The 72,089-nt window shown below is 46.0% G+C and overlaps 1 protein-coding gene and 1 pseudogene across 1 annotated transcript; both read left to right on the top strand.

Annotated features, from left to right (window-relative positions):
- Nucleotides 1-22,624: 22,624 nt before the first annotated feature.
- Nucleotides 22,625-38,949, top strand: LOC144508214 (phospholipase A2 inhibitor gamma subunit B-like). The gene is made up of 6 exons (XM_078236030.1): nucleotides 22,625-22,792; nucleotides 23,930-24,040; nucleotides 28,844-28,981; nucleotides 30,639-30,782; nucleotides 33,652-33,789; nucleotides 37,836-38,949. The coding sequence occupies exons 1-6, from the start codon at nucleotides 22,744-22,746 to the stop codon at nucleotides 38,030-38,032; spliced, it is 777 nt and encodes a 258-aa protein (XP_078092156.1). The 5' UTR covers nucleotides 22,625-22,743; the 3' UTR covers nucleotides 38,033-38,949.
- LOC144508813 (U2 spliceosomal RNA) lies at nucleotides 34,677-34,852 on the top strand (annotated as a pseudogene).
- Nucleotides 38,950-72,089: the final 33,140 nt, after the last annotated feature.

Genomic DNA, 72,089 nt, shown 5'->3' with positions numbered 1-72,089 from the left:
CAGCTAAAGGTTGGGGAGGCAAATGGTACATTGGTCATCATTGCAAGCGGGAAGGCTGTCTTACAGCAGGTGCATACAGCCTTGGTGAGATGAAATCTGGAGCATTTGTTGCTGTTTTGGTCTTTTTGTCTGAGAAATTATATATTGTCATAGAGCGAATGCAGCAAATGTTCAATATGCTGATTCATGGGAGGGCAGAAATGTCAAGTCAAGAGAGATTTTGTCGACTGTGCTCAACTTCACTGGAGTTCAGTAGAATAAGAAATGGTCCAGATGACAGGATTGGATAGATTGGATCAAGGAATGTTGTTACCTCTGACTGTGGATGGTTTAAAGAAAGTTCCATTAAAAAATGGACTGCAAAGGTTTTCTATCAGTATATAAGAAGAAAATGATTTGTAATGGCAAATGTAGTTCTACTTCAGTCCAGATCACTGGAATTTATAAAACAAGGACAGGCCAGAGCAATTATGCAATCATTGTAATTCAGTCTTCGTGATGAAGAATCAAATAACATTCCAGACATAGGAGGGAAGCAAGGGGCTAATGAGGAGAAATAGTAGAAAAAGAGTATGACTAGAAAACCAGTGCAGGAGAAATTAATAGGCTTGAAAGCCAAAACAAATTCCAGGGACTAGTAATTTCCATCCCAAGGTTTTAAGGGAGGTGGCCATGGAAATAGTGAATTCATTGGTTGACATCTTACACAATTCTGTAAATTCTGGAGCAATCCTATCAGCCTAGAGTGTGGCAAATGCAACCTCACTATTTAAAAAAGGAGGAAGTGAGAAAACTGGAAATTACAAACTGTTAGCCTAACATCAGCAGCAGGGAAACCTACAGGAATATTTTGTGAACTTACTATCAGAATAGATAATAGTGAACAAATGATGTAGTGCATTTGGATTTTCAGAAAACTTTCGATAAAGTCACACATAAGAGGTTAATTTACAAGATTAAAGCGAATGCGATTGGCGGCAATATATTGACTCGGATTGAGAATTGCTTAGCAGGCAGGAAGCAGAGAGCTGGCAGTGGTGACTTGTGGCATCCCGGAAAGATCAGTGTTAAAGCCACAGTTATTCAAAATATGGCTAAATATTTTGGATGAGGGAACAGAATAAAATTTCAAAGTTCACTGTCGATTTGAAATTTGGTGGGAATGTGCATGGCAAAGATGATGTTCAGAGGCTTCTAGGCTGATTTTGACACAATGAGTGATTGGACAAATATCTGGTAGATGCAATGTAACTTGGATGATCATGCATTTACCCACTTCGAGTGGAGAAACAGAATGTCAGACTTTTATATAAATAGTGATACATTGGGAAATGTTGACGTACAAAGGGACCTGGGTGTCCTTGTGCAGCAGTCATGTTTTCTGTGAGAAACTCTTTTTCTACTATTTCTCCTCATTAGACCCTTGCTTCCCTACTATGTCTGCAAGCAGTTGGGAAGATAAATGTCATGTTGGCCTTCATTGCAAGAACACATGAGTAAAGAAGCAAGGAAATCGTACCGCAGCTGTACACGGCTTTGTTGAGACAAATCCTGGCAGCGTCTGTGCAGTTGTGGTCTCCTTGTCTAAGAAATTATATACCTGCCATCGAAGGAATGTAGCGAGTGTCAACTGGGCTAATTCTTGAGTAGGTAAGATTGTCATGTGAATAGAAGTTGGATCAACTGGACTTGTTACTTTTCGAGTTTGGGAGAACGATAGATCATCTAATTGCAATTTATGCAATTCTGACAGAGCTGCACGGTAGCACAGTGGTTAGCACTGCTGCTTCACAGCTCCAGGGTCCCGGGTTCGATTCCTGGCTCGGGTCACTGTCTGTGTGGAGTTTGCACATTCTCCTCGTGTCTGCGTGGGTTTCCTCCGGGTGCTCCGGTTTCCTCCCACAGTCCAAAGATCTGAGGGTTAGGTTGATTGGCCAGGTTAAAAATTGCCCCTTAGAGTCCTGAGATGCGTAGGTTAGAGGGATTAGTGGGTAAATATGTGGGGGTAGGGCCTGGGTTGGATTGTGGTCGGTGCAGACTCGATGGGCTGAATGGCCTCCTTCTGCACTGTAGGGTTTCTATGATTTCTATGACTGAATGAATGATTGTGTCCTCTGACTGGGGAGGGCCGAAAAAAAAGGATCACAGTTTTGTTATACGATGTACACCTTGTAAGACTGAAAATGAGGAGAAACATCTTCGCTCTGAGGATGGTCGATATCTGGAGTTTTCAACCATGTTAGCTTATGGAGTCAAAGTCACTGAATATAATTAATAAGGAAATAGATAGTCTGCTGGACTCGAAAGGCTGATTTAGACAAAATGAAAAGGAAAAGGTGTGGAGCAAGTTCAAAAACATAGCTTTGGGACATGGAATCAGGTAGAATCATACTGAATGATGGAAAAGGCTCGAAGAACTGAATGGCCTGCTCCTATTGTCTACGCTTCCACGCATCTACTTTAATCATCCATAATAGTACTTCTGGTGGCTGAACGGGTGCATTTGAAGAAAAGCAGTACCAGAGGAGAAAGCTGGAGAGGGCGGCGGGCGGTGGGGGAGAGAGCGAGGTATCCTTGTCAATTTGCAGCTACACTTTAGCATGGTATTCAGCTGCAGTCAACTATGTTAATCGCTTGTGCAAAATATGTCAGCATTCTCGCACAACGACCCAGCCAAGTAATTCGTTCAAATTCAATAATGTCAATTAACACGGAAAACCGAACCTTTCTGGTTAACTGATGTGCCCAACAATGAAATTTAAAGTTTGATAATCAGGTAAAGATAGAAAGCTTTTTGTCCTGAAGGAGAGTGGGAGTAAGAGAGAGAGAAAGGTGAGGCAGAGCATGGAGCAGGCTCAAAGGGCAGACAGGCCTCCGCCTTCTCCTATTTCTTATGTTTCTATGCTTGTACTTTACTCAAATATACGTCTGGTGGCTGCATTTGGTGTGTTTGAAAGAGAGTGAGAGTAAGGGAGAGACAAGAAGAGTGAAAGTGAGGAAAATACAGAAAGGGCATTCAGCCTCTGATCTTCGGGTAAGCGTTCTCCAAGGCGGCCTTCACGACACACGACAGCGCAGAGTCGCTGAGCAGAAACTGATAGCCTAGTTCCGCACACATGAGGACGGCCTAAACCGGGATGTTGGATTTATGTCACACTATCAGTAACCCCCACAGTTTGCCTCCTGGTCTTGCTGGCTGTCCTGTCTGGAGACAATGCACATCTCTTTAACCTGTGCTTAATGCTCCCTCCACTCACATTGTCTGTATCTTTAAGACCTGGTTGGCTGCAGAGATTTGCATTCTAATCAGTATTCTGTAACTTGATTTTGTGTCTCTGCGCCCTGTTTGAGAGCAGATTTCCACTCCATCTGACGAAGGAGCAGCGCTCCGAAAGCTAATGGTATTTGCTACCAAATAAACCTGTTGTACTTTAACCAGGTGTTGTTAAAACTCTTACTGTGTTTACCCCATTCCAACGCCGGCATCTCCACATCATGCCCTTTTTTGGCACATAGGTCATTGTTGACAATGAACGCAGCATAAGATGCTGAGTGTTTATTAATCTCTTGACATGGACAGAAAAAATCAATTCTATTTTGTGATTATTATAATTTAAAAATGTGATTTGCATCTTCCATGAAGGAAAACACAATCCTTCAAAGGTTCCGGATTTGGTGGCAGGTTATAATGCCAATGAATAGGAATTGCAGGATTCCTGACGCAATGTATTTCATCTTCAAATAGTAGATAAATGTTTGGCATTTCAAATGGCATGTCATTAGCTTTTCAATATAGATTTCATTGCACAAGAATTAACCGTTGTCAGCTGATTCATGAGAGAATCAATGGAGATTCGAATATATCATAATTATAATTTAATGCATATTTAACTTGCTTCTCCTGGCCATCTAATTGATTTTTAATGGAAAAAGTATTCGTTATTTATCACTACCAGAGTCTATGGTCGTGCCATAAACTTCAAGCAAATAGGGTTTGCAATCAACAGTTGAATGCGATTATCATTTAATTAACATTCCATTTAATTGTGCAAACTGTACCTCTGTTATTATGAATATGTCATTATGTTATTATGGTATTATTATTATCATTATTATAACAGTCATGCTGGGCAATAACCGATTATCATTAAGAAATAGCATTTGTTAACTGTGATGTAATATACTAAGACTGCTACTTACATTTTGTTGTCCAATTATTGTACACAAGTTTCTTGAGTGCCAATCCTCTGTTTCCATGGGAGGGGGCAGGTGTTGAGGGATGAAATGGCATGATGGCACAATAGTGAACACTGCTACCTCACAGCACCAGGGACTTTGATTTGATTCTAACCTTTTGTGCTGCGTAGCATTTGTGTGTTTTCCCAATGTGTTGTGTGGATTCCCTCTGAGTGATCTGGTATCTGTCCATAGTTAAAACATGTGCAGATTAGTTGCATCGGCCATGGTAATTTTCCCATTAGTGTCCCAAGATATTTAGGTTAGGGGGGTTGCTGGGAAAATACTTGAGGTTATTCGGATAGGGCCCTGGTAAGTGTGCTGTGTCAGAGCGTCAATGCAGATCTGATGGGCCAAATGGACTCCTTCTGGACTGTAGGGATTCTATTGGATTTTGAGACAGATAGATTGACTTGTGCCATTCGGCATGTGTTTGCATTACTGCTGGATTTCCTATTTCCCACTAGACATATTTTGCACTCTATCCCGGTATCTATTTACTTCTATCAGCACGACTCTTGTGGTATATTTCACTCAGTTTCTTCCCTTGGTTTCTGATTCCCTGACTGCCTTGTTTTTTCTGCTCCCCTCTCTGTTTCTTGATCCCTTGCTTAAATATCTGAATTTGTCGAATCTCTCCTCATACCTAAGACCCTGCATGCCACGTGACATCCTTGTGAACCTTCTTTGCACCCTCTCCAAAGCATCCATGTTCTTCTGGTTGTGCTGCGACCAGAAATGTACGCAATATTCAAAATGCAGCCTAAATAATGTGTTATACAGTTGTTACATAACTTGTCAACTTTTATACTCGATGGCCCGGCTGATAAAGGCAAGGATGCTGTATGCCTTCTGGGCAACCTTCTCAACCTGTTTTGTCACTTTCAGAGATCTGTGGCCCTGTGGCTCCTCTGCATGTCAATGCAACTACTGGGTCTGTTTCTTTTATTGTATAAATCGCACCTGAATTTGATCTTTCAAAATGCATCTCCTATCATTTGCCTGGATTAAACTCCATTGGCCATTTCATTGCCCAAGTCTGCAATCTATTTATATTCTCTGTCCTTTGACAATCCTCGGCACAATCAGCATTGTGTTTTATGTTATCCACAAATTTACTAATCAGACCACTTACATTTTCCTCACATACAGACAATGAAACATCAAAGGTCCCAGCACTGCTCCCTGTGGAACACCACTAGTTACCGTCTCCATTCTGAAAAGCACCATTCAGCCTCTATTCTCTGTCTACTATGACCAAGATGTGGAAATGCCGGCGTTGGACTGGGGTAAACACAGTAAGAAGTCTCACAACACCAGGTTAAAGTCCAACAGGTTTATTTGGTCGCAAAAGCCACCAGCTTTCGGAGCGCTGCCCCTTCGTCAGGTGAGTGGGAGCTCTGTTCACAAACAGGGCGTATAAAGACACAAACTCAATTTACAAAATAATGGTTGGAATGCGAGTCTTTACAGGTAATCAAGTCTTGTAATCTTGTAATCAAGACTTGATTACCCGTAATCAAGACTTGATTACCTGTAAAGACCCGCATTCCAATCATTATTTTGTAAATTGAGTTTGCGTCTTTATTTGCCCTGTTTGTGAACAGAACTCCCACTCACCTGACGAAGGGGCAGCACTCCAAAAGCTGGTGGCTTTTGCGACCAAATAAACCTGTTGGACTTTAACCTGGTGTTGTGAGACTTCTTACTATGACCAAGCCAGTTCAGTATCCATCTAGCAAGCCACTCCGGATCCCATGAAAATTTACATTTTGTACCAATCTGCCATGAGGGACCTTGTCAAATACCTTACTAAAGTACATGTAGACAATGTCCACCGCTTTTCTCCCATCAATCATTCTTGTCACCTGCTCAAAATACTCAGTAATGTTTGTGAGACACCCTCACAGAACCATGCTGCCTATCACTGATAAGTCCATTCATGTCCACATGAGAATGTATCCTGTCCCTGAGAAACATCTCCAACAGATTGCCTACCGTGGTAATATGTTATTTAGAGTGACTCAGCTCGGATGTTAGGGAAATAAAGGATTTTGTGAAAGCTAGGTAAGGCTCGGGATAATGTGTATCGCCACTGATATGATAAATAACCTTCTGGTGAACTTCATTGGTGTTTAATTTATTGATGAGTGAACACTTATTTTGCTCAATATCATCACCATACCATCTGAGACAAAATTCCCTGATTTTTGAATCTTTGTCATAGTGTATCAAATAGAATAATGCATTTAATGACGGGTCTCAATCTTGGATTTTACCATCAGCCACGCTCAAAATCAATGGATATTTCTTCTTGGCTGTTCTTTGTTCAGGGGATAATCCAGTTGTTATAGTGTCAGAATGCCCATTACCCTCTGCGTTTCCATGCTGAATGACCATCCCACGTCTGGCCCATTACGAATTAAAGTTTCACTGACTATGGAAAAGTTTGGCATTGAGTTTAAGAGGAGCCTATTCACAGAGTCCCAGCGGTTGATCAGGAGTAGAATTGAAGTTAACGAAAGACTATTTGAGAGATATGAAGTCTTCGGGAAGTAGTGGTGATAAAGAATTTCACTTTAGGTGGAAGGCAATATATGAGGGTTTCATATGTGAAAGTTGAAACAGTAGTATGTTGGGGAAAGTGTCAGGGGGTTATGCACAAGGACGAACACAGGTAACTAGGTAGATGTGCTATGAGTGCATTACATGGAGGCGGGGGGGGGGGGGGGGTTGGTGGTGGGGTGTGATCACATGTAACGTATTAAATGAGACAGGTCTTAATGGAGTCCACACATTTTCACATGCAACTCTAATTTTACGAAACTAAAGTGGATGAGATTGAGGGTAGTATATTGGCATGAATTGAGAATTGATTACCAGACAGGAAACAGAGTGTAGGAGTGAATGGGTAGTTTTCAAAGTGGCAGGCGGTGACATGTGGAGTCCCGCAGGGATCAGTGATCGGGCCCTAGCTATTCACAATATATATCAATGATTTGGATCAGGGAACAATATGTAATATTTCCAAGCTCGCGAATGACCTGAAACTTGGTGGGAATATGAGCGGTGAGGAGGATGTTCAGAGGCTTCAAAGGTGATTTAGACAAGACGAGTGAGCGGGCAAATGCGTGGCAGATACAATGGAACGTGGACAAATTTGACATTATCCACAAAAAGAAGATGACAGAGTATTATACAAATACTAATAGATTGGGAAATGATGATGTACAATAGGACCTAGGTTTCCTTGAACACCAGTTACCAAAAACAAGTATTCAGGTGCAACAAGCAATTAGGAAGGCAAATATTATGTCAGCCTTCCTTGCAAGAAGACATGAATAAAGGAGCAGTTATGTCTTACTGCAGCTTTACACCGTCTTGGAGAGAGCAATTCTGGAGGATTCTGTGCAATTTTCACCTCCATGTCTCAGAAATTATATACTTAGCATTGAGGGAATGCAACGAATGATCACGAGGCTAATCCCTGGGAGCGTAGAAATGTCATGTCAATTGAAGTTAGGTCAACTGGGTTTGTATCCATTGGAGCTTCAAAGAATGAGAGAAAATCTAATCGGAATGAATACAATTCTGACAGGGATCGACAGACGGGTTGAATGAATTTTCTTCCCTTTGACTGGCGTGTTCTGATGTTAGTGTACCTTTAAGAAATGTTTTTCTTTAATCATGTCCTCTGCCACTCACACAGCCTCGGCTTTTTTCATTGTTTCCGGGCTGTCTGGAAAAGTCCTTGTATTACTACTTCAATGGCTTACATGGGGTTTGGTTTATTTTTACTCTGTGAAATTTTTATGACCTTGCATTGTAAGAGGGAAGATTGATTGACAAGACAAAGTCTGGTGGTTCCTCCCCAAGAAACAAATCTAAAGATTCATTTTCAGTTTTAGTTTAGAAGGTGTGGACATCAGACAAGAAAGCAATGTTTCTCTGTCTCTCCTGGTACTTGACATTCTGCTGGTTAGCTGAAAGCAAGGCTTCTTGCCTTCCTCGAGTGGAAAATCTGCTGTTGATGGTTGGCTTGCCTAGATTTTCTCTCTCTCTCTTTCTCTCTCTCCCTGGTATTCTGGGTAGTTGTTCTGACTTCAAACTGTTCTGGGTGTATTCAGAGGACTGCTAGAAGTTACAAGGCTGAGAAGTCATGGTTTCAATTCTCCAACCAAAGGACTGAACTGTTCTGACTCCAAGCTTGTCTGTGTGTGCCTCAAGAGAATTGCAGAATTCAAACAAAAGGCTGAATTCCACTCTCACATGAGCATTAGTCTTTGCACTGTCAAACCTGTGACAAAGGTTTTGTTTATGGGATTTGTTTCATTGGAACGGTGTTTTGCTGTTAAGGTTTATACAACAGCATGATTGTTTTGATTCTTGTTTGCAATTGGTCAAAGGTATTGCTAGTTTCCTGACTATACATGTGAACTGTATTCTTAAACTCACTTTAGTTAGATAAAAGCCCCCTAGTGGGTCATTTGCATCATACCTGAAGTGAAAATCTCTTGTTCACCCGAGCCAAATTCGAAGAGCAAAACCTATGGTCCAGGCGGATTTCATAAAACAGTTTGGAGTTTCTGACCTGAATTATAACAGTGCATCTAGAAAAAGGGTTCACAGTCCCAGCACAACGGAGTAAGCCTTTTAACACTGAGTTGAGGCAAAACATCTTCACTTTCTGATTTGTTCAAAGACTCACAAAATCACAGAATAATACAGTGCATAAGGGGCACTTCAGCCCTTCGAGCCTGCACTGATGCATCAAAGGCCCTGACTTGCCCACCTAATCCCACTTGCCAGCAATTGGCCCATAGCCTTGAATGTTATTGCGTGCCAAGTGCTCATCCTGTTTCATTTTAAAGGATGTGATCTTCCAGCTGCTTCCTATCCACTCTGCCCATGCCCCTCATAATCTTGAACATCTCAATGAGGTCGCCCCTCAGTTTTTTCTGCTCCAGAGAAAAAAACACAAGCCTACCCAAGCTCTCTTTATAACTTAAATGTTCCATCCCAGGCAACATCCTCGTGAATCAACTCTGCACCCCTTCCAGTGTGATCACAGCCTTCCTATAATGTGGCGAGCAGAACTGCACACCATACTCTAGCTGTGCCCTCACCAAAGTTCTATACAACTCCATCATAATCTCTCTGCTTTTGGAATCTATACCTCGATTGATAAAGGTGAGTGTGCCATATGCCTTTTTCACTTAATTAATAATGCCTTATTAATCTGCCTTTCCGCTTTCAGAGTTCTATGAACAAACACGCCAAGGTGATTTTGCTCTTCGTCACTTCCCAGTGTCAGGCCTTCCATTGTAAAGTTCCTTATCAACTTGCTCCTTCCAAAATGTATCACCTCAAATTTTTCACCACCCTATTAACTTGCCTTTCTGCCTTGAGAGATCTATGGACAAACATGCCAAGGTGATTTTATTCTTCGTTACATCCCAGTGTCAGGTCTTCCAATGTAAAGTTCCTTATCAACTTGCTCCTTCCAAAGTGTATCATCTCAGGTTTTTCAGGGTTAACTTCCATTTGCCATTTATTCACCCATTTGACCAATTTGTCTACGTCTTCCTGTAACCCAAGACAAACAACCTCACTGTTAACCACCCGGCCAATCTTTGTGTCTTCGGCAAACTTACTGATTGTACTCCCCACATAGTCATCTATATCATTTGTATAAATGATGAACAATGGGGGAGCCAGCACGGATTCCTCGAGTACGTCACTGGCCTCCAGTCACTAAAGCAGCCATCGGTCATCACTCTCTGCCTCCTACATCTAAGCCAATCACGAACCCACCTCATCAGGTCGCCCTGTATCCCATGTGCATTTGCCTTCATAATAAGTCTCCATGTGGGTCTTTGTTAAGGGCTGTGCTGAAATCCATGTCAACTACATCAACCCTCACTTGGTTACATGCTAAAAAGTTCAATCAACTTTGTTAGGCATGACCTCCCTCTGACAAAGCAATGCTGACTATCCCTGATCAAACCTTACCTCTCCAAATGGAGATAGATTCTCTCCTTCAAAATCATCTCCAGTAGTTTCCCAACACCGACGTGAGACTCACTGGTCTGTAGTTCCCTGGTTTGTCCCTGCAACCTTTCTTAAATAGTGGGACCACTGTTCTCCATTCCTCTGGCATCTCCCCGGTAGCCACAGAGAATTAAAAATTTGGATCAGTGCCCCTGCAATTTCCTCCCTCACCGCCTACAAGAGCCTGGGACACATTTCATCTGGACTGAGAGATGTGTCCACTTTTAAGACCGCCATTACCTCCAATACTTTGTCACTGCCTATGACAATTTGCTCCAGAACCTCACAGTCTCTCTCCCCGAGTTCCATAACTACCTGCTTATTTGAATTGAACCATATTGCGGTTGCTATCAACAAAATGCTCCCTCACCAACACATCAACCACCTGTCCAGTTTCATTCCCCTCTGAAATTATCTACTGCAGATGCCTGTGGCAGTAAAGTCGCTGAATATATTTATGAAGGAAATAGATAGATTGCACGTCTCGAAATTCACCAAAGGATATGGAGGGATTGCGGAAGTATGATGTTGGGACAAGGGTTCTACCATGACCAAATTGAATGATGGAGCAGGCTCAAAGGGTCGACTGATCTCCTCCTTCTCCTATTTCTTACGTTTCCTTGTTTCTGCTTTACTCAACCATAATGCATCTGGTGGCTGCACTTGGTGAGTTTGAAGGAGAGTAAGAGAGAGACAGGGAAAGGGAGACGAAGAAAATACAGAAAGCTGTTTGACATTTTTGGCACACACGTCATTATTGAACTCAGGGACAAGTTCCAAGGAAAACACAGTCCTTAAATGATGTCAGTTTTTCTGGAAGATGGTAATGCTAATGAAAAGGAATTGCAGGAAAGTTTAACGCGACACATTTTCTCTTCAAATAGTATATAATTATTAGGTGTTTCAAATTACTTTTAATGAGATTTGCAGTACGTGTTTATCTGCATAAGAATTGTCCTCTGCCAGTTGATTCATGGTAGAATTAATGGAGATTCAGATATGTCCTAACTCATATTTAATCCATCTTTAAAGTTGCTTCTCGGCCATTTAGTTGATTTTTAATGGAAAGTAATTCGGTATTTAGTTGAGTCTACCGGAGTTCATTGTTGGTCCAAAACATATCTGTCAAGTAATGGTTGTAGAGTGTTGTTGATCAAATGGAGGCCTGTGGACCTTTGTGATCGATGCTGGATCCACTGTTATTTGCCATTCATATTAATAATTTGGATGAGAATTTAGGACGAATGGTTAGTAACTTTGCAGATGACACCAAGATTGGTGGCAGAGTGGAAAATGAAGATGATTATCTTGGATTCCAACAGGATCTTGATCAATTGGGCCAGTGGGAAGATGAATGGCAGATGGAGTTTAATTTAGATAAATGCGAGGTGATGCATTTGGTGGATCGAACCAGAGCAGGACTTAGAACATAGAACATAGAAAAGCTACGGCACAAACAGGCCCTTCGGCCCACAAGTTGCGCCGAACATGTCCCTACCTACTAGGCTTACCTATAACCCTCTATCTTACTAACTTCCATGAACTTATCCAAAAGTCTCTTAAAAGACCCTATCGAATCCACCTCCACCACCACGACTGGCAGCCGATTCCACGCACCCACCGCCCTCTGAGTGAAAAACTTACCCCTAACATCTCCTCTGTACCTACTCCCCAGCATCCTAAACCTGTGACCTCTTGTGGCAACCATTTCAGCCCTGGGTAAAAGCCCCTGAGAATCCACTCTATCAATACCTCTCAACATCTTATACACCTCTGTCAGGTCACCTCTCATCTTTCGCTTCTCCAAGGAGAAAAGACCTAGCTCTCTCAACCTATCCTCATAAGGCATGCCACCTAATCCAGGCAACATCCTTGTGAATCTCCTCTGCACCCTTTCTATGGCTTCCACATCCTTTCTGTAATGAGGCGACCAGAACAGACCCCAGGTGGGATCTGACTAAGGTCCTATGCAGCTGCAGCATTAGCTCCCGATTTCTAAACTCAATTCCTCTATTGATGAAGGCCAGTGTTCCATACGCCTTCTTAACCACAGCCTCTTCCTACAACACTGCTTTGAGCGTCCTATGAACCCGGACCCCAAGATCCTTCTGATCTTCCACACTGCCAAGCGTCTTACCCTTAATATTATATTATTTCATCCTATTCGAACTGCCAAAATGAACCACCACACACTTATCTGGGTTGAAGTCCATTTGCCACTTCTCCGCTCAGTCTTGCATCCTATCAATGTCTCGTTGCAACTGCTGACATCCCTCTACACTATCCACAACACCACCAACCTTTGTGTCATCAGCAAACTTGCCAACCCATCCTTCCACTTCCTCATCCAGGTCATTTATAAAAATCACAAAGAGCAAGGGTCCCAGAACAGATACCATTATTCAGTTCATGGTAGGCCACTGATGGGAGTAATAGAAAAAAGAGATCTCGAGGTACAGGCTCATAGTTCCTTGAAAGTGGCGTCACAGCTGGACAGAGTGGCGAAGAAGACATTCGGCATGTTTGGTTTCATTGGTCAGAACATTGAATACAGGAATTGGGACATCTTGTTGAAGTTCCAGAAGACATTAGTAAGGTCACACTTGGAATACTGTGTACAGTTCTGGTCACCCTATTATAGAAAGGATATTATTAAACCAGAAAGAGTGGAGTAAAGATTTACTAGGAAGCTACCGGGACTTGAGGGTTTGAGTTACAAGGACAGGCTGCATAGAATAGGACTTTTTTCCCCTGGAGCATAGAAGGTTTAGATGTGATCTCATAGAAGTCTATAAAATATTGAGGGGTATAGATGGGGGAAATAGTCAACGTCTTTTTTTAAAGGTAGAGGAGTCTAAAACTGAGGAGCATAGGTTTCAAGTGAGACGGGAGAGATATAAAAGGTTCCAGAGGGCATTTTTATTCACACAGAGGGTGGAGAGTGTCTGGAAAGAACTGCCAGAGATAGTAGTGGAGGCATGTAAAATTTTGTCATTTAAAAAGGAGTTAGAAAAAAGAGATCTCGGGGTACAGATTCATTGCTCCTTGAAAGTGGAGTCACGGGTGAACAGAGTGTGAAGAAAACATTCAGCATGCTTGGTTTCATTGGTCAGAACATTGAATATAGGGGTTGGGACGTCTCGTTGAAGTACATGGGTACGATTGAGATTGAAGGATATGGGCCAAACAGGAGAAACTGGGACTAGTTTAATGTTGAAAACTGGCAGCTTGGATAATTTGGGCCGAAGTGTCTGTTTCCATGCTATAAACATCTATGACTCAATAACTCTATGACTCAATGGCACGAAATAAGTTTTGCAATCAACATTTGAATGGACTGGCACTTGATTAACGTTCCACTTTATTGTGCAAACTGCACCTCTGGTATTTAAATTGTCGTGACGGAAAACCATCGATAGCAATTAAGAAATAACGTTTGTAAGTCGAGATGCAATATATTTGGCCTGACAGTTTCTTTTTATTGTTCCTGACTTTAACATCTTCTGTGTCCATGTCAAATTCTACGTCCGCACTGGGTAATTCCTGATGAGGAGACCAGAACTCAAACAAAATGCTGTTAAAATGAATACTCTTCCAGGCAACCCACATGCCCCTTTTACATATCAGTCAAAATATCTATGCAAACTTAAAAAAAATGTCAATGAAATGAGTGAGCGAAGGGAGTGAAATTCTGCCAATAGGTAGAAGGTGGGGATGATCGCTGACCTTGTTTTTGACCTCAGTCGGGATCGTCTGTTCTGTCCCTTTGTAAATTAGTTTTAGCACTTCCTCGCTGTATGTTCAAGCAGATTTGGAGAAGATGTCATCATGTTATTTGCACTTCCACATGGCCCATACCAGTCGAGGGACATACACTTTGATTAGGGAAATCATTCTTCATTCAATTTCGAACTCAACGTGACTCTGGAATGTCTATCACGTGGCGATTACCAGTAATAAACCTCTTGCCATTAAACTCAAGATCCCTGCAGTCGCCCATGCATATTTCCGCCAGGACTCCTAACTTCTTAGTGTCTTATACTGTCAGCCCCAGAGTCTTCTGCAGGTCCACATCACCCAGAGTGCCAACAGTTAAATTAAAATCAATTGCATCATGTTTTCTGGTGAAGCTGCATCGGCTTGGCTTTATATGGTAAAACTTCTAAATCATAAAGAATTAGAGGGGTAACAGCAGACTTCACTGAGAAGGCTGGTGTCTTCAGGCACACTGGTGAAATTGACGCATACACACATGACGCATCAACACATGCTGAGGAGGGACGCATCTCAGAAGGAAATTTGTGGAGAAGTAACGTATTAAGGAAATATTCAAATATTAAACTGGACACCACATAATGGACTACAACTCAGTCTCGCTCTCTCTCTTTCTCTTTCCCTTTTTCTATCCTGATGTCTCACTGCTGTTATCGAGTGCTACATTGAAATATTTCACCCTGAGTATGAAAAAACAGTCATAATTAGGTGACAGCAAAATACGGGATGGCACCATGGCACGGTGGTTAGCACTTGTTGCCTCACAGCGCCAGGGACCCGGGTTCAACTCCTGGCCTGGGTCACTGCCTGTGTGGCGTTTGCATGTTCTCTCCGTGTCTGTGTGGGTTTCCACCGCATGCTCCGGTGTCCTCCCACAGTTCAAAAATATGCAGGTTAGGTTGATTGGCCATACTAAATTCTCCCTCAGTGTACACGAACAGGCACTGGAGTGTGGCGACTAGAGGATTTTCACAGTAACATTAAAACCTGCTGGTGACTGATTAATAAATAAATGACAGTTCACTATTGACTGAGGAATCTTCCAGCTGATTTGATTCTGAACCTCACACCTCCGCCAGCAGTTAGAGTACATATTTCTAACTTTGCAAGCATCAGTGGACTTTCTCCCAGCCTCAGATTATCTACAAAGGAAACCCTCATCTGAGTGTTTCATCGCTCTATTTCTACACACAGGTGGCAACTCTCCCATAGTTTAACCTTCCTCATATCAGAGCCATTTGAAACACTGCTCCCCAGATTCTGAAGCTGTCTTCATCCATCTGCTTTGTCCACTGATTGACAGTGGCTCCCTTTGAAGATTCAACTCGATATTCGCATTGTCATTCTGGTTTTGAATTTCATCCCTAATCTACATAGAACATAGAACATAGAAAACTACAGCACAAAACAGGCCCTTCGGCCCCACAAGTTGTGCCGAACATATCCCTACCTTTTTGGCCTACCTATAACCGTCCATCCTATTAAGTCCCATGTACTCATCCAGGAGTCTCTTAAAAGACCCTATTGAGTTTGCCTCCACCACCACTGACGGCAGCCAATTCCACTCGCCCACTACCCTCTGTGTGAAAAACTTCCCCCTAACATTTCCCCTGTATCTAACCCCCATCACCTTCAACCTGTGTCCTCTCGTAGCAGCCATTTCCACCCTGGGAAAAAGCCTCTGAGAGTCCACCCGATCTATGCCTTTGATAAGGTTCACCATGGTAGGCTTCTGCAGAAAATGCAGATGTATGGGATTGGGGGTGATCTAGGAAATTGGATCAGGAATTGGCTAGCGGATAGGAAACAGAGGGTGGTGGTTGATAGTAAATATTCATCATGGAGTGCGGTTACAAGTGGTGTACCTCAGGGATCTGTTTTGGGGCCACTGCTGTTTGTAATATTTATTAATGATCTGGATGAGGGTATAGTTGGGTGGATTAGCAAATTTGCTGATGACACCAAAGTCGGTGGTGTGGTAGACAGTGAGGAAGGGTGTCGTAGTCTGCAGGAAGACTTGGACAGGTTGCAAAGTTGGGCCGAGAGGTGGCGGATGGAGTTTAATGCGGAGAAGTGTGAGGTAATTCACTTTGGTAGGAATAACAGATGTGTTGAGTATAGGGCTAACGGGAGGACTTTGAATAGTGTGGAGGAGCAGAGGGATCTAGGTGTATGTGTGCATAGATCCCTGAAAGTTGGGAATCAAGTAGATAAGGTTGTTAAGAAGGCATATGGTGTCTTGGCGTTTATTGGTAGGGGGATTGAATTTAGGAGTCGTAGCGTTATGTTGCAACTGTACACAACTCTGGTGCGGCCGCACTTGGAGTACTGTGTGCAGTTCTGGTCCCCACATTACAGGAAGGATGTGGAGGCTTTGGAGAGGGTGCAGAGGAGGTTTACCAGGATGTTGCCTGGTATGGAGGGGAGATCCTATGAGGAGAGGCTGAGGGATTTGGGATTGTTTTCGCTGGAAAGGCGGCGGCTAAGAGGGGATCTTATTGAAACATATAAGATGATTAGAGGTTTAGATAGGGTGGATAGTGATAGCCTTTTTCCTCTGATGGAGAAATCCAGCACGAGGGGGCATGGCTTTAAATTGAGGGGGGGTAGTTATAGAACCGATGTCAGGGGTAGGTTCTTTACCCAGAGGGTGGTGAGGGATTGGAATGCCCTGCCAGCATCAGTAGTAAATGCGCCTAGTTTGGGGGCGTTTAAGAGATCCGTAGATAGGTTCATGGACGAAAAGAAATTGGTTTAGGTTGGAGGGTCACAGTTTTTTTTTAACTGGTCGGTGCAACATCGTGGGCCGAAGGGCCTGTTCTGCGCTGTAATGTTCTATGTTCTATGTTCTATGTTCTATGCCTCTCAACATCTTATATACCTCTATTAGGTCTCCTCTCATCCTACGTCTCTCCAAGGAGAAAAGACCGAGCTCCCTCAGCCTATCCTCATAAGGCATGCCACTCAATCCAGGCAACATCCTTGTAAATCTCCTCTGCACCCTTTCAATCTTTCCCACATCCTTCCTGTAATGAGGCGACCAGAACTGAGCACAGTACTCCAAGTGGGGTCTGACGAGGGTCTTATATAGCTGCATCATTATCCCCGGACTCCTAAACTCAATCCCTCGATTGATAAAGGCCAGCACACCATACGCCTTCTTAACCACCTCCTCCACCTGCGGGGCCAATTTTAGAGTCCTATGGACCCGGACCCCAAGGTCCTTCTGATCCTCTACTGTACTAAGAGTCTTTCCCTTTATATTGTACTCCTTCATCCCATTTGACCTGTCAAAATGGACCACTACGCATTTATCTGGGTTGAAGTCCATCTGCCATTTCTCCGCCCAGTCTTGCATCCTATCTATGTCCCTCTGTAACTTCTGACATCCCTCCAGACTATCCACAACCCCACCAACCTTCGTGTCGTCGGCAAACTTGCCAACCCAACCCTCCACTTCCTCATCCAGGTCATTTATGAAAATGACAAACAGCAAGGGTCCCAGAACAGATCCCTGGGGCACACCACTGGTGACCGACCTCCATTTAGAAAAAAGACCCATCTATACCCGCTCTCTGCCTCCTTTGGGCAAGCCAGTTCTGGATCCACAGGGCAGCAGCCACTTGGATCCCATGCCCCTCACTTTTTCTAGAAGCCTTGCATGGGGGACCTTATCGAACGCCTTGCTAAAATCCATATAAACCACATCTACCGCTTTCCCTTCATCAATGTGTTTAGTCACATTTTCGAAGAACCCCGTGCTGTACCTGAGCTGGGAGTGTTTGATGGGGACAGTGTCGAGGGAGCTTTGCTCTCTATCTAACCCCGTGCTGTACCTGACCTGGGCGCGTTTGATGGGGACAGTGTAAAGGGAGCTTTGCTCTGTATCTAACCCCATGTTGTACCTGCCCTGGGAGTGTTTGATGGGGACAGTGTGGAGGGAGCTTTACTCTGTATCTAACAAATTCGACAACACGAAATTGACAAAGTCCCACATGGCAGGTTGGTTAAGAAGGTTAAGGCTCATGGGATACAAGGAGAAGTGGCTAGATGGGTGGAGAACTGGCTTGGCCATAGGAGACAGAGGGTAGTGGTCGAAGGGTCTTTTTCCGGCTGGAGGCTGTGACCAGTGGTGTTCCGCAGGGCTCTGTACTGGGACCTCTGCTATTTGTGATATATATAAATGATTTGGAAGAAGGTGTAACTGGTGTAATCAGCAAGTTTGCAGATGACACGAAGATGGCTGGACTTGCGGATAGCGAAGAGCATTGTCGGGCAATACAGCAGGATATAGATAGGCTGGAAAATTGGGCGGAGAGGTGGCAGATGGAGTTTAATCCGGATAAATGCGAAGTGATGCATTTTGGAAGAAATAATGTAGGGAGGAGTTATACAATAAATGGCAGAGTCATCAGGAGTATAGAAACACAGAGGGACCTAGGTGTGCAAGTCCACAAATCCTTGAAGGTGGCAACACAGGTGGAGAAGGTGGTGAAGAAGGCATATGGTATGCTTGCCTTTATAGGACGGGGTATAGAGTATAAAAGCTGGAGTCTGATGATGCAGCTGTATAGAACGCTGGTTAGGCCACATTTGGAGAACTGCATCCAGTTCTGGTCACCGCACTACCAGAAGGACGTGGAGGCTTTAGAGAGAGTGCAGAGAAGGTTTACCAGGATGTTGCCTGGTATGGAGGGTCTTAGATATGAGGAGAGATTGGATAAACTGGGGTGGTGCTCCCTGGAAAGATGGAGAATGAGGGGAGATCTAATAGAGGTGTACAAGATTATGAAGAGTATAGATAGGGTGATCAGTGGGAAGCTTTTTCCCAGGTCGGAGGTGACGATCACGAGGGGTCACGGGCTCGAGGTGAGAGGGGCGAAGTATAACTCAGATATCAGAGGGACGTTTTTTACACAGAGGGTGGTGGGGGCCTGGAATGCGCTGCCAAGTAGGGTGGTGGAGGCAGGCACGCTGACATCATTTAAGACTTACCTGGATAGTCACATGAGCAGCCTGGGAATGGAGGGATACAAACGATTGGTCTAGTTGGACCAAGGAGCGGCACAGGCTTGGAGGGCCGAAGGGCCTGTTTCCTGTGCTGTACTGTTCTTTGTTCTTTGTTCTAACCCCATGCTGTATCTGTCCAGGGAGAGTTAGATGGATCGTACCTTATCTCTGAAATGCATGACATGTACACTCCCCCAGCTCCAATGCCTCCCTTTATCCCACCCCACATCCGGAATGCGCCCTCCCCACTCCGAGATGTTTGTGCTCCCCTGTTTTTTGTCTTCTGGAGAATTTCCAGTCTTAATCACTGTAACTTTAGTGCATCTTTCCAACAACTTTTTTTCATCCTGTAAGAAACTTAAAGTTTTCAACTTACCTGTATGTACCTTATCCATATCCTTTGCAGCAGAACATAGAAACAAGTTGAGGCTCAGCAACATTTGGATATCAATTCCTGATTACATTAAAGACTTTAGCGAAAAGCATCTCGATCGTAACAACAGTTTTTTTCCAGGAAATTAGAAAGCATTTCTACACGTTCAAGATGGTAGAATGTGTGACTGCAGTCCAAAGATTTCTACTGCCACTCGGTCAAAACATTGCAAAATGGAATTTAACCCTGAACAGTGTGATGTGGTGCATCTTCAATGGACTACAAGGCAAGGGAACGCAGAGTGAACATTACAATTCTCGCAAGTACCGTTGGACCAGAGGAACATTGGGTGCATGTCCGAAGGTCCTTGAGTGTAGCAGGACAGCTGGATCAGGTGGTTCAGAAGGAATATTCAATACCTGCCTTTATTAGCTGATGCATAGAATACAAGGCCAGGAAGATTATGGTGGAGCTGTATAAAATTTTGGGAAGGTCACAACTAGAGTATTGTGTGCAGTTCTGGTCGCCACACTGCAAGAAAGATGTAATTGCACTAGACAGTCTTCAGAGGAGATTCACAAGAATGTTGCCTGGGTTGCAACATTTCATCTATGAAGAGAGGTTAGTTAGACTAGCGTTGTTTTCCTTAGAGCAGAGAACTTGATGGGGGGAACCTGATTGATGTGCACAAAATTATGAGGGGCATAGCTAGGGTAGAGAGGAAGAAACGTTTGCCTTCGTAGTGAGTTCAATGATTAGGTAGCATAGATCAAAGGTAAAGGGCAGGAGAGTTAGAGGGGATATGAGGAAAACATTTTTCACTGAAAGGGTTTTGGGATTCTCAAACTCACTGCCTGAATGGGTGGTAGAGGCGGGAACCCTCGCATCTTTTAAGATGCGTTTAGATGAGAAGTTCAAAGGGATAGCTTGCGAGACTTCGTTCAAGTGCTACAAAAGTGGATTAGACTAGACTGGTGCTTAATGGCCAGTGCGGACACGATGGGTCAAAGGACCTCTTTTTTGCTGTGGCTGTGTGGCTGTGACTCTGTAACTCTTGACAAATAAATGCTCAAACCTGTTATTGAGCATCTCAATTGTTCTGTCAAAATCTAAATGTTTTTGCCTCATTGATGTGGTGCCGATCTGCCTCTTTCTCTACTTGTTTTCCTCTTCTTGATCAGGGAATCGGTAACAATCCACGAATACACAAGTTAGCCAGTTGTATTTCCTCACTATAATCATTTTCTAACCAAGGCCTTGTATAATTACAGCAAGATTCACTTGCAATAACCCGACATGTGCAGTATGCACGAACCCAGACTGTTTTCCCTCAGAGATATCAAGATTAGGCTGCATGATGTAATGGACGATAAGGATGTACCTTCATCCTAAAACAGAATATTTTTACCTACGATGAGTGTGTTATATATCTTCTCCAACACGCACATCAAACACTGACTACACGAAACACGGGGACACCAAAGGAGCAAGCAAACGCAAATACTGGGAAACAAAAACAGCTCGACTGGCATGTTCATGTCAGCACACGTAAACACAGACACACACACTCGCAGACGCGCGCACGCGCGAATATTTGCTTTGTACAGGTTGCTGTGCCGGAATCAACGAGTTTCATATTTCATTTTGAACAGGGATGGCGGTTGTTTTTGATCTTTTAAATGGAATGTCTAAACAGCCTCCTAACTTCTGCAGCTATTTATTTTCCCTGTACATGTTCCCTTAGTGAAAAGCCACACTACTCCTGTTGATTTTTTTACTGGAAACTACAGCTTCCCATACCGAGGATCAAATTGAGAAAGTTCTGTTTAATCAGAAGCTGGGGAGTTAAAATCTATGTGAAGGCAAATAGCTACCCATTTATAACCTTGGATAAGTAACTGCAAAACATTCCCTGTATAAATTCCGACTTCCCAATCAGTAAAATGTACACCAATTGCAAACTGAATAAAGGCAAAATACTGCGGATGCTGGAATCTGAAACAAAAAATGCAAAATCTCTGCAGGTCTGCCAGCATCTGTTGGGAGAGAATAGAGCCATTGAGTCATCCAGACTCAAAACGTTGGTTCTGTTATCTTTCAATAGATGCTGTCTGACCTGTTGCGATTTTCCAGCAATTTCTGTTTTTGTTGCGAACTGAATACATTTACTACAGAAGTCTGCCATCAACTGGACAAGTTGAGAGAATTATGAATCACGAACTGCGGAATCATAAGGATTGAATAATTGACAAGTAAATCTTAGGCAATGAAGAGTTAAACAGCGAAGATCTTTAGAATTAAGCATCAGTTGTGAATGAATCAGAAGGTGGGGCATCAAAACATCTGCAGTTCTGTCAAATATTTCTTCACGATTAATCTTGCGACAGAGATCAGGACAATTAAAAGTCATGAAACTGTGAATCAAATTGTGTGCATTCTAAAATCTGGTCACCGAATGTGAATGAGCAAGGCAGGATTGATAAACTGAAATGGAATTAATTATGTTAATGAAAACTGGCAGCTTTCCGTACTGAGGGTTCAAATTCTGATAATACAGTTTAATCGTAAACTGGGGAATCAAAATCTTCACAATTAGTTCAAATAATAATCAATGGTGAATTTGATGTTGGAGAACGCAATAATCAATAAGACTGCAGATGCTAAATGTGATTTACAGCTTTCTGAATGTTGACTTGAATAAGAACATAAGAATACTTTTAACATTTCATGTTACCCAATCCTACACCTCGGCTCAGTTTGACGAACGGTTAAGATTAAAACCATTTGCAGCTCACTCTCCTGATCATCTGTCAGACCATTAAACATCCCAGCCAATCTTAAACCATTTTCTCTGATCCTTTAATATCCCAGCCGGGTGTGACGAATATCAACGTGTCCCTGCTTCTTTTTTCTTGTTTTCTTTTCCTTTGTTTAATGTTTGTCTGTTTATTTTGTGCTGTCAACAATTGGCAGGCATCAGAACTTCACAGATTATCCCGTGGTCTCCATGGATATAACCACAGCAGAATATTTGAGCAATGCAAATGGCTGTGAGTCACGTTATATTTTTTAATTTGTAATTTCACAATGATGACCAGAGAGATTTGAATGGCGTGTCACCTCCCGTATGTCACTGACCTGTTGGTATAAAATGAGGGCAGGAGTAACATAGGAAGTGTTGCGTGGTGAGCTTTGACAGCCTTTGTGCAGATTCCAGGCCTCTGCCTCAGAACAAAGGCCCTTCTCTGACTGAGATCAGTGCACTATCATTGCAAAGTTCAGCAAGGCAAAAAGAGAAAATGAAGCTGTTTTGTGTTTTTGCCATCATCTGCACTTCTCTGATTGAAGGTGAGACTGTTGATTTGTTTAACTGGTTATCGAGACGTTTATGATACTAAGGTTGATGGATGAGACAGTGGTTGTCTACATTTGTGTTATGGGGTCCGCCATATATCTACACATCACCCAGATCAAAGAAAGACTCCCGCTTTCATTGTAGAATCAATTTGTCCACCAGAAGTTCTTCAAATCCCAATAGGGGCGACACGGTGGCACAGTGATTAGCACAGCTGCCTCACAGCACCAGGAACCCAGGTTCAATTCCGTCCTTGTTCACGGTCTGTGTGGCACTTTCTCCCCGTGTCTGCATGGGTCCCTCGGAGTGCTCTGGTGTCCTCCCAGAGTCCAATGATGTGCGGGTTAGGTTGATTGGCCATGCTAAAATTGACCCTCGTGTCATGGGGATTAGCAGGGTAAATGTGTGGGGCTACGGCAATAGGACCTGGGTGGGATTGTGGCCGGTACAGACTCAATGGGTTGAAAGGCCTTCTTCCGTGCTGCTCTCTCTCGCTCAATGCGAGAGGCATTTTTGAGGGAAGAAACAAGATATTCTGTGGTGATGCTTGTCCCTAGCACAAACCACCCTGAACATTCCACTTCAGGGGCAGCTACAGAGGGACATGAGGGAGAAAATAATAGAACTGATAGCTTGAGCTGAGCAGGGGATTGCGGTAGGCTATCGTATTTCAAGAAACCCACCCAGGAGCAATAGTATGCTTCTTTGCCAGAAATGCTGCCGGAAACAGTGCAATTTGCATCTGGCATTACCTGCTTTTCTTTCTTCGCCTCCTATTACTGAATGAAACTGTGAATGCTCTGGCTCTTTGTAAAGTAATGTGTCTGCATGTCTTGAGTAGAGATGGCATTCAGCCACTGGTCTAAAAAACTTGAAACAAATGATCCATTGCTAATTAAACAATAGTATCATTTTTCGCTTGGAATTGAGATGAAATGAATGTTATTTTCATCGACTATATTGAATAACTGTAATCAGATGATGTGAGTCTGTGTTCTGAAAGCTCAGAGAAATGCCTTCAAAACTATTGAACAGATATGATCTCAGGAGGGATTATTGGCAGGAGCCGAGAGCGCCGCGCATTGAAAGTCAGAAAGTGACTGAAATGTTCTAACTCTTTTTTTTCATAGTGCAATCTCTGACATGCAATTTCTGCTCCGGATCTCCATGCGTATTGAGTCAAACAACTTGTGATTCAACCGTAACCAATTGTGAGACAATTTCGACCACGTTAAGTTTAGGTAATGCCACTTATCAAAAAATAGCATTTCAATAATGTTTGAAATTGTGATTCTGATAAAAGTTGTTAATGGATTTAGAAACGTCGTCACTCTTTCTAGCCTGGTGATCAATCAACGATAATTACATGAAAGATAAGTCCGACATGACCCCAGATAACCTTAGGCTGCACTCCTATGAATTGACTGGTGTTGATTTAACCTGAGGATCACTACACCAGAGGCAAGGGGCAAGTTTGTGGAGGCGAGACCTTCATGAATAACCTCAACTTGTAAAGTAATTGAACCCGCTCTGTGGACGTCACTAACCACCTGTCCAGCCAAATACAGCAAAATCAACGGAGACAATGAATAGACCTCAGACTGGGGGCCCTATTTTACCAGTGACGGGCGCGAAAACGTGGTAAAGTCGGGTGTGAGGCCATTAACGTAATCCGCGCCCACATCTGCGCAAATGCCCACTTTACTGAGACCCGGGAAAGGCGGCGATTTGATTTGCGCCCGAATTCATTTAAATTGAATTAATGAACTGCCCGTCCAACTTTATCAACATTTCCCCCTTTACCATCGCATTCGCTGATCCGGAATTGCGCCAAAATGAACCTGCTGAATAAAAGTCTGAATCGAGCGCTCCAGCTGCTGAAGAGCGAATTCAGAGCCCCCAACGACTCTCTGACTCAGATCGGTGGTGGGGGCGGAGGGGAGGCGGGCCTGATCATTCTCTGGTGGTAGGGAGGGAAGGAGGAGGAGTCGGGTCAGATGTATCTCTGGTGGGGAGGGGAGGGGGAAGGAGGACCGATCGTTGTCTGGTGGAGGGGGGGGGGCAATCGTTGTCTGATTGGGGGTGGAGGGCCGATCGTTGTCTGGTTCTGGTGGGGGGGGGGAGAGCGGTGAGGGAGGCAGGCCAGATCATTCTCTGGTGAGGGGGCCGGGAGGGAGGAGGAGGCGAGTCAGAAGTTCCTCGGCGGGGGGGAGGAGCGAGGACAGATCAGTCTCTGGGGGGTGGGGGGGGGGGGCGGGGGTGAATGAGGCCAGATCATTCTCTGGGGTTGGGAGGGGGGGCGGGGGGAGTGAGACCAGATGATTCTCTGAAGGGGAGGGGGGGGAGTGAGGCCAGATCATTCTCTGGGAGGGGGGGGGGAACAGGGGGTGGGGCCAGATCATTCTCTAGGGGTGGTGGGGGGGGAGTGAGGCCAGATCATTCTCTGGGGGGGAGGCGGGTAAGATGGATCTCTGGCAGGGGGGGTCCGCTGCTGCTCTGCGGGTGATCGGTGGAGGGGGAAGGGGGCAGAGGGTCGCGATCGGTCTGGGTAGCGGTGGGGGGGGAGTGGATAAAGGCGACAGTGATGTCTGTGGGGGCCATCGCTCCCGCTTTGCACTCCCGGGCTGCTTTCTCCGCTTTCTGCGGCCCGGCAGTGATCTGACACAGGCGCGCTTTTTCAAATTGTTTTCTAACTGCGCAAGCACAGTTCAGATCTCTGATCGTTTCGGGTGTGCTAAGCCCCGCCAACAGTGCGAATTGGACCCGCGATGTTTTTTTCAGGCTGAGTGCATATGGGGGCGCCTGGGAACAGATTTCCAAGTCGGATCTGAATTGTGTCCAGATTCAGCGCTTAGAATGAAAATGGTAAAATCAGGCCCTGGGTGTTATGTAGCCTATTGGTAGAATGCATGGAGTGCTCAGAGGGTCAGAAACTTGTCTTGTTATCATAATTCTTCAATAAAGTTTCTGGAGCAACTGCGGCACTATAATTAGATCCAGAGGCAGGGAGGGGCGGGAAACTATGATTTTTAAACCAGGAAATCAGCGGTCAGACAAGGAGTTAGATTTATTGAGATCAGTGACTTCTCATCCTGAATTCAAGATTCCACAGAGCCCTAGAAGCAGATCTAAATATAATTTTCAAGAGGGAATTGGTTAACAAGTGTCATTAGATGTAATGGCTTTCAGTGGGCATTTAAGAGCGAACCATATTGGCGATGTATTTGCATGTTGCAGGTAGGAAATGTCATGTTTGCACACAGCCTCCTCATTTCCCCATCGCACCATCAACTTAATAGCGCAAAACAAAGTGATTCCCAATTTATTCATGTCCTGTTTTTCATTGGAAACCATTATCTACGAGAACAAGTACAGAAGCAGTTATGCGTTAGACATCGAACTAGACCCTTCAATCCTGGCCCAGCATTCAATAGGATAAACACTAATCTTCGGCATAGACTCCACTTTACACCTCAGTTTGCTTATTCCATGGCTCACAGATCTGTCTTTAACTTACTCTAAACATGCTGATTGAACCCTCAGCTCCCTGAGATGGAAAGATTTAAAGATTCATGATAGAATTAGTTATTTCAAATTTAATTCCTAATTAGTGTTTTGACTATATTCTAGATTGTCCAGCAGATTTAAAAAATCTGTACTCTGCCTAGGACGTCAGAAACTTACATGTTTAAATGAGTTCGTTAGGCTTTTCTATCCCCACATTCGAGATTCCCAGTAGCTGCACTGCTCTCCACAAACACACCTCAGCTCCGCCGCTCCCCGAGCTCCTGTTCCCATTTTCTCGTGTACCTTTTCTGAACCCACACGTCTAGGCTCGCCTGGGCACCCAGGGTAATCTCCGCAGGACCATCCCTAGGTCACCAGGTTCCCGGGCATCTTTTCGCCATCTCAGTTCCGTCCAAGGTCAGTGCAGTGCTCAATGGGAGGAGAACATTGCAGACAGGAGAAGGAATACAAATAACACAGGAAATAGAGGCAAGCGTGAGTCATAGAATCACAGAAGAATCATAGAAACCCTACAGTGCAGAAGGAGGCCATTCGGCCCATCGAGTCTGCACCGACCACAATCCCACCCAGGCCCTACCCCCATATCCCTACATATTTACCCGCTAATCCCTCTAACCTACACATCTCAGGACACTAAGGGGCAATTTTGGCATGGCCAATCAACCTAACCAGCACATCCTTGGACTGTGGAAGGAAACTGGAGTACCCGGAGGAAACCCACGCAGACACGAGGAGAATGTGCAAACTCCACACAGATAGTGACCCAAGCCGGGAATCGAACCCAGGTCCCTGGAGCTGTGAAGCAGCAGTGCTAACCACTGTGCTACCGTGCCACCCATCCGAGTCATCCGGCTCTTCAAGCCTGCTCGCCATCCAATACGATGATAAGTGATCTAGGCTGGCCTCATTTTCATATCTATGTCATTTCCCCATAGCCATCTATTCATTGATCTATCAAGTATGTATCCACCTCCACTTTAAATACTTCCAAAGATTCAGCCTCCATTTCCGTTTGGGGCAGAGAATTCTGGAGATTCACAACCCTGTGCGAGAAGAAATTTCTGCGCACCTCAGTTTTCAATGACCATGTAGCTCTGTCCCCTTGTTCAAGACATTCCCACTCGTCAAAACGTCTTACCATCTTCCCTGGGAAGCCCCCTCAGTATCTTACATGATTGAATAAGGTAGCCCTCATTCTTCTAAACTACAAGGAGCACAAACCCAGGTAACATAGTCTCTTGACAGAACAACACTCTCATCCCAGGAATTAGCCTGGTGAATCTCATTTGGACTGCCTCCACTGTTACTCTGTCCTTTTTAAGGTATGGGGACCAAAACTCTATGCAACGTTACAGCTGAAGCCTCAATAGCATCCTTTGCAATTGCAACAATATTTTTAACGCCAACTTGCAATAAAGGTCAAAAGGCCGTTTGCCTTCTTAACAGCTTGTTGGACTTGCTTGATAGGCGTTTGTGATTCATGAACTAAAATGCCTAAATCCTTCTGTACTTCACTCACCTGCAGTCGCTCTCCATTGAGATAATAATCTGCCGTTTAATCTTCTGACCAAAGTGCATGACCTCATACTTCTCACATTCTGCTCCATTTGCTCGGTTTTCGCCCAGTTGCCTACTGTATCCACATCCCATTGCAGAATCACAGTACCCTCATCACAACATGGCCTTCCACATATCTTTGTATAATCGGCAAATTTGGAAACATTACATTCTGTTCATTCCTCCAGGCCATGAATGTAAATAGTGAACAATTGTTGGCCAAGAACTGGCCACTCGGCCCCTCGACCACGCTCTGTCGGTCCATAACATCATGATTCATCTGATTGTATCCTCAACTCCCACATTCCAAGCTCACCTTGATAATAGTTACCCGAACCTCCCCACCCCAAATCAGAATCCATCTCGCTTTGACAGAGAAACAAAAACATTCAAAGGACAACACCTCGGTGTTACCCAGCGGAGCAGTTGAAAATGTAACCGGGAGCCCGATGAACAGGGGAGGTAGGGATGCCGAGCAGAGAGTATCAACAGAAACAAGGAGGCAGGAGTGGGAATGGGGCGGGGGGGGGGGGAGGGGGTGGGTTCAGAGGGTGGGCGGGGGTGTCCAGGGATGACAGTTAGGGATAGAGGAGCCCACCCCTGTTGATACCTCAAGCTAAGCCCAATGGCTGACTTTTCAAAATGTATTAATGTTGAACGTTTTCGCAAATTTGAAACGAATTGAAGAAGTGCCGTAACTATCCTGCAATACTTACCATCATTTTAAAACACAAACCTGCTATTGAGCTGGACACTGCAAGAAGAGGCCCCTGCTCTTCATGCTGGTGCGGACTTAGCTTTCTAGCAATGAAACAGCCAGGTGGGGTTTATGTTTCCTTCCCACCCTATGCTCACTTGCACGACCAAAATATTTTCACCTCACAATCTTACTGAAAGAATTCCATGAAAAGGAGGAATATTTATCAAAGTATATTTATCCAAACTGTGTTTCTTTACAGGGGCTCTCAAAACCTCGACAGTAATACAAACATGTGATATAGACGGTGACTCCTTTTCTTTCAAGAGTGACTTTCTTTCTTTCGTGAGGCAGAGCACGTTCTGCGTCACTGATCTGTGTAATACACAGACCACACCAGGTAATGTGTCAGTTTATGATTCTGTCAGATGCAATCGTGTTATTTCATTGGTTACTTATCTGTACTTCCCCGTCATCATCGTGACACTGTCTGTTGCTGCTGTCCGCTTCCTAAACGTGTGAACTCCCTGTCCAAAGCTCCCTGCTTCTTCCCCATCTCAACATCTTGAGACCTAGTTCTCTGATCAAGCATGTGGTTTCCTGTCGTAAAATTCGAATCAGTCATTCAGTGTGAATCGTAATTTGATCAAACCTGCTATGGAACCCTTTGGGTGATGCTCCAGCGGCCCATAGCTTGTCCTTTCCGAGGGCCCATTCTCGGGAAACCCCACTGAAACCCCGCTCTTCCCCAGACAAGGAGTGTGAGGGAATTCCTTGGGGAGTTGAAACGTCCGATGGACAATTGAATTGGACCCATCCAATACTCTGAGTGAAAAGGGGAGAAAAGGAATCTTGAAAAGCTAAAATAATTCAATCCACTTCTACCTTCCGCCTAAATATAGTACTGCTATTCTCCTGCTCACCGAAGGATCTTGCTGACTCCCACCAGAATCATCTGCAAAATCCCCAAACTCCCCCTACATCACACTCCCTCCCCCGCATACCAACAACCACTCTCCAGAATACCTGACTAACTCCCGACACAACAATCCCCACCTTCCCCCTGATCCACCCGCCACCCCATCTCACTACAATCCATCAGCTTGCCATGCTCACTATCCCCTACTCACCTCCCAGTCCAATCGCCTCACGACCAACTTGAACCCCCCTCTCCCACTGACCGCCCTACCATTCCACAGATCTGCTCGTACCTCCCCCTGCCCACAAGTGACAACCCAATTCCATTGCCACTGACTATTTGATCTTCCACAGACCAGCACTTCCCCATTGGCAACCCAATTCACCACTCCAACCCCATACTGACCATCTGATCCTCCACAGACTGGCTCGCTTCACACTGACAACTCAATTCCCCCCAACTGGCCACTGGCCCAGGCACTTAGCATATGAACCCATACATAGAACATTGCAGCTCAGTACAGGCCCTTCGGCTCTCGATGTTGCACCGACCAGTGAAAACAATCTAAAGCCCATCTAACCTACACTATTCCAATATCATCCATATGTTTATCCAATGACCATTTAAATGCCCTTAATGTTGGCGAGTCCACTACTGCTGCAGGCAGGGCATTCCACGCCCTTACTACTCTCTGAGTGAAGAACCTACCTCTGACATCTGTCCTACATCTATCACCCCTCAATTTAAAGCCATGTCCCCTCATGCTAGCTATCACCATCCGAGGAAAAAGGCTCTCACTATCCACCCTATCTGATCCTCTGATCATCTTGTATGCCTCTATTAAGTCACCTCTTAACCTTCTTCTCTCTAACGAAAACAACCTCAAGACCCTAAGCCTTTCCTCATCAGACCTTCCCACCATACCAGGCAACATCCCAGTAAATCTCCTCTGTCCCCTTTCCAATGCTTCCACATTCTTCCTATAATGCGGTGACCAGAACTGTACGCAATACTCTAAGTGCGGCCGCACCAGAGTTTTGTACAAGTGAATTTTGTACAAATTTTGTACGCACAAATGAAGACCTGGTCCCCCAGTGACCACCCAACCAGCTGTTGTTTATTTTGCTTTTCATTGCAGATCCTCCCAATCTGACCGAGAATGGACTGCAATGTTATGAGTGTCTGGCCAATGATGAAAAGGACTGCACGAGCACTCAGAAAGTGGTGAAGTGTGTGGGCGATCAGAATGCGTGTTTGTCTGGATCAGGCACACAGAGCTTGTGTATGTGTAACATTTTTTCTTCCACTATCCGAATCTCCCCATTCCTGTTGTTCAACATTGAGGCTTGTCCACATTTTTTCGGCAATTCCAACTAAAATCATTTCACTCATCATAAAATGACTTAACTGGCCCGACATATTTGACCAGGGCTCAGCTAGGCTGAGGTGGGCCACTGGCAGAAATGGTACCGAAAAGGTCCATTCGGCCATCTTACTTTTGCAGTGTAAGTGAAGGAGATAGTCAATTTGTTCCAAGCTCTTTGCAGTCTCTTTCTATCCTGTAAATTCCCCCCACCTCACTTGGCTATGCCGCTATCCTCTGGATCTGGTTGCAGCCATAGGAGAACATGAGATTGTGCGAAAGGGGACACTGGACCATATAGATGTCAGAACAGCAGTGGCCATTTAACACATTGAGTCTGCTTTGCCATTCTAGGAGATCATGGCTGGTTGGATATAATCCTTAATTCCCACTTTCCCACATTATCCACACCACCCTTGATCCGCTTGCTGATTAAAAATCTGTCTCTCTCAGTCTGGCTCATACTTAACGACCCAACCTCTACAGCTGCCTACAGTAAATAATTCCACCGATTCACTACGCTCTGAGAGAATAAATGGCTGATCAATTTTGTTAAATGCATGCGACTTCTTACTCTGAGATCACTCCCAATGGTCCTCGACTCTATCACAAGGGTTCAGCATCGACCCTGTCAAGCACCCTGAAATAACTGTTCACAGTATTCCAGGTGTGGTCTCATTAGTGCCTTGGTAGATTTATCAAGACATGCCTATTTTTCATACTCCACTCCCTTTGAAGTAAAAACCAACTTTCTATTTGGCTTCCCTGTTAACTGCTGAAATTGCATGCCACCTTTTAATGTGATTTATGCACCAGGAACTCCAAGTCCATTTGTGCTGCAGCTTTCTGCAGGCTTACACCATTTAAATAATATGCAGCTCCTTCATTCCTCCTACCAAATTCGGAACTTTACATTTTCCTACATGATATTCCATCAACCAAGTTGTTTGCCCACTCACCTGACCCGTTCATATCCCCCTTAAAATCTTTGTGTCACCCTCATCACTTGCCTTGCTACCTATAATTATCCACAGACTTTGCAATCGTACATTCACTTCCAGCATCCAAATCATTAATACATGTTGTAAATAGCTGTGGCCCCAACAAGTATCCCTGTGATACTCCACGAATTACAGGTTGCCAGCCTGAAAATGCCCCTCTTATACCAACTCTCTGTCTTCTACCAGTTAGCCAATCCTCCAGCCGTGCTAATATTCTACATTCAATAGAAGGGGTCCTTGTCCTTTTCAGTAGACCTTTGTGCTCTAACTTTTGTTTTGGGGAAATGTTCAACTCGTCATGTTACTGTTGGAAGGGTTTGCGTCAGCACTTTGACGGGGGGATGGGCTCGGGTCAATGTGATCACAGATTCTTCCTCATTCCTGGCTTTACATTCTTAATTATCGGTGTTGCTGCAGCACATTAAACACTGGGTCTCCCTTTTCGAAACATCAGTCAATTTAGTTACCAACATTGGTCACCTTGCAACCCGATCCAACCCAATGATCTGTGCCTGTGCCATCCATTCTCGTTCTTGCTGCAAATGCTCTTCACATGAAAGTTCCAATGCTTTTCACTGAAACCTAAATTCACTTTTGCTTGTGAGACCTGTTTTGTGTGAAACTTGGGTGGTCCGGAGTCACAGTGGTTAGCACTGCTGCCTCACAGCACTAGGGTTCCAGATTTGCTTCCCAGCTTGGCTCACTGTCTGTGTGGAGTCTGCACGATCTCCCCGTGTCTGCGTGGGTTTCCTCGGGTGCTCCAGTTTCCTCCCAAAGTCTAAAAGACATGCTGATTAGGTGCATGGGCCATGTTAAATGCTCCCTCATTGTATCCGTATAGATGCCAGAATGTGATGGCTGGGGGATTTTTGCAGTAACTTCACTGCAGTGCTACGGTAAGCCTACTTGTGACACTAATAAATAAACTCTAATCTAAATCTGGCTATGTTAATACTGGCACAGTTTCACCATTGCTATTTTTTCCATATTTGATGTTGAGCATGTAACATCCCTAGAGTACAGCCCACACTCTCGGAGAGCACCGACTCTCTGAAAGATCATCTATTCCCGAGACAGCGTGCATAACCTACACACCCCTGGTGTAATATTTGGATTGTGGGAGGAAACCGGAGCACCAGGGGGAAACTCACGCAAAGGCCAAACAGAAATTCACTCAAGGCCGGACTCGAACCCGAGTCCCTGGCGCTGTGAGGCAGCAGTGGACACTATGTCACCATGGACACTGGACATTGGAAAGAGAGGCAGTGAGGATAATATAGAAACAAATCAGGAAGGTCAAAGCCCAGGAACCATGGCATCCATAGAATCACTACTGTGCAGAAAGATGGCATTCGGGCCATCCAGTCTGCACCAACTCTCCAAAAGAGTATTTTACCTGGACCCCGCCAGCCCTATCCCCGAACCCCTTCCAAGTAGGATCCATCTATTCCACTTTATCCATGCATTTTTAGACAGCCAGGAAGCAATTTAGTAATTAAGTTTGAAGGGCTGTGAACGAGCTATTGCATATTCAGATAAGAGACCGAAAGCAAAGAGCAGTGATGGCTCCTTCTTGCCTGTCAGACGGGACATAGCCAGTTATCACAATAGATGAAATAAACCTAAAGATGGGTGAACAAAATAACTCAATATAAAATGCCTGGATGGACAAGCAAATCTAACTAATTTACTCACACCATTTGAACTGCACTTGGATAATGAAAGATGATTTTTTTGTCATATCTGCCAATTGTACTAAAGGTAAACTGCATTTTGTTTGTTTGCAGTCGGGACAAATCCTATTTTCGTCAAAGGATGTGCTTCTACTAATTTATGCGCAAAGTCGATCGATTTGTCAATCTTTTCTATAAATCTGACACCTCTACCCACGTGCTGTGAGACGAATCTGTGCAATACTGCAAATGGTAATGGCTAAACACGGGAAGTAGTGTACCTCAGTGCTGGTTCCTGCCTATCACGGGAAACCACAGAGTAGATGGTATCCTGGGTGTGCATCACTCCCATACGACCTGAGGGTGGGAATTTGTTGATCGTCCATTCCCCCTTCTCAGATCTTGAATCAACCAATCCCTAGAATGATCCAGAAATGCAACGTCTTTGGCCCCTTATCCCAATAAACCAGTACACCCGATCTTGCTGCAATTCCCCCAATAGCTTTTTACACTCCATCCTGTAAAATATTTAACTATTTTCTCTTGAATGTTCACCTTGAAGCTGCTCAACAATGAAGAATCTTGGACCCTCGAGAGCAAAAGAATGGAAAAGATATGCAACCTGCATTACTCCTAATCTCATTCAGAAATCATAGAATCCCTACAATGCAGAAGGAGACCATTCAGCCCATCAAGTCTGCACAGGCTCATCTTACCCAGGTCCAATCATCATAGCCCCACATACTTACTCCGCTATGCTGGGACACTAAGGGACAATTTAGCATGACCAATATAGCTAACTTGCTTCTCGGCCAAGATCAAGTGTAGTATGGATTGGATGCTGCACTTGGTTGAGGTCATTGGGTTACATTGAAGCTTCATATGTTTCATATGAAGCAATTTTTAAAAGCGGCATCTCGGCCTTTTGGCTAAGATGCAAATGAGCTCAAGCCTTGGAGGAGGAACCTCCCCCTTCTCCAATCAGCTTCGCTCATGTAGATCGGACCCAGGACAGGGTGATTTGGTCGCTCGCCCTGTCTTGTCAGCCTGGATCGGGAATGTCTCAACTTGTTGAGACTTTGAATTGGATTTGATTGAATTGGAAAAGTAACAAAAAAAAACTTGCACATATTTGGACTATCGCTTCTCGGCCTTTTGGCTAAGATCAAGTGTAGTATGGATTGGATGCTGCACTTGGTCGAGGTCATTGGGTTGCATTTAAGCTTCATATTCATATGAAGCAATTTTTAAAAGTGGCATCTCAGCCTTTTGGCTAAGATGCAAATGAGATCAAGCCTTGGAGGAGGCAACCTCCCCCTTCTCCAATCAGCTTGGCTCATGTAGATCAGGCCCAAGACAGGTGTGAAGACCCTGTCTTGTCAGCTTGGATCGGAAATGTCTCAACTTGTTGAGACTCTGAATTGGACTTGATTTGATTGAACTGGAAAAGTATAAAAAAATAAAAAAAACTTGCACATATTTGGACTGTGGGAAGAAACCAGATTACCTGGAAGAAAACCACACAGACGCAGGGAGAATGTCCACTTAGACAGTCACCCAAGGTCGAATTGAATCTGGGCCCCTGGCCCTGTGAGGCATCAGTGCTAACCACCATGCCACAATGCCGCCCAGATTCCCTTCCCTGAAAAGTTGACCCCGTGTTATTGACTCCGCAGTCAGGGAGACACATTCATCCATTCCAACTCTGTGAAACCCTTTGAGAATGCTTCACCATTTGAAGAGATTGCCTCCCATTTTCCCCGAGTCAAAACATCTTGGCCCATTTTTCAAAGTCAGGCCCTGTTATTCAACATTTTTGGCAAAGAAGAAGACAGAAAGTCAATCTCTCTTCAGCATTTGACACCTTCATAAAGTAGCGGAATAACACATGTGGTTGCACCCAACACTGTAACTGAACCGTTGGTACCAGCTAGGCTGAAATGAACCATTAAACGATGTCAGGAACGTAACCGACCCTTAAGTAAAACAAACAATGCAAATCAAACATAGCTTAAAATGTCATTCTGAGGAACTGATAACGCAGCCCGACCCTTGTGGCGCCAATTAATTGTAGAGACCTCAATGTAACAGTGGACACCGTGAGCCCCATCACCAAGGACACCCATTTGCATATAAATACCCCGCGTATTTATTGTCTCAATTCAATAACCAGCTTCTCTCCCCCTCCTGCGCAACGCACACACACACAGACGCACACGCACCACTCCCGCCCACCGCAGGCCGTTTTATCCTTTATAATTAAGGAGTTACATCTTGTTGCAATCTCCACAATTTCAGCTTAATATATATCACATTTCTCCATCTTTTTAGCTCTGATGAAAAACCAAATTGACCCAAACTGTTAAATCCGTTTTCTCTCCTCATAGATGGTGCCCAGCCTGCTGAGCTTCTCCAACTCTGTTCCTGTCTGTGACACTTTACGTTTGTTGCTGAGAATTCTTTAAAAATAGATGGTGTCATTTTTTTCTGGAAGATTTATGCCGGGTTAACGAGCCTCTCGTTCCCTAATTGCTCCCTCTATTTACAATTGATCATGTCTTTCCATCATTGACAATGTTGCAGGTTCAAGCGAATGCTGGAAATTCATGACCCCCTGCTTCCACTATTTCTGCAGCTACATCTTTTTTAAAAATCCGTTAAGCCATCAGGTCCTGGAAATTTGCGCCTAGTTGTTTTAAATTTTCCCAATAATTTTTCTCTGGTCATGGTAATTACATTATGATACTTACACTCATTGTTGAGCTCAAATCTTACCACGGCAGCTCACGAAGTTCCAATTCACTGAATAAATCTGGAAATACAGACCTACTCTCAATATGGTGCATTTGTGCCCTTCAGAAGAAAACCAAATGACCACTTTCCATCGTTTGGCTGACAGGCGACAGCAGAATTTCGCTCATAACAGTGTCTTCAATAGCCTAACAAGTCCAGGTCAAGTGGCAATGGTCTAACTAGCAATGTCCATATCCCATCGAAAACAAATAATTTAAATAAAATAAAACAAATGACATCTGTTGCTGGAAATCTGAAATTAAAGCAGAAAATGCTGGAAAAGCTCAGCAACTTCTTCATCCATGCTGGCATCGATCCGCCCACCCCCTCCCAACTACCCCAATCCCTCCCCCCCAAGACCCCGCACTCCTGTTAATTGATCCCGTCTGTCTTTCTAAGGGACCAACACTCATTTTAGAAATGCTCAATATTGTTCGGTATCCATTAACCAAACTTTTAAAATTGTTTCTTACACTTCAGGCTAGTTTCACTTGACTCTCATATTTCTTCCCGCTGCATCAATGTTGTTGTAATCACTAACTGCTGGTTCCTAAAACATTTGAAATCCTCAATTTCTCCACAATTCTTCGTCACATGATGGTGCCTTGCAATATTATATGACTCTTAACTTCTTCGGATAAGACAAGGATGGACCTTGCGCAGATTTCTGTCCCAATTGAGCGATTTAAGTTAAAGGCGTGTTTTTTCCTTTGAGATTTTCCCGCAGTTTATCTATCATTCACCATGATAGTCTATTCGGTCAATAAATCACAATCAGTTCTCTGACGATGGGTCACACAGGCTCGAAACGTTGGTTCAATTGTCTTTTCTCGGATGCTGTCAGGTCTGATTAGATTTTCGCAGCATTTCCTGTTTTTGTTTCAGATTCCAGCAGCCGCAGTAATTTCCTTTCATCTTTGACCACTAATTTGGAATTTATCTTCTTACGATTAAGATTCAACACCCTCAAACGCAATATAAATATGAGCTGATTTGGACTGAAAGATGTCGCTCTCAAAATTAATATAGAATGTAATTGCGTTGTCATCATCATTTTCCTGCACAGGTCTGTCTGCTATGAAATTGTGAACTAAATCCGAATCATTGTACAATGCCTGATTTAATTAGCCAAAATGAATTTCTCCTTATGTATTCTAAGAAAACATTGTATTATTTGAAACATATTTATTGCATACACTTCTCCTTATTGAGCAGAATTTTCCCTCTCTCCAGCAGCAAATATATTTAGCCTGGGATATTCTCCCAGACATTTTCTCCCAGACGTTTTCAACCTAATACTGTGACATGGCGTTGAAGGAAACCTCTGGGTTGTTACAAAAACATTAATTTGCAGGCTACATAAAAAGTTGCCTGCGAGAGTTAGTGTCAAATTTATATCGAAGTGCGGGCTTTTGCGCGGGAGAGCAAAGACATACTTAACCAAATTGTTTTCTTTGTTTTCCCCTAACTCTGAAATGGATGAACACCACAAACCCCCACTCAAGCTTCAACCACCGTGCCTCCGACCACCACAACCGTGCCTCCGACCACCACAACCGTGCCTCCGACCACCACAACCGTGCCTCCGACCACCACAACCGTGCCTCCGACCACCACAACCGTGCCTCCGACCACCACAACGGCATCAAGTGACAGTGGCAGTAACGAGTCCGGCAGTGACAGCGGAGGGAGTTCAGATTGAAGACACACGAGGCTCGGTTAGAATCTGTTCCAGTTGGAGGCAGTTTTCTGGGATTACAGAGTCGAGCCTCTGCGTGAGCACTGCTGTGGTGTATCTGCTAATCGCTTTTAATGTGAATCTGTAACTGGCACAATACCAAGGTTATCATAGAATCATAGAAACCCTACAGTGCAGAAGGAGGCCATTCGGCCCATCGAGTCTGCACCGACCACAATCCCACCCCACATATTTTACCCGCTAATCCCTCTAACCTACGCATCCCAGGACTCTAAGGGGCAATTTTTAACCTGGCCAATCAACCTAACCCGCACATCTTTGGACTGTGGGAGGAAACCGGAGCACCCGGAGGAAACCCACGCAGACACGAGGAGAATGTGCAAACTCCACACAGACAGTGACCCGAGCCGGGAATCGAACCCGGGACCCTGGAGCTGTGAAGCAGCAGTGCTAACCACTGTGCTACCGTGTTCTCTGTGTGTCGATGCAGGCTGTTAGAATTACGGGGCGGGGGGCAGAGTGGCATTTCCTTCATCTACGTATTTTTCTACACTGTCAAATCTGCATTAATACTGCTTTGAAACCAGGCTTGTGTCTCTTGTGATCTGTGATGTGAATGCATCTACAGGAGCTGAGTGATGTGGCTGCGTTCACAGGCAGCTCAATGCTGTTGATGTGATTACAGCTCTGATTGAATCAGCATCCTGTAATTGTGTAATAAAATGTACAACGGCAGTTGTAATTGGTCGCCTCGGGAAAGCCAGCAAGGGGTAGATAGTGGGCGCGAGGGGAGGTGGGGAGTTTGGTGCTGGCTAACACAATCGGGACATGATCTGGAGTTGCCGGCTTTGGACAGGGTTAGACACGAGCTTTCGGAGAGCCGCTCCTTCATCAGCTACCAAATAAACCTGTTGGACTTTAACCTGGTGTTGTGAGACTACTTACTGAGATTAGGGACATGTTTAAGGTTTTTTTAAATATAACAGCATGCAGGACAGGTTAAATCCCGAAAGACAGTGGAGCAAGACATAACAGAAAGTTTTCTGCCATCCAGAATCCACATGAGAGGGTATAGCTTGTACTGTAAATAGCAGCCTGAAGTTGAATGTCAGATTAACTCTATCCTGCTTTTATCTTACTAAATCTGTTCCAGAACTGCTATTCTTTTGTCACTTTGTATTCTAGAATCAGATCATCGTTATTATATCGTGGAATTACTACAGTGCATATGGGGGCCATTTGGCCCATCGAGTCTTCACGCACTCTCTGACAGGGTATCTTAGCCAGGCCATCTCCCCCGCTCTATCCTCATACAGTTCCCATGGTTAATCCGTCCAACGGGCATACCTTGGGACACCAGAGGGCAAATTAGCATGGCCAATCCAACTAATCTGCACACGTTTGGACCATGGGAGACAACCGGAGCACCCGGAGGAAATCCACACCGACACAGGAGAATGTACAAACGCCACCTAGGCAGTGACCTAAGGCTGGAATTGAATCTGGGTACCAAGCGCTGTGAGGGAGCAGTGGTTTTAATTCATCTCATTAATTCAGAAAGTTTCTAACGAGCTCAAAGTTGCACTCCTCTTTTAAAGTTACAGAGTGGACTGGGTGAGCCTTTAATCCATTTACTTGCTTGCTTAAAGAAACAAACTTAAATTCAATCTGATCTCTGGCCCCCATAAGGGAGTAAGAAGTTTAACAACACCAGGTTAAAGTCCAACAGGTTTATTTGGTAGCAAAAGCCACACAAGCTTTCGGAGCTGCAAGCCCCTTCTTCAGGTGAGTGGGAATTCTGTTCACAAACAGAGCATATAAAGACACAAACTCAATTTACATGAATAATGGTTGGAATGCGAATACTTACAACTAATCAAGTCTTTAAGAACCAAAACAACATGAGTGGAGAGAGCATCAAGACAGGCTAAAAAGATGGGTATTGTCTCCAGACAAGACAGCCAGTGAAACTCTGTGGGGGTTACAAATAGTGGGACATGAACCCAATATCCCGGTTGAGGCCGTCCTCGTGTGTGCGGAACTTGGCTATCAGTTTCTGCTCAGTGACTCTGCGCCGTCGTGTGTCGCGAAGGCCGCCTTGGAGAACGCTTACCCGAATATCAGAGGCCGAATGCCCGTGACCGCTGAAGTGCTCCCCAACAGGAAGAGAACAGTCTTGCCTGGTGATTGTCGAGCGGTGTTCATTCATCCGTTGTCGGAGCGTCTGCATAGTTTCCCCAATGTACCATGCCTCGGGACATCCTTTCTTGCAGCGTATATAGACACCCCATAAGGGAGACAAACAAGATCCAAGCTGTCAAGAAAGTGCATTGATCTCATCTTGGCCTTGATCTGACGCTTCGTCTTATCAACAGGGCACTCAGTATCAAGTCATGCTGGGGTTGATTGGTCGGTCCAAAAGAAGCAGAATTCAGGGATCTTACCGTTTCTGTAAGCAAGCTGTGGTTCTTTTACTCCTGCTCTGCCGAGTGAGGCCATTCCAAACACCCATTGGCCTCCAAATCCCTCAAGCTTGTAACGACACCGACCAAAGGGGCGGCACGGTAGCACAGTGGTTAGCACTGCTGCTTCACAGCTCCAGGGACCTGGGTTCGATTCCTGGCTTGGGTCACTGTCTGTGTGGAGTTTGCACATTCTCCTCTTGTCTGCGTGGGTTTCCTCCGGGTGCTCCAGTTTCCTCCCACAGTCCAAAGATGTGCGGGTTAGGTTGATTGGCTATGCTAAAAATTGCCCCTGAGAGTCCTGAAATACGTAGGTTAGAGGGATTAGCGGGTAAATATGTAGGGATATGGGGGTAGGGCCTGGGTGGGATTGTGGTCGGTGCAGACTCGATGGGTCGAATGGCCTCTTTCTGCACTGTAGGGTTTCTATTATTTCTCTGATTCGGGGGAGAATGCGTAGAAGTTTTGAAAATGGTGAGACGCCTCAACAACGTTGATTGGGAGAGATTGTTTACATTGGCAGAATGATCGGAAGCCAGAAAACACCAATTGAAGATGATGGGTAAAGAAATTAGCCCGTTATCTCGCCCTCTTTCTATCTCAAAATCTCACTATCCCACTTTCTCTATATCACTCCCTACCTCTATCTAGCTTTCTCCCCATCTCAACGCCTTGCCTTCTCTAAACCCTTACCAGCTCAACCCTTTGCTGTCTCAACTTTTGCCCTCTCATTCCCTCGCCCTCTCATCAACTTGATCTCTTGCCCTCTTTTTTCCACTATACTCTTGCACTCTCATGTCTCCTCATATTCTCCTGCCCTCTCACGCTCTATTGCCATCTAAAGCCCTCTTGCACACCTATGCTCTCATGCCCTCTTGTGCTCTCATGCTCCCGCAATCTCTCGTGCCCATTCACCTTCCCAACTCATCGTCTCTTACCATTTCATGCACTCTTGCCCACTCATATTCTCTTGCCCTTCCGCACGCCGTTGCGCACCCAGGCTCTCCTATCCACTTGTGCCCTTTCTGCCCTCTTGTGCCCACTTTCTCACTCATACTTTCTTGCCATCTTACCCTACCTTGCCCACTCGTGCTCTCTTGCATTCTCACCCCCTTATCTATTCATGCTCTTTTGCCCTCTGATGTTCGCTTGCACTCCCACACTCTCTTGCCATCTCGTGCCCTCTTGTGTACTCTTGCCAATTCACACTCCCTTTCCCACTTGCACTATCTTGCCATTTCATGCTCTCCTTCCCACTCACGCCGCCCTGCCATCTTGCACTATCGTGTCCACTCATGCTATCTTACTCTCTCGCACTCTCTTGCCCACTTGCACTCTCCTTCCTTCTCACACTCACATTCCCACTTCTGCTCTCTTGCCCTTTAGTGCCCTCTTGCCCATCTGTGCTCTCCTGCCTATTCATGCTCTCTCGCCCTCTTGCCATCTCTTCCCCATTCACGTTCTCTTTCCTTGTCGTGCTGCATTGCCCACTCGTGCTACCTTCCCCACTCACATTCTGTTGCCCATTTCAGTTTTCTTGCGATATTGCCTTCTCTTGCCCACTCACACTTTGTTGTCCACTTGTGCTGTCTTGACCACTTGCACTCTCTTGCATTGAGGCCCTCTCTTCCCCATTCACGCTCTTTTGCTCAATTGTGCTCTTTTGCCCTCTCACCCTCTCTTGCCCACACATGCTCGGTTGCCCACTCATGCTCCTTTGTCCACTCGCATTCTCTTGGACACCTATGCTTCCTTGCATTCTCGCGCTCTCTTGCCCAAACACGTTCTCTTGCTCAATCATGCTCTCTTGCTCACACATGTTCCCTTGCCCACTCACTTTATCTTGCCCTTGCCCACTCCCTTGGTACCTGTGCTCTCTTGCCCATTTGTGCTCTTTTGCCAACTCATGCCCTCTTGTCTTTTCGCCTTCTCATTCCCACTTGCCTCCCTTGTCCACTCATGATTTCTTGCTCTTGTGCATTCTCTTCCTCTTGTGCACTCTCTGGCACACCCGTGCCCCCTTGTCCACTTTGCCATCATTAATTTTCTATCTCACCCTCTTTTGCTATCTTATAGTACTGCTATCATACCATATTGCTCTCAGATGGTCCCTTGCCCACCTGCCCTCTCAGATTCTTTCGATTACATTGCTGGTCTTTTTGTGCTCTCTCACCTTCCTTTACCATGTCCTTTTACAGTTACTTGTCATTTTCCTCTCCTGTTCCGCTCTCTCCTCTTGTAAACTCTCACCCTTTCGCTATCTTGCCATCGCACATTGTTTTGTGTTCTCCCATCTCCTTGCAGTCTCACCCTCTCCTACTAACACTAGCTTGTGCTCTAGCACTCTCTCATTATGATGCCCACTCAAGCTCTCTCACACTTTCTGATGCTCTCTCACTTTTATACCGTCTCATGGGCTCTCTCACTATCTCACTCTCTTGGCCTCTCTTGCTCTCTCGCCCTCTATCACTATTTCACCATCTACCGATATCTCGTCCTCTCTTACTTTATTTCACAGTTCCTTGCCATCTCGCCCTCTCCCACTCTCTTGCCCACACTCTATATGTGGCCCTCTATCGCTATATAGGCCCTCTATCGCTATCTCACTCTTTCATTATCTTGCCCTCTTTTGCGAGCTCGCGCTCTATCATTACCTCACACTATCACTATCCCATCCTTTATTCCCACCTCGCACTCTATCGCTATCTTGCCCTCTACCACTATTTCGCCTTTTACCACGAACTTGCACTCATTTGCTATCTCAGCCACTCTCGCTAAATCATCTTTCATCGCTATCATATTTTCTATTGCAATCTTGCCCTCTCTCACTAACTCGTACTCTTTTGCTATCTCGCCCTTTCTCACTATCAAGCCCCACCTCTTCTCTCACTGTCTCATCCTCTTTTGCTCTCTCATCCGCTCACACTATCTTTCAATAATTCGCCCTCTATTGCTATCTCACACTCTATCACCCTCACTTTCTATCACAGCCTCACTTACTTTCTCACTCTTTCTTTCTGTCTCACACTCCATTGCTATGTCATCCGCTCTCACTATCTGATGCTTTACCACTGTCTTGCCTTCTTTCACTATCTGGCACTCTATCACTAACTCACTTGCTCAAGCCACCTCATCCATTTTCACTAACTTGCCCGCAATTGCTACCTCACCCTCAATTGCTATCTCATCATCCATCACTATCTCAACCTTAATCGCTATCTCATCCTCAAAACATTATCTCACCCTCTATCATCGCCTCATCCTCTCTGGACCCTCCTGTTCTTGTGATCTCTCAAACTTCTCGAAATCTCTCCTGCGGTCTTCCTCGATTTCTCACTTCACTCTCTTGCCCTCTTGCTTTACTGCTGTCACATTCATTCTTCTAAACCCATGTCTTTTTTCATGCTCCTTTTTTTACCAACGCCCTCCTGTTCTCTGGCATTCAACTTTCTTTCATTGCTCTAAACTTTCACTCTCCTGCTCTCCTAAGTGCTCTCTCTTTCTCTCTCTCTCTCTCTCTGTCCGTCTGTCACTCTCTCCAGCTTTCATGCTCTCACTGTCCCAGTCCAGCGTGCAGTTCATGTTCTCACTCTCACTCTCCCACATTAAATCTCTCAACGTCTCAGTCTCTCTCAGTTGTTCCTGTTCCTTTGCTCTCTTAATATCCTGCCCTCACACTCAGTACAGTCACTCTCCCACACTCATTCACTCACTGCCTCAGTCTCTCTCACTCTCTGAGTGTCTCACCCTCTCGCGTCCTCGTGTTCCGGGCTTCTCGCTTGCTTTTTCTCTCACTGTCTCAAGCTACTGTTCTCCCCCATTTTATCCAATTCCCTTGGTCTACTCATCTCAAGCTCTGCCATTCTCTCCCACTCACATTCATCTGCTCTCAACTCACCCATTCTCCACACCTCCAAATCACTTGAATCATAGAAACCCTACAGTGCAGAAGGAGGCCATTCGGCCCATCGAGTCTGCACCAACCACAATCCCACCCAAGCCCTACCCCCACATATTTACCCGCTAATCCCTCTAACCTACGCATCTCAGGGGCAATTTTAACCTGGCCAATCAACCTAACCCGCACATCTTTGGACTGTGGGAGGAAACCGGAGCACCCGGAGGAAACCCACGCAGACACGAGGAGAATGTGCAAACTCCACACAGACAGTGACCCGAGCCGGGAATCGAACCCAGGACCTTGGAGCTGTGAAGCAGCAGTGCTAACCACTGTGCTACCGTGCCGCCTTTCATTCTCTGTCTCTCTTTTTCTCTCTACCTCACAGTCCTTTGTGCTTTCCTGCACTCTCACGCTCTCCGCCTCTCTCACTCTACTACTTGCTTGCTCCCTCATGCTCTCTCCCTCATGCACTGTCCTCTCAGTCTCACCTGTTCTCCCTTTCCCCACGCTCACTTATTTTCACATCAAATTGCTCTCTTTCTGCATACAACAAATACTCGTGAATGGGTCTTAGGCTGCCATTTTCGGTTCTGAGCAGTGCCTTCCATACCTCACATTACTCTGAACAATCTCTGCAACAGTTGAAGAAAACCATTGCATTAAATCAGGAGCAATAGTGCCATGCACTGCTAACAAAATTATGTTGTCAAGCCAAAAAGATGCTTGGCTTATTGCAAACGTGAATAATGTAATACATGAATACTGTGCTGGTGCAGTGCTCGGTATGTAGGGCATATGCCCAATGACTGGTGGATTATATCAAACAGCACCTCCTTTCGTCTGTTCGCAACAGTAACGGGACTGATCATATTCCACCTTTCCAAAGTCAAAATATAGTATCCAACATTAGATGTGATTCTGTGATTGGACAACACATAGTAAACAACCAAAAGAGAAAACGCTGGAAAATCTCAGCAGGTCTGGCAGCATCTGTAAGGAGAAAAAAGAACTTAAGTTTCGAGAGCAGAAGAACCTTTGTCAAAGCTAAAAGGCATAGAAAGTAGGAGATATTTGTACTGCAGGGGAGGGAATGAAAGATGAGTCATAGCCATAGAAACCAGGGGAAAAGACTGCTAATAGCTGTCCACAGAGAGAATAAAGGGTGTGAATGGCCAAATGGCAAAGAAGTTGTAAGCCGTGCCAGATGAAGATATTGGGGGAGGGGGAGGGGGGAATGGGCCAGAGGTACAATGTAGAAAAGGGGAAGTGGGAGGAAGGAAAGGTAAGGGAAGGGGGTGAAGTGGGGGGAAAGAGTGGCGGGGGGGGGGGGGGCGGAGAAAAATGAAGAAAGACAACAAAGAAATAAAAGGTAGAGAACAATTTTAAAAATAAATAAAATAGAATGAAAACAATGGGGGCCAAGGTGGGGTAAAGTACAAAGTGCCTGGCTAGAAGATGAGATGCTGTTCCTCCAGTGTTCGTTGAGCTTCACTGGAACATTGCAGCAAGCCAACGACAGACATGTGGACATGGGAGCAGGATCGTTTGTTAAAATGGCAAGCAACAGCAAGGTCAGGGTCCTGATTATGCATAGACCAAAGGTGCTCAGCAAAGCGATCACCCAGTCTACGCTTGGTCTCTCCGATATAGAGGAGACCACATTGAGAGCAGCGAATGCCATACACCAAATTGAAAAAGGTGCAAGTGAAACACTGCTTAACCTGGAGTGAATGTTTTGGACCTTGGATGGTGAGCATAGAAGAGGTAAAGGGACAGGTGTTACACCTTCTGCGATTGCATGGGAAGGTGCCATGAGTGACGGAAGAGGGTATAGTGGAGGAGTGGACTAGGTTTGCTGGAGGGAACGGTCTCTGCGGAATGCTGACAGAGGGAGTGAAGGGAAGATGTGTTTGGTGGTGGCATCACGCTGGAGATGGCGAAAATGGCGGAGGATTATACTTTGCGTGCGGAGGCTGGAGGGGTGAACTGTGAGAACAAGGTGGACTCTATCCTTGTTCTGGGAGAGAGGGGAGGGGCTGAGGGTCATGGCGCGAGAGATGGACTGCACGCTGTTGAGGGCCCTGTCGACAACTGTAGATGGGAATCCATAGTTGAGGAAAAAGGAGCACATATTAGAAGCACCACTTTGGAAAGCAGCATCATCAGAATAAATGCGATAGAGGCGAAGGAGCTGAGAGAAAGGGATGGAGTCCTTACAGGATGTGGGGTGTGAAGAGCTGTAGTCCAGGTAGCTGTGGAAGTCAGTGGGCCTGTGACGGATATTGGTAGATAGTCTATTGATGGAAATGGAGACAGAAAGTTCAAGGAAGGGAAGGGAAGTGTCTGAGATGGACCAGGTGAAGGCGATGGAGGAGTGGAAACTGGAAGAAAAGTTGATGAGTTTTTCAAGGTCAGGACAAGAGCATGAAGTGGCACTAAAATAGTCATCAATGTACTGGTAAAGAAATTGTGGGAGCGGACCCATGTAGGCCTGGAACGAGGAATGTTCCACATACCCCATAAAAAGACAAGCGTAGCTAGGACCCATTCAGGTACCCATTGCTACACCTTTGATTTGGAGAACATGGGATGAGTGAAAGGAGAATTTGATAGAGATAGAACGATTTCAGCCAGGCGGAGGGGAGTGGTGGTGGATGGGAATTGTTCAGGCCTCTTTTCAAGAATGAAGCGAAGAGCTCTCAGGCTGTCCTGGTGTGGGATGGAGGTGTCGAGAGATTGCACATCGATGGTGAATAGGAGGCGGCTAGGGCCTGCGAACTGGAAGCAGTCAATATGACGCAGGGCATCAGAGGAATCCCGGATGTAGATGGAGAGGGAATGGACCAGGGGAGTGAGGATGGAGTCAAGGTAAGAGGAAATAAGTTCAGTGGGTCAGGAGCATGCTGACACAATGGTCCGACCAGGACAGTTCTTTTTGTGGATTTTGGGAAGTAGGTAGAAGTGGGCTGTCCGGGGTTGGGAGACTATGAGGTTGGAAGCTGTGGGGGGAAGGCATCCAGAGGAAATGAGGTCAGTGACGGTGTTGGACATAATGGCTTGATGTTCAGTGGTGTCATCATGGTCCAGGGGGAGGTAGGAGGAAATATCTGAGAGTTGGCACTCAGCCTCTGCGGCGAGGTAGAGGTCAGTACACCAGACGACAACAGCACCGTCTTTGTTGGCAGATTTGATGACAATGTCAGGGTTGGACCTGAGGGAGCGAAGGAAAGTTCAGAAGGAGAGAGGTTGGAATGGATGAGGGGGGCAGAAAAATTGAGATGGCCAATGTCCCGAAGTCAGTTCCCAATGAAAAGATCGAGGGCAGGTAATTGTCCTGGTGGGGGTACCTATTTGGAGGCAGATTGTTGGAGGCACGTGAAAGGATCTGTGGAACGGGGCGAGGACTCCTGCCCAAAGAAGTGGGCATGGAGACAAAGGCGATGGAAGAAGAATTCAACATCATGTCGAGCCCGGAATTCCTTGAGGTGGGGTTCTCAGGGTACAAATCTGAGTCCTTTGCTGAGAACAGCAGACTCAGACTCAGAGAGGGCAAGGTCGGATGGGTATGGTGAAGACACGGCAAGGGCTGGGGCTCGAAGAGATGGAGTTCAAGGGATTGGGACTGGTGGAGGGCCTGGGATGGGCAGTGTTGTTGATAAGTTGTTGAAGCTTGCATTCCTTAACATCTGCAAGAAACAGGAAAAGTCTTTTGTTAAGACGTCGAATGATGTGGAGGATGAAATGAAACTGCCGACAGGGACAGCTTTGATAGAGAGTAAGACGGTGTTGCTGGACCGAGATGTCGAGCGTCTTCATGTGGTGGCGCATGGAACTGAGTGTGGCTTTCAGGGTGCGGCGAGAACAGCGTAGTAAACAATCCTGGCTGCATTAAGAATTACACTCACCGTGACCAAAACCTTTGAACTCTGGAGGGTCAATCCTGGGAGGTAGATGTTCTGCAGTCTCCCTCCCCCCGGAATTCCCCACACAAAGGCCACCGGGGGCTTTGCCCAAAAGGTTTAAACTCCCGATGGGCAATTATTGGGAAGAATAATTAATTAAGAAGATTTAATTTGGAGCTTTGGATGGTTCTGACCATCCTACAAGAACAGGTTACCGACCAAAAGTTAGAAACATTGAAACCAAATCCAAGTCCTGGGTCAATAGAATGCTCAACCACATTAAACCCATCACAAGACACCCCTGCGCATCTAGCCACCTGCCTAACCCCACCCAGTCATGAACTCCGCCCAGTCATGACTAGATGCCAGGCCAAGACCACCCAAATCCGAGTAAGAGTTACCCCCGACCTCCTCCAAAACACACACACACCTACACCTAACCTGAGTGCCCTCCCAACCCCAGATTGCTTCTCCTATCTCCCAGCTACCCTCCCAAGCCCTTACTACCTTTCCATGTGCCCAACTACCTTTCCGACCTCATGACTATACCTCACCTGTCCGAAGGCGCTCCTAAACCTTTATTGCACTTCACACCCTGCTAGTGTGAATACCAATCGGTGATGCTGCATGCTCCAGCTGACCACTCATCCACCTCACTGACTGTTGGATGCCCCTGACTTTCCATCTGTCCCCGGGAGCTATCCAAACACACAATCCTATTCATGATGTTGCCAGCTCCATCCTACCCTCTTACAGAACACACCTGCCTTCATCCTGACTTCTCAATGTACTTGGGATACTTTGTTAAAGAAACACAGTGATTTTAGATATGAGGGTATCCCAGAACCTGACAGAGCAACTTGGAGTGCCTCTTGTTGAGGATGGATTTTCAAGCTGGTATAATGTGACAGAAGATTACCAATCATTAAAGAAATGGGTCAAGTCTTGTGGTCACCATTTAAAAGAAAGAATTTCTATCAGCATGTAAAATCACACAAAGAAAAGTCACCATGCAATACAAGGTTACAATTAACTACAATAATCATTACACACACTCCCTCTCTCACACACACACACACACACACGCAATAACTCTCTCATACACAAGCACACATACACACGCACACACAAATACTCTCACACAGAAACACACACAAACATACACACACACGCACGCACACATACATGCACAGACACTCTATATTCTGGAATTAACCCTATTAGCATCTCTTTACGTTCCTGAATTGTGAGAAATGTCCCTTGTCGCAAAACAATCCCATACAATATACCACGATGAGATAAATGCAGTAAATAGTTACCACCCACGAGCTACCTTTCAGTTTAGGAAGCCTTTCTTTGGTTTAGTGTTTGTTTTTCTCTGGGGTTTTCAAATTACCAGCTCCATGCCTAGAATTCTAAGAACATAAGAACATAAGAAATAGGAGCAGGAGTAGGCCATCTAGCCCCTCGAGCCTGCCCTGCCATTCAATAAGATCATGGCTGATCTGACAGTGGTTTAGTTCCACTTAGCCGCCCGCTCCCCATAACCCATAAGAACATTCTGCCTTGTGGGAGAGTTCCATTTTCCAGCTTGGTATGGCCACGGTCGTATCTGTTTTCCAGCTGTTTGACTTCCTTCTCCTCTGCAACTTTTCACTCAGTACAGAGCCACCCATCTACTGATATATCATATTTCCCTTTTGATCTTGTTCTATATCGATGACTCGCCTTCAAAGCCAGGTTTCCAGCATATAAGTTGGAAATGTTTCTTATGACTCCACTTTGAATTAATCTCTTCTGCAAATTTAATATCAAAAATAAGAAAATCTATTGTTCGCCACGCCATTTAAGTAAATATCTGTTTGCTTCTGAGCTACTTCGCATATCAAAACCCCTCCAGATAGCTGCAATCTTAGTGAGCCCTCTTTTATCTAAATCCTCAATATTTAGTTTTCAAACTTCTTTAATTTTTATTTCAACTAATTCTGTAAACTTTAATTTATTGGAGCTTCTCGACAATTTAAACAAACCAGCTTAATAGCAGCTGAGGCTGCAAAAAATAGTGGCACAATTCCTTTCTTCAAACTGAAGTTATAGGGAACACAGTCCATCAGTTTTCTTCAACTTAGGTAGACAATATCCATTATATCAAAGTACCAAAGAAATGCTCAGGTAAAATCTTGGAGATGTGTTCCCTTTAATGAACACTTCACAATGAGTTGAATCTTCAAAGCCCCTGTTTATCCTGAGATATTCTCTGCTGTCTTGGCTCTGTTCTGTGCCCTCTCTTTGTGTTACGTTGCCTGGACAATTGCCTGGATTGTGTGGTCATTGCTACATTCAGGGCCCCATTTTACCTTTGCGTCGCGCCCGTGTTTGGGCATGAAAACGTGGTACAGTCGGGTGTGAGGCCATTAATGCGATCCGCGCCCGCATCCGCGCAGATGGCCACTTTACCAAAACCCAGGAATGGTGGCGATCGGATTCGTGCCCAAAACAGGTGCAACGGCGATTTAAATTGAAGAAGGGAAAGGGTTCATGAATTTTGTACCTCGAATATATCACAAACATAGCCCTTCTTCATGGCTGATTTCCCCAGGCTTAAACTGCTCCTGGCATCAATATAAATTATTTATTCATGTTTTCCTTATTTGTTCATGTCTTTCATTCTTTAACTTTCATTTTCATAAAGATGGACAGTCAAATGTAAATGTTATTTTGCAGATGTTGCAAGTCTTACCTGTTTCTGCAGGCTTGTGTGCTAGTTAAACAAAGGAAACAGCTGCAGATGGTAAAGTGCGATAACGGCTGTTTGAAAGGAAGACGCCCGCTGGGACAGCCGCGACCGCACCAGTTACTTCAAGGGAAAAGCTGCCGACGCCGCCGGAAGGGCTGTGAAACCAAAGACTGATTTGTGACCAGAGGCTACCAGATGCAATGTGATTCGTGATCAGACCAGTGTTTGCGTCGTGACTGGTACTGGGAACTATAATGTATAAATATCCACACTTTGTTGTATTCGGAGAGAAGTTTGGTGTCTGCTGTTAAGGTGCCAGATCTCTCCCAAAAGCTTTTGTAATAAAGCCACTGTACTTTGACTCACTAACATTCTCAGAGGTATCTTTTTACCTACAACAAAATGCATTTGCATGTATTTCAATTGAATTAATGAACTGCCCACCCAACTTTATCAGCATTTCCCCCTTTACCGCCGTGTTCGCCGATCTGGAATCGCGCCAAAATAAACCTGCTGGATAAAAGTCTGAATTGGGCGCTCCAGCTGCTGAAGAGCAAGCTGGGTGAGTGGAATCGGCTGACGTCGGTGGTGGTGGAGGCAAACTCGTTGGGGTCTTTTAAGAGACTTCTGGATGAGTACATCGGATTTAATGGGATTGAGGGCTATGGATAGGCCTAGAGGTGGGGATGTGATCGGCGCAACTTGTGGGCCGAAGGGCCTGTTTGTGCTGTGGCTTTCTATGTTCTATGTTCTATCGAGTTTCCAACGGCTCTGTGACTCAGATCAGTGGTGGGGCGAGGGGGGAGGAGGGAGGTGGGTCAGATCATTCTCTGGTTTGGGGGAGGGGCAGAGTGAGGCTTGATCATTGTCTGGTTGGAGGGGGAGGAGGAGGAGTCAGGCCAGATGTATCTCTGGTGGGGAGGGAGGAAGGCCCGACCGTTGTCTGGTGGTGGGGGGCGGGGGGGGGGGGGGGGGGCAGGGAGGGCTGATCGTTTTCTGGTGGTGGGGGAGAGGGAGGGCTGATCGTTGTCTTCTGGTTAGGGAGGAGGAGGCAGGTCAGATGTTCCGCGGGGAGGGGGCTGGGGGTGAGTGAGGCCTGACCATTCTCTGGGGGCAGGTGAGTGAGGCCAGACCATTCTCTGAGGGGGCGGGGGGGGAGAGAGGCCAGGTCATTCTCTGGGGTGGGGGGGAGGGGAGAGGTGAAGGAGGGAGACGGGTAAGATGTATCTCTGGTGGGGGGGGGGGGAGGCCCGATCGCTCACTGGTGGGGTGGGGGAGGGCAGATGGATCTTTGGTGTTGGGGGAGGGGGTTCAGGGGGGTCCACTGCCATTCTGCGGGTGATCGGTGGGGAGGGAGGGGGGGAGGGGGCAGGGGGTCACGATCGGTCTGGGTAGTGGGGGGGTGGGGTGGGTGGACAAGGGTGACAGTGATGTCTGTGGGGGTCCATTGCTCCCGCTTTTCGCTCCCGGGCTGCTTTCACTGCTTTCTGCGGCCCAGGAGCGATCTGACACGGGTGCGCTTTTTCAAATTTGTTTTCTAACTGTACATACGCAGTTCAGATCTCCGATCGTTTCGGGTGTGCTTAGCCCCGCCCACAGCGCGAATGGGACCTGCCATGTTTTTTTCAGGCTGAGTGCATATGGGGGCGCCTGGGAACAGATTTCCAAGTCGGATCTGAATTGTGTCCAGATTCAGCGCTTAGAATGAAAATGGTAAAATCAGGGCCTCAGTGTTTGCATATCGGGTTTCAGTGCACCCCCGATGCAGAGTGGCCATCAGGATAATGGTGACATTTGATTCATTTCCCCTCTTTCTCGAGAGACTTCTACCACCAAATCCCGGCGACCCAAGCTGTTTTGGATCTCCACATTAAGCAGAAGGTGACCCGGATTACTGCCAGAGCACCTGAGCAGAGAATGGGTTCTCCCTGCTGCATGTGGAGCAACACTGGGTACATCTCGCACCTTGCACCGTATGACACAAAGAATATAAGGCGATCCTCAGTAACGTCGACCATAAAACCATAATTGATTTTTGTTAAAAAGAAACATGTTAACTGATATCCTTTAGCTAAGGACATCTGTAACCCTACCCCGGCCGGACATACATGTGACTCCAGAACCACAGCATGCAGTTGTATCTTAACTGTCCTCTGAAATGGCCAGACAAGTCATTCAGTTCAAGAGCAACTTGCCACGAGCAATGAATGTTGGCCGTGCCAGGGACGCCCATACCCTATGAAAGAATAAAAAAATGTCGAGATGAAGGTTGTAACCAACTATGAAGAGAACTCATACAGTTCAGAGACTGAGGAAGAAAAAGATTTAAGATATCAATGTGCAGAAGGATTGCACAGTGGTTAGCCTTGCTGCCTCAGAGTGCCAGGGAACAGAGCTTGATTCTGGCCTTGGTTGACATTCTGTGTGGAATTTGCATATTGTCCCCATGCCTGGATGGCTTTCCTTCAGATGCTCCGGTTTCCTCCCACAGCCCAAAGATATGTAGGCTCGGTGGATTATCCATGGTAAATGCGTGGGTTGCTGGGCATAAGGCAGATTGGCCCAGTTAAGTTGTTCATTGGAGAGACGGTGCAAAGTTGGTGGGACAAATGGCCTCTTTCTGCACTGTAGGCATTTATGGGGCTATTTATATAACAAAATACTGGGGAGAATAGTAGAGAACAATGATTTTGAAACAGAGCTGAGAGTCCTTGAAAAACTTACGATTCTCAAAGGAAGAGAGAGTGACAGACAAACAATGGGTCACGCCAATGGGAAATCTGACAATTATCACACTGCCACAGTGAGAGTCTTAGCAGGGAATGTTGCAGCCAGGCAGGATACCTTTATTCAGTGGAAAGATGTCACATATTGCAACCAGTTTGCCATTCAGGACATGACGCCAGTTCAATTACTCGAACACCACTCAGAAGAATCCCCCAAGTTGGCAAGGGCCCAGAATGTTCTCTGCATGGAGAAATTCAAAGTCCGTTACCAAGTGTGCTCGGCAGCAGCTCGTCAGGCTCACCGAGTCCTAAAGGACATAGATTTTCGACTGCATCTCCAGCAGGTGGTGAGGGAACCAGCAAGAGGGGACAAATTGACTTGACCTAATCTTCCCCAGTCTACATGTTGCAGATGCATCTGTTCACAACAGTATCAGTAAGAGTGAAAACACACAGCTGGAGTGGACAAAGTCCTGTTTCCACATTGTGAATGCTGTCCATCATGTTGTGTGCCACCACAACGATGCTTAGTGGGATAGATGTAGAAACATCTAGCAACTCAACACCAATACATTCATGGATGGCAAGGATCAAATGCACACACAAACATGCATTCAGGAAGATTAAGGGCTGTTAATCGCTAATTTCCCAGCAGAATTCAGAGTGTCAGCAGTGGGGACCTCCATCATATGCACGTGGTTGCCATGGCATTCAGACCCTATCGACTTGCGTTTATATCTTGTTGACTCTGGGAGGCTGCACCTCAGGAAAGTCCAATGACAAATCAGATGGTGGAGTTGGCAAGGGGTGGGAAGAGGGCATTGCTTCGGCCTCGACCCAGAAGTGGGCACGCAGCTCATCAACTGCTGAGGCATCATGTTCTCAGTTATACTGGTTGTTAGGGAGACCACCTTTATGGCATTGTGCATAATATTAGTCTTCTTATTTAAGGGACATTCAAACGCATTGGAAGCAGTTCAGGAATGATTTGCTGACTAATGCCTCGAATAGATGAGTTGCCTAATGAGGGAAGGTTGGACAAGTTAGGCTTTTATCTGCTGGAGTTCAAGAGTGTAAGAGGTGACTTGATCAAAATCTTTAAGATCCTGAGAGAATTGACAGGGTGGAACTGGAGATGTTGTTTCCTCTTGTCCAAGAATCTGGAACGAGGGGGTCACTGCTTTAAAAAAAGAGGTCGCTCACTTAGATATGAACAGGAGAAATATCTTCTCTCAAGAGTGCTGAGCATCTGGATCTTTCTTGATTAAAAGACAGTGGAAGCATAGATTCAGAATACGTTTCCAGGAGAGCTGGATCGATTCTAGATTAAGAAGGAGGTGTAAGGTTATTGGGGGTGAGCAGGAACCATTGAATCGTAGAAGCATGCCATGCAGAAGATGCCCTTCAGCTCATCGAGTCTGTGGCAGCACTAGGAATCTCCTGACCTCCCACCTAATCCCATTTGCCAGCACTTGATCCATAGCCTTGAATGCTATGACCTGCCAAATTTGTGAGGCAACTCGCCTCTATCACCTTCCCAGACCACACTTTCCAGAGCATCACCACTCTGTAAAATGTTTTTTCCCGCATCCCCCCGTACCTCCTGCCCCTCACCTTGAGTTTGTGCCCCTCGTGCTTGGCTCTTCAACTAAGGGGAACATCTGTCCCTGATCCACTCTGTCCATGCCCCTGGTAATCTTATGTACCTTGATCAGGTCACCCTTCAGTCCTCTGCTTCAACCCAAGCTTATACCACGCTTCTTCTTAACTTAAATGCTCCATCCCAAGCAGCATGGTGGTAAATCTCCTCTGCATTCACTCCTGTGCAATCAGATCATTCCTATTATGTGGCGACCAGAACTTTGTCAAGCTGTGGCCTCATCAAAGCTCTATACAACTCGAACTTGACTCCCCTGCTTTTGTTATCTGTGCCCCGATTGATAAAGGCAGTGTCCCTCATGCCCTTTTCACTATCTTACTAATATTCCCTTCCTATTCCAGAGATCTGTGGACAATCATGCCAAGGTTCCTTCCTTCCACAGAACTTCCTGGTGTCATGACGTTCATGGAATACTTCCTTGCCAAATTACTACTTCCAATGTTTATCACTTCATATTTCCCAGGACTATCTGCCCATTTCATCATCCAGTCTGTATCCTCTTATAGCCCAGGACACTGTACCTCACTGTCAACCATCAGGCCAATCTGCAAACTTCCTAATCATGCCACCCACCACCTCCCCCCCGCCCCCCCACCGCCACACCGCCCCCCAAATAGTTTTCTACTTCATTAAGATAAATGATGACTGTGAGGGCACATAACAGACGTCCCTGTGGAATGCCAAAGGACACCAGCTTCCCGTCACTAAAGTAGCCTTTTGTCATTACCCTCTCTCTCATGCAACTGTGCCAATTTTGAACCCACTTTGTAAAGCTCATGTGCATTTATCTTGTTTATAAGTCTTCTTTATAGGGCATTTTTAAAGGTTTTGCGGAAACCCATATAAACTACATCAACTACACAACGCTCATCTACCCATCTGGTGATGTCCTCAAAAAAATCAATCAAATTTGTTAGGCATGATGTCGTTCTGACAAAGCCATGCTGACAATTCCTAATCAAGCCTTGCCCCTGTAAATGGATTTTCTCTAATATTTTCCCTACCGCTGACATGAGACTCACTGGTCTGTAGTAACCTGGTTTATCTCTACAACATTCCTTAAATAGTGGAACCACATTGACTGTTCTCCTGGCCTCTGGCAGCTCCACCATGCCAGAGAGGAATGAAGATTTTGGGTCAGAATCCCCTCCAAACTCCTCCCTTGTCTGCCACAGCAGGCTGGGACAGAATTCATCCGCACCTGGCGATTTTTCCACTTTTGAGCCTGTCAACACCTTCCCTATGACCAGTTGTTCACAAACCCCACAGTCCCTCACCCTGAGTTCCAAACCTTCATCCTCATTCTCTTGGGTAAAGACAAATGTGACATATTCGTTCAGCATTCTACAAATGTCCTCTGCCTCCACCCACAGATTCCTTCGTCCCAAATAAGCCCTAGTCTTTTCCTGGTTATCCTCTTCCAATTGATATAGTCAATGAATATTTTGATATTTTCAGTACTTTTGCCAGCTAGAGGTCTCTCACTTCCCCTCTTTTCTTTTCCAATGGCTTTCTTAAGCTTCACCCGACACTTTCTGCATTTCACTAATCCTCCGTTGATTTGCTTCCCTTGTGTGGTGAACCATAGATGGTTCCCACTATGGGTACTTGTACATATGTTACTCTTGTTACTGTTGGGGTTAGGGTTTGGGTGTTCCACCTGTTATTACTGTTTATGTGGTACACTCCGTTCGGCTCCGCCTTCTTACAGGAGTATAAAGGTCACTGCTACTTCCTAGTAGTCTTTAGTCTGGGATAATATTGTTGAGTAGTGTGCTCCTATTTTTGTCGTGAACAAAAGCCTTTATTCCGGGGTACGTTCTAGCCTCCCATGTGAATTAATCGCGCATCAATTTTATTCACGACAAAACTGAAAATTTTGTTCAAAGAAAATGGAGCAGATGCTAAAGCCCGATCGGCTAACCTTGGATCCGCGTGCCGCTGGGGCATCGAACACTTTCGACCATTGGTTAAAGTGCTTTGAGGATTACGTTGAGGCCTCGGCAGCAGTCCAGTCTGACGCCGACAGATTGCGGGTCCTCCACGCCAGGGTGAGCGACACTGTGTAAGCAACAATTCGCGATTCCCAAAATTATAAAGATGCTATCGACTTGCTCAAGGGAAACGTTCAGGGTGGGTCACCACATATATCACTGCGGCCAGCTCTGCCTGCTGAGCACTTAGAGTATGTGGGAGTATAAGGGCAAGGACTATCTCTGCCTCTGGGTCCCAGATGCCGCAACCCATGAGCCTGGTGCCCTCAGATACGGTACTGGACCCGTCCACATATATCTCCCTACCCGTGGGGCGCAGCCCTGCCTGAAAGCCAAACTCTACCTCCCATACCCCCTCTACCGAACAATGGTGCGGTTCCCCGGGGTACACCAAGTTGGCTGCGAGCTGCGGCTCACTTAGCCCCTTCACCCGTAAAGCCATTTGGGAAAGGAGAAGGGTCCATCGGGTGATCCTAGCGCTGCTCACCGTGCCATCCTTAATCCGGCCGTCCAACAGCATTTGGGTTGGGGTATGATGGGTCAGGAGAGTGATGGGGGACATTCTAATAAAAACTTGCACCTTCTGCACTGCCCAGTATGTGGGTAGCAGGTGCTGCTCACAGTTAGAGTACGACCTTTCTACTTCCGTGAGGACCCGGGAGGAATAAACTACCGGCCTCAGCTTGCCGTGCCGTTCCTGGAGGAGCACCGCGCTCAGGCTATCACTGCCCACAGCCACCTCCAGGAAAAACTCCCTCCTGGGGTCAATGGCTCCCAGGGCTGGGGCCTTGTGCAAGTCCTGTTTAAGTGGGACAAATGCAGATTCACATTTCTCATCCCATTCCCACTCTACTCACTTACGTAGCAGCCTGAGCAAAGGTGCTGCGGTTGTGGCATAGTCCTCAATGAAATCACGGCAGCAGCCTGTGAATCCCAAAAAGGACCTAACCCCTTTGACATCCGCTGGGACTGGGAGTTACTGTACTGTTTGCCTTCTTGCCGCATCTACCCCCCTTTCCCCGGCCCTAAGGGTCAATCCCAGGAACTTGACCTCCCGCAACCCGATCTGTGCTTTCTTTGGGTTGACTTTCAGCCCGCTCCTACAGAGCAACTCCAACAGCTCATCGACCAGGGGCCAATGTTCCTCATGACTGTCCGGAAACAGTAAAATGTTATCCACATACTGGATGAGTCTGTGGGGCTCACTAAATCCTTTCAGACATTCCGCCATGCATTGGTGGAAAATGCTGGGGCTGTTGTGGAACCCTTGTGGGAGGCAGCTCCACGTATACTGCTGCCCCTTAAATGTAAATGCAAACTTATATTGATCCTCCACCTGACTGGGATGGACCAGAAGCCATTAGAAATGTCCAGCACTGTAAATAGAGATGCTGACGCTGGGATCTCTCCTAACAGGTCTGCTATGGCTGCCACCGTTGGGGCGCAAGCCGGAATGTTTTTATTGAGGACCCTATAATCCACACTCGCCCTCCATGAATTATCTGGCTTCCTTACTGACCAGAGTGGCGAGTTCACGTGGGTGGCGATTGGCCTCAAAATGCCTTGCCTAGCCAGCGAACTTAGGGCGATTTCTAAATCAGCCTCCGCTTCCCAGGGGAAGTGATACTGTTTTTGGGGTCGGCACATGGGATCCCCATCTATCCTTACCTCTGTCCCGGTGACCCTCCCACAATCATGCTTATGGGTCGCGAAGGCGGCTCGATTTCCTTTCACTTTCCCTTGATAGTCCTCCGGGGTATTTCTTACTAGGGCCTCTAAAGCATTCCCCTCCTTGGGCTTTACCACACACAGGGCCCCCTTCTCGTGCTTCCTCTATCACCATGACCTCCTTCCCAGCCCCCTCCCCTGTTATGCCCCACAGACAGTGGTTTCTCAGATCCACCAGGACCTGGTGTGCCACTATAAAATCGGCGCCTAAAATCCCTTTACTCTCTTGTTCCCAGCTCATCAGGAGGCATTTCCACTGCGCCTGGAGTGTCCCTAACCTGATAGACAAAGGAACCAAGAAAAAAACAACCTTCTCGTTCCCTGTAAAGCCGACAAGACTGGAGGGCGCCCCGCTGGATAGGGGGGATGTTCGAGGGTTGTCTGTGTGGACAATAGTACTGGAAGCACCTGTGTCCAGCAGGTAACTCCCGACTACATCTTGGACCCCCATCCTGACCCAGGGTCTCCCACATGGGCCATATTCTAGTGGGCATAAAAAGGTGGGCTGCTTCGTTACTACTCCTAGGGTTGCTTGGGGTACGGACACGGGTGCTCTCTGGCCGGTTGCCATGGCCACCTGTCCGGGTTATGCTGCTTTGGATTGTAAATATGCCAGCAGATCTTTAACATCTATAGTCCCCTGCCCAGGGACACCTACCAGCGGGGCTGGGTTGGCTGCTACCGGGGCCCTTTCCTCCACTGACCTATTCGGGTTTCTACACTCCCTCCTGTAGTGCCCGGGCTTCCCACACCCGTAGCACACCGGTCTTTTGTCTGAAATCCCACTGCCTTCCTGCTTCCACTCCCTCCTCTTGAGGGGTGCAGGTGCAATTTTGTGCACCTTGCCCTCAGAGGGCTTCTCCTCACCCTTCTCCCCGTTGCGGTATGCAAGGGTGAGTTTTCTAATTATCTCCGCCTCGTTCAGGTTCGGGTCCATTGGGTCGAACCAATGCTCGGCCTTTGCCCTAACTCGCGGGAGACAGTTTGCTCCCAGTGTTTTCAGCCAGTGGGCTGTTCTCTCATCCAAATTCTGCCTGTCTGAAGGAGTTCCACACGCTCCCTCATAAAAAGGAATGGAGTGGCTAGAGTGAATGTTGGACCCTTGGAGGACGAGAGGGGGGAGTTAATAGTGGGAAATGAGGATATGGCTGAGTCTTTAAATAAGTTTTTTGTGTCGGTCTTCACGGTGGAGGACACAAATAGTTTGCCAAATATTAACGATAGAGGGTTGGCAGCAGGAGAAATACTTAATACAATTAATGTTACCAGAGAGGCAGTGCTGGGTAGACTAATGGGACTGAAGGTGGACAAGTCCCCGGGTCCGGATGGAATGCATCCCAAGGTATTGAAAGAAATGTCAGAGGTAATAGTGGATGCGTTAGTGATTATTTATCAAAACTCGTTGCATTCTGCGGTAGTGCCGGTTGATTGGAAAACGGCTAATGTTACGCCGCCGTTTAAAAAAGGAATGAGACAAAAGGCGGGTAACTATAGGCCGGTCAGCTTAACGTCTGTAGTAGGGAAAATGCTGGAATCCATTATTAAAGAGGAGATAGCAGGGCATCTGGATAGAAATGGTTCGATCAATCAGACGCAGCATGGATTCATGAGGGGAAAGTCGTGCTTGATGAACATGTTGGATTTTTATGAAGATGTGACTAGGGCGGTTGATGGAGGAGAACCGGTGGATGCGGTGTTTTTGGATTTCCAAAAGGCGTTTGATAAGGTGCCCCATAAAAGGCTGCTGAAGAAGATTAGGGCACACGGAGTTGGGGGTAGTGTGTTAAAGTGGATTGGGGACTGGCTATCCGACAGGAAGCAAAGAGTCGGAATAAATGGGTGTTTTTCCGGTTGGAGGAAGGTAACTAGTGGCGTGCCGCAGGGATCGGTACTCGGGCCGCAACTGTTTACCATTTATATAGATGATCTGGAGGAGGGGACGGAGTGTAGGGTAACGAAGTTTGCAGACGACACAAAGATAAGTGGAAAAGTGAATCGTGTGGAGGACGGAGAAGATCTGCAGAGAGATTTGGACAGGCTGAGTGAGTGGGCGAGGATATGGCAAATGGAGTATAACGTTGATAAATGCGAGGTTATACACTTTGGAGGAAATAATAACAAATGGGATTACTATCTCAATGGAAACAAATTAAAACATGCTACCGTGCAAAGGGACCTGGGGGTCCTTGTGCATGAGACGGAAAAGCCCAGTCTGCAGGTACAACAGGTGATCAAGAAGGCAAATGGGATGTTGGCCTATATTGCGAGGGGGATAGAATATAAAAGCAGGGATGTCTTGATGCACCTGTACAGGGCATTGGTGAGGCCGCAGCTGGAATACTGTGTGCAGTATTGGTCCCCTTATATGAGGAAGGATATATTGGCATTGGAGGGAGTGCAGAGAAGGTTCACCAGGTTGATACCGGAGATGAGGGGTTTGGATTATGAGGAGAGGCTGAGGAGATTGGGTTTGTACTCGTTGGAGTTTAGAAGGATGAGGGGGGATCTTATGGAGACTTATAAGATAATGCGGGGGCTGGATAGGGTGGAGGTGGAGAGATTCTTTCCACTTAGTAAGGAAGTTAAAACTAGAGGACACAGCCTCAAAATAAAGGGGGGTCGGTTTAAGACAGAGTTGAGGAGGAACTTCTTCTCCCAGAGGGTGGTGAATCTCTGGAGTTCTCTGCCCGCTGAGGTGGTGGAGGCTACCTCGCTGAATATGTTTAAAGCGCGGATGGATGGATTCCTGATCGGTAAGGGAATTAAGGGTTATGGGGATCAGGCGGGTAAGTGGTACTGATCCACGTCAGATCAGCCATGATCTTATTGAATGGCGGGGCAGGCTCGAGGGGCTAGATGGCCTACTCCTGCTCCTATTTCTTATGTTCTTATGTTCTTATGTACACCGTCCACAGCCTGTCTGCGAACATGTCCGGGGACTCTGCGACTTGCTGCTTTGTCTCCCACACCGTGAACGGACTACCCTGGTTTAACCCCATGGCCTCCAGAACCGCTGTCTGTGCTACTACCCATGTTGCAGGTCTTCCCCGTTCCCTGGTGGTCACTGCCTTACATAGATATGAGTCTAGGGTCATCAGTAGTAGTTTTACCCTTTCCACCTCATCACAGTCGTTTATGTCGGCTGCCTGCTGCACCTCCATAAAATGTAATGACAGGTCTCCTGCCCTGGTTAACCTTGGAATGTGGGTCACCATCCCCCTGAGCGCGTGTGCCCCATGGGGAATTATTATATCGCTCTCTATCGGTCCCCTATCTGCCTGTCTCACTGGGGAACCACACTTGCGCTGCCCTACCGGGCACATCTGCCCTACCTGGGGCTGCTGCCCCTCTAACACTACGGTCTCCGGCTCTCCCACCATGATCGGTAGCACCACCGCCTCGTGGCGTGCTACACACGACGGAGACGCCGCTAACTGGGGGTGTTCTCCCGACCCCCCTTGGGCCCGTCCCTCCCTGGACAGCCCGAACCCCACCTGCCAACCCGGACACATTACCAGCGCTTCTGGAGGCGGTCTATTCCCCTTCGCCCCTGGGGAATCGTCTGCTGTGTGAAGCCCTCTGCACCCAGGGGAGCCTCCTGGTCCTACCAGGTACGCCCGTCCCCTAACTTTGGACAGAGCCTCCTCCAGCTCTCCGATCCTTTCCTGACACGGCCCATGATCACTGTCCCCCCCGCTCGTCACAGGCTACCCTGTATGCTGCCTGAATGTCCCTGAACCTACCCTCCAGCTCCCTGTACCTCAGTGTACTCTGAGCCAGGAGTTCCTGGGCATTCCGCTCCCTCTCCTTTGCCTCTAAAGTCTGGCATTGGAGAAATTCCTGGGTGTTTCTGTGTGATTCATTTGCCTGCAGGATACGCTGCCTGGCCTCACAAAGCTCATCATAAAGCTGTTCCTCTGCTCTAGCGCGTTTCCTGCGCTGGTCCTTGCTTCTGCAAGCTGTCTTTCCAAAATGGCAGTACGTCTCTCCATTTTGGCTACCTGCTGGGATAAGCACGCCAGCCAAACTGCCTTTTCCTGTCCCTTATTATAATCCTTGCTCTCTGTCCACTCCGCGGCAGCCGCTGCGGGCTGCTCCGCTGTTGTGAGCGCTATCACCATTTTTTGGTAAGGTTGATTTTTTTAAATAGATAAGAGGAGATTCTCTCCTCCATCTTGCTTCTTTCTCTCACCTCCTCTGGCAAGTCACATATCCCAGACCACCGGAGTCCTGTCGCGGTCGCCATTGTAGCGGCATCTTTCTCTTTACTCCACTTACAGGCCGATATTTGGGGGTCTGCCGATAGCTGCGAGTGTCTCTCTCTTACAGGTCGTGAAATTTCAAAGGCCTGGGAATGCTGCACTGGGGCAACTCCGCAGGAGAGAGAGCGCTGAACCAGGCTCACCGTTTATACCTGACCGGTAACCTGATACTTATATCACACAGCCATCCCAAAATCACCACCAAGGCCTGAGTGATTCTCTCCTTTGTCAGTGGGACAACGGCCACCCTGCACCCACCCCACTCGAGTAGGTCTCCAAGAGAGAGAACAGAGAGACTCTGTCCTTTTTATCTCCTGACCAGCAGTCTCCCTTGAGTGAGTGGGTTCGAATCGCTCAGATCACCCTCGGTTCTAGACTCCGGATTTATGGTCAGGGATATTGAAACTGTGGCCTCACCAGAGTGCGCTGATGAGAGAACAAGAGGCAAGACGAACTCCAAACGAGTTTCAAAACTTACAGTGATTTATTTAACAATAGAATCAACCTCTCCAATACCCCACCACACATGAATAAAACTTATACTTTATACTATCACTATGGGAGAAATGCTAACGGGTACAACGTAAAATCTTACCTTACACAGTTCAAAACAAGATTATTGAACTTTAAAATTACAATACACCACCCCTGCCCTTGCCTCAACCTCTATCCTATCCTCGGGAGCTTCACAAGGTTGGCTGGGATACTCACAATTCTAAAAGGGGTTCCTTTGTGATGGGCTCGAACGTCTTAGTGCAGGGTGGAAACTGGGCTGCTGTTGGTCTTCACCTCTGCACATCAGCTTGCGATTCTGGAAGAGAGCTCGGTTTGGCTTGTCTGTCTCCCTTGATCTTAACTTCAGCCCAATTTAACAACCAACGTCCCTGCCCCCATAGGTGATTTTCAAGGACAATGGGCTTTCGATCACCGGCAGTCTCGGTTGAATTGAGTCAAGTCCAAACACAAAAGGCTGGAACTGCCTTGACCCCCGTTGGTCGTTATTTTAATGTCTTTTTAATGCTCCTCCGGAGCTTCCTGAACGGTGTCCCATTAGTGGGATGGGTCTTCCTGTCTTCTGTGGATGGGCCGAATTCCGTGGCCATTGTCTCCCTGCTGGTCTGTTTACTGTTCGTCTGCTGGTCTCCATCTCCCTTTGTCCTTCTGAAGATTAGATCAGTGGTGTGTCTGCCTTTCTGCCGCACCTGGCCACTTGCATTCAGGGGTCTCACACCTTTCCTTAGCACAGTCCACAGGCAGGTTATGTTTGTCCTGCCGAGCTTTCTGGGAGGTTTAATCAGCCAGCAGCCAGAGTTGGCCACTTTTAAACTGTCAGGTTTCTCCTGATTCCTTTTAAAATATGGAGGATTGCCCTGAAACTTACAATAATTTTCCATTTAAAATCAATCAGATGGGCAAAAGAAGCAGGTCAAATATGCATTAAATAGTTGACGTAGGCACGAATCTGCATTGATTCTCCCACAAATCAGTCGACAGAGGTCAATTCTTATGCAATTAAATGTGTATTGGAATGCTAATTGAATGCCATGTGAAATGCCTAACATTTACCTGGCACTTGAAGAGGAAATACATCAACTTAAACATTCCTGTAATTCCTATTTATTAACATTACAATGTGCCCCAAAACCCAGGCCTCTTAATGATTGTGCTTTTCTTCATGGAACACACAAATCATATTTTATAATTATAAGTAATGATACAATGGAATTTTACTTTTCGAAACGCACCATCTCGTGCTTGGAACTTGCTCCCGAGTTCACAGGAGCAAGTCTTTTAAGTTATAGTCAGCCAAACCTGGGAATGGACATGCAGCATGGACATTCAGAATGTGACTGGCATTGGAACCCGTTAAATTCAGGAATATCCCAGCCCTGGACAATTCCTTTATTACAGAAAGACATTTCACTGCACCACCATCAGCAAGGAGATAGCAAAACCAGAGCTCTGTGAACTTTCCCCTGAACAGAGAACAGCCAAATAGAAATATCCACTGGTTGTTGAAAGCATGGCTGATGATAAAATCCCAGAAGGGAAACCCTCAATGAACTGTGTTTTTCAATTTGCTGTAATCTGAATTAGAATATGATTCGAAAACCAGGGAATGATATCCCAGGTATTGTGATGATATAAAGTAAAACATGTCATAGAATCATAAAGGTTTACAGCATGGAAACAGGCCCTTCGGCCCAACTTGTCCATGCCACCCTTTTTTTTAAAACCCCTAAGCTAATCCCAATTGCCTGCATTTGGCCCATATCCCTCTATACCCATCATACCCATGTAACTATCTAAATACTTTTTCATAGAACAATCAGAGAAGCCCTACAGTGCAGAAAGAGGCCATTCGGCCCATCGAGTCTGCACCGACCACAATCCCACCCAGGCCCTACCCCCATATCCCTACATATTTACCCGCTAATCCCTCTAACCTACGCATCTCAGGACACTAAGGGACAAATTTAGCATGGCCAATCAACCTAACCCGCACAATTGTACCCGCCTCGACTACTACCTCTGGCAGCTTGTTCCAGACACTCACCACCCTCTGTGTGAAACAATTGCCCCTCTGGACACTTTTGTATCTCTCCCCTCTCACCTTAAACCTATGCCCTCTAGTTTTAGACTCCCCTACCTTTGGGAAAAGATATTGACTATCTCCCTTGTCTATGCCCCTCAGTATTTTATAGACCTCAATAAGGTCACCCCTCAGCCTCCTACGCGCCAGAGAAAAAAGTCCCATTCTATTCAGCCTCTCCTTATACCTCAATCCATCAAGTCCCGGTAGCATCCTAGTAAAACTTTTCTGCACTCTTTTTAGTTTAATAATATCCTTTCTATAATAGGGTGACCAGAATTGCACACAGTATTCCAAGTGTGGCCTTACCAATGTCTTGTACAACTTCAGCAAGACGTCCCAACTCCTGTATTCAATGTTCTGACCGATGAAACCAAGCATGCCGAATGCCTTCTTCACCACTCTGTCCACCTGTGACTCCACTTTCAAGGAGCTATGAACATGTACCCCTAGATCTCTTTGTTCTGTAACTCTCCCCAATGCCCTACCATTAACTGGCTAAGTCCTGCCCTGGTTCAATATACCAAAATGCATCGCCTCGCATTTGTCTAAATTAAACTCCATCTGCCATTCATCAGCCCACTGGCCCAAATGTGTCCATTCAGTAATAAAATCAACAACACAAAAGGCAATCAGTAGTATACTTAACATATCAGTGGCTATACACAGTACTCTGAGCTTTCCTAAGCACCTTTATTCCCCTAATCTCCGAGCTACTTCACTCGCAATAACATCTTACAGGTGTTTTAAAACTATAAGCAAAATCCAGTGATAGTTACCACACCAAACAGTTACCATTCTATCAGGGCATACTCCCTCTCCCTAACAAAATCCACCCCCACCTCCACCGCCCCTTCACTTCCACCCCCTACCCACTTTCCAAATCAAAGTAACTTTAAATACATTATGAAAACAGTATCTCAGCAATAGGCCAAGATTTGCTTCCTGAGCTTCACAGATAATCATTAAGTCACTTGGTTTTATTTGTTAAAGATTTATGTAGAGACACAGAGAGGAAACACAGGAGAGTGACAGAAAGAGGGAGACTCGAATCCAGATCAGAAACTGATCAATTAATAAAACTCCATTCCAACTTTATTTTTTGAAAATGGCTGATCCGATAGTAACCTTAAATCTCAATTCGGCCGATTATCACAGCCTTGCACTCTCTTGCATATTAAGAATCTATCCAGCTATGCATTAAATAAAAGAATCGAAGACTCTGCTTCCACCATCTTTTTAGGAAGAGAGTTCCAGAGACTCATGTCCTTATGAAGGAAAAAAAGTCTTCTCATTCCAGCTTTCAATGGGCAAACACATATCTTTAACAGTGGCCCCCTGGTTCCAGATTCTCCGTAAGAAGTTTAACAACACCAGGTTAAAGTCCAACAGGTTTATTTGGCAGCAAAAGCTACAAAATAAACCTGTTGGACTTTAACCTGGTGTTGTTAAACTTCTTACTGTGTTTACCCCAGTCCAACGCCGGCATCTCCACATCCAGATTCTCCCACAGGCTGAACCATTCTCTTCATGTCCATGCTATCAAGGCCACTCAGGATGTTAAAGATTTTGAACAAGTCGCCTCTTACTCTTATAAACTCCAATGAATACAAGCTTAGCCTGTCCAAACCTTCCTCATGAAACAACCCACCCATACCAGGTATTAGTCCAGTTAATCCTCCTCTGAACTACTTCCAACGCATTTCCATTCTTCCTTCAATTCGACAACCAATGCTGCGAGCCACATTCCAGAAGTGGTCTCACTGGTATCCTGTGCAATGCACAAAAGGCGTGGAACTGTGCAGTGGCTACAGACAAGAGAGACCTAGATCACTGTCCTCTTCCCCACCCACCACATCTACAGTTTCTTTTCTATCGGGATCTGCTTCCCCCATTATGTACTTTTTCTCTTTCTCCCCCCACGGATTTGTCAGCCTGGGCATGCGAAAGATAGGCACTGAGTCAAATCCAATACTTACGCCTCAATAAAATGAATTGAAACAGCACTTATTGCACATTTCACGCAATGCATCTCACTGCGCAGAATCAGAAGCATTGAGGAAAAATATTTACAGGGTTACACGCGCTAGACACTTCTTTTTAATGAGGCCCCGAGGAGGGGAAGTTAGTCATTGGTTATTATTTGTTTGGAAATGAAGCCACTTCTCCTGCCAGAGCAATTTGGATGTTTGCACAAGTAGACTTGCCTGTGCAGCCCTGACTCTGCTGTGCTGGGCCTGTCAGAGAGTTCGGTTTTAAATAACATGGTGTCTCCTGCCACAAATGTCACTTTGAAAGTGTCGATCACGGTACCGACGCTCGGTGAAGGTTTCAGCAATGAATGTTGTTTTCGCCCCCCCAACCACACCCCCTCACACCCCCACCCCAACCCCTTCCGTTTCCCCCTTTCTTTCCCACTCACCTTCCCCCTCACCATGACGCAACCGCATCCCTTCCCCTAACACCTCACCCTCTCCACCTTCCCACTCCCTCTACCCACTTCTCCCCTCCCCCTCTTTCTCCACCTCCCCACCCACTCCCACTCTCCCCCTCCCCTTCCCCTCTTCCCTCCTCTCCCTTTTCCCCCTTCCCCTTCCACATCCCCCTCCATCTCCCCCATCTCCACCCCTCACCACCCCCGACTGCCTTCCCCTCCTCGTCCCCACTCCCTCTCCCCCTCCCCTCTTTTCCCCTTCCCCCACCCCTTCCTCTCCCTCTACCCACTCTCCCCTCCCCGTTCCCTTCCCCCTTCATTCCTCCTCTCTCTTCCCCTCCCCCTATCCCCCTTCCCCACTCCCTCCCACCTCCCCTTCTGCTCCCCTTTTCCCCTTCCCCCTCTCCCCCCACCCTTCCCCATTCCCACTCCCCCATCCCCACTCCCCCATCCCTGTTGCACTTCTTCCCCTCGCTCTCTCCCCTCCCTCCTCCCCTTCTCCCCTCCCGCTCCTCTCTCCTCCTCCCGCTCCTCTCTCCTCCTCCTCCCGCTCCTCTCTCCTCCTCCTCCCGCTCCTCTCTCCTCCTCCTCCCGCTCCTCTCTCCTCCTCCTCCCGCTCCTCTCTCCCCCTCCTCCCGCTCCTCTCTCCTCCTCCTCCCGCTCCTCTCTCCTCCTCCTCCCCATCTCCTCCTTTGTTGTTTGATATTCTAACAAATGTTTAAACATTTCCAAACGGAGAAGTTGGTCCTGCAGTCGCGAGGGATTGGTCAATTTGTGGTTGATCTCATTTATAAATGAATTCAATGCTGCAAAGTACGAAAAGCTGAGGAACATTTGAGCACAGCGAGATCCCAAAACAAGAGTGACTTACAAGTCAGTGGCCTTTCACCTTTTCAAAAAAATTAGAATCTTAAATAGAGAACAAGAGAAACATGCTTCAAAAAGAAATTGAAGATTTTCAACATTCCCCTCAGAGCCCATGGCAAACTAATTCAAGAACTAATTTGTGGCACTGCTCAGGATTCGCTTTAATACACATCAATTATTTTAAAACGTTCTTGTCATTGCCAATTATGGCACGTTGCAGACTATTAGCACACAGCAGGTTTTTGAGAATACAGCTGTCATTAGAAAACTAACAATTAATACTGTTGCAGTGATAATTTCAGATGTTACCCATTGAAAAAGACTGGAAGGGGACCGATGGAATCTCAAACCACGACCTTCAGGTTCAAATGTGGAGAGAAAGTAACAGAGAGCTGGAGAGAGTGACAGACAGACAGACAGACAGACATAGAGATAGACAGACGGGCGGACGGACGTTTCCTCAGTGACTTAGAGCTTTGAACTGACTAGCCACTGGAGACCTTCACATTTGTAGGAACGTCTTCATAGAAGATAGAAAGAGAAGTAGGCCATCCAGCCCTTCGAACGTGCTCCACGATTCATTATGATCTTGGCTGTTCATCAAATTCAATATCCTGGGCTCGCCTTCCCCCCATATCCCTTGTTCCCTTTAGCCCCAAGAGATCTATATAGTTCCTTCATGAATTCACAAGATGTTTGAACGCAGCTACTTTGGTCGTGAATAGACGGAGACGAGGAGACATTTCTTCACCCAAAGCGTGCTGCGCCTGTGGAATTCATTACCACAGGAAGTAGTTGATGTCAAAACATTGAATGTATTCAAGAGGAGGCTGAATGTAACACTCGGGGCGAATGGGATCAAAGGTTATGGGGAAAAAGCAGGACCTGGCTATTGAGTTGGATAATCATCCATGATCGTAATGAATGCAGGAGCAGGCTGGAAGGGCGAAATGGCCTCCTCATGCTCCTATCTTCTATGTTTCTATGTTACTTCCTTAAATTTTCTATGCTCCCTACATGTATGTTTTTTGTATTAAATATGAGGAAAAGTTTGTCAGGTTGTGTCTCAGTTCCCCTCAGTGCTCGAGGGTACTGGAGACAGTGCCTGAGTGAAACAGAAACTGAGTGAATAGCGATTGAGGTTCAAATGGGAATTCAGTACATGGGGAGAAGAAGTGTGATGCACACAGAAACTATTCTAAGCGAATGAAGGGCGGCATGGTGGCACAGTGGTTAGCACTGCTGCCTCACAGCGCCAGAGGTCTGAGTTCAAGTCCTGACTTGGGTCACTGTCTGTGTGCAGTTTGCACGTTCTCCCAATGTCTGTGTGGGTTTCCTCCAGGTGCTCCAGTTTCCTCCCACAATCCAAAGATGTGCAGGTTAGATGCATTGGCCATATCCATGATTAACCAGAAATTTTTTTTGAAAGGGTATCAAATTGAAAAAAGCGTATGAATGCAACAAGATGTGTGGCAGATCAGATGCCTGAACAGAACACACACGCATACGCGCGCGCACACACGCACGCACACACACACATACACACACATCGGCAGCAGGGTGGCACAGTTGTTAGCACTGCTGCCTCACAGCGCCAAGGACTCGGGTTTGATTCCCAGCTTGAGTCACTGTTGGTATGCAGTTTGCATGTTCTACCCATGTCTGCATGGGTTTGCTCTTTGTTCTCCGGTTTCCTGCAACAGTCCTAAAGACTGTTAGGTGCATTGGACATGCTAAATTATCTCTCAGTGTACCCGAACAGGCGCTGGAGTGTGGTGACTTGGGGATTTTCACAGTAACTTCATTGGAGTGTTAATGTAAGCCTACTTGTGACATTAATAAATGAACTTTAAAATTTTAAACACACACAAGAATACATGAAAGATTGATGATGAGATAGAAATTAGAATATGAGAGAAAAGCTAGCTAGAAATCTGCTGGAACCTCAATAGATTATTTTAAAGACATAACAAAGTGAGCTTTAGCACCCTAAAAATTTGCTTGACATCAGCCATAGTTAACATTTTAGAAGCTATTATTAATGAAGTTATAATAGGGTAATTAGATAAAGTGACGGTAAGCCCAGTGAGTCAATACGGTTTGCTGTGAGAGAAATCATGTGTTACCAATTTATTGGAATTCTTTGAAGAAATAACTGCTTCTCTGGAATGGTGGGTGCACGGTACTTAGATTTTCAGCAGGCATTAGATAAGGTGCCTCAACAAGTTTAATTGTGGACAATAAATGTGCTCGATGTGGATGTAACATATTGGCAGGGGCAGAATTTTGAGTATCTGACAGGAAGCAGAGTTCTATCATAAATGGTGATTTTCTGGATGTGGCAAGTGGTTTCCCACAGGTTATACATTATTCATGTAAATTGAGTCTGTGTCTTTATATGCCCTGTTTGTGAACAGAATTCCCACTCACCTGAAGAAGGGGCTTGGAGCTCCGAAAGCTTGTGTGGCTTTTGCTACCAAATAAACCTGTTGGACTTTAACCTGGTGTTGTTAAACTTCTTACTGTGTTTGCCCCAGTCCAACGCCGGCATCTCCACATCATTCCCTCAGGTACCCATAGTTGAAACTCAACTCTCGGTAATTTATATCAATGATTTGGATGACGAGCCGATGGTATGCTTACTAAATTTGTTGATGACACACAGATAAGTAGGAAAGTAAATTGCGAAAAGGACATAAGAAGACTACACAAAATATAGATAGGTTAAGCAAGTGGGCATGGAATCTCATATGGAAAAATGTGAGGTTGTCCAATTTGGCAGGGAAATGAAAAT

The sequence above is a fragment of the Mustelus asterias genome, chromosome 20 (assembly GCF_964213995.1).
Source record: "Mustelus asterias chromosome 20, sMusAst1.hap1.1, whole genome shotgun sequence".
In the NCBI taxonomy this organism is placed as follows: domain Eukaryota; kingdom Metazoa; phylum Chordata; class Chondrichthyes; order Carcharhiniformes; family Triakidae; genus Mustelus; species Mustelus asterias.
This window is presented reverse-complemented; position numbering and strand designations above follow the sequence as displayed.

Excerpts from the sequence above, each read along its gene's own strand:
- LOC144508214 (XM_078236030.1), top strand. The coding sequence starts at position 22,744 with ATGAAGCTGTTTTGTGTTTTTGCCATCATCTGCACTTCTCTGATTGAA. Across the intron at positions 22,793-23,929 it reads CTGCACTTCTCTGATTGAAG|TGCAATCTCTGACATGCAAT; the intron begins GTGAGACTGTTG and ends TTTTTTTCATAG. Across the intron at positions 28,982-30,638 it reads TAATACACAGACCACACCAG|ATCCTCCCAATCTGACCGAG; the intron begins GTAATGTGTCAG and ends TTTTCATTGCAG.